Source organism: Pagrus pagrus (genome assembly GCF_965226575.1).
Source record: "Pagrus pagrus genome assembly, chromosome: 20".
Lineage (NCBI taxonomy): Eukaryota > Metazoa > Chordata > Actinopteri > Spariformes > Sparidae > Pagrus > Pagrus pagrus.
Window position 1 is genome coordinate 22,439,991 of NC_140207.1, and position 60,948 is coordinate 22,500,938.

Consider the following 60,948-nt stretch of genomic DNA (forward strand, 5'->3'; position numbering starts at 1 on the left):
AATCTAAAATCCTGACTCTTCCAGCAGGGCTGTTGGCTTAATGCACATCTTCCCACTTTTGAAGACTTGAATGACCCCATACACCACAGCTGGCTACTATTACAGCAGTGATACTTTAATATCTGTCAGGTTTACTTTGACAAGTCAAAATGAAGAACAAACTTGCATCCTGAGGCCTGAACCCCAGAGAGAGGCTCTAACCCACAAAGCTTTTGGAAGGGGTCCAAGTCTTATTTTTCTGATGACATGCTTGTCTTATCGGTCCTAACCATACTTGGAATTTGAGTCACTCTTCTTGGGAACCTGGGACAGGAGCCATTTCCCATAAAAGAACCAATACTTTCTGTAAATGGCTATGGAAATATAGGCTTCCGAATTTGTGTTAATGTCTTGTCTTGCTTTTTAATCCTTATTCCTGTGGCTGAATGCTTATTGCCTTTTGTCTGTCTCAGCTAATATGATCCCTGTAGCAGCTTAAATATTGCTAATCCCTGGACCTGGATCTACATAGCTGCTCTATATCCATAGACCTGTTCCCACTGATGTTCACATAGCTGATGTGAGTGAATACACAGCTCTTCTATTTCGTAAAGGCTGTTTAGGCGTAAAGGCAGCCATCTTGAAGCTGTAGAATAAACTGCTTATTATTTATGTCCCATAAAATCAATCTTACTCTTGGTACTGTTCAATCTCTGTCTATGGACATGTTGCTTTGGTGTTTGTATGAGCAAAATACCGTGTAATGCTACAACTGGTTTTGCTAACAATGGCTAACCTGACTAGAACTGGTTTTCTGACTTCTGCTCAACTCAAGTATGAAGTCATTCCCAGCTCAGAATTCAAGATGTTATCATTGGTCAATACTTTTCATAAAAAGAATTAGTATTATTCGTAAAAATAAATGTAAAGAAGATATATTTGCATAACTTTAACAGAGCCAAGGGAGAGGCTGCACCTATACTCATAGAGTCTGGTGTAACGGTACATAACTAACACTCACAATCCCTTAGGCTGAGCACATTTTAAATCCACCACAGAATGAGAGAGAGCCTCGTTTTTATTATCCAACCAGTAGAAAAGATTAGCAGAGAAATGCTAATGTGCTCTGCGGGATTTGAGTAATTTCCATACCAAATCTTAAAAGAAAGGACAGAAAACTTGATGTTTTTTGTATTAATGATGTCAAATAACGTCTCTTTTATGGGCTCTGTCTCCTCAAATGTCTGCACTGTCAAAGTGGTTTACTATTGATGAATGCAGCAACTGATTTTGGGGATGGTGGGGATTAGTGGGATGGCCAACAATTGTATCAGGGGGCCATGGCCCCCCTTGGGGACACCACTGACAGAGATTTGATAGAGAATTCCCTCTGAGGTTCTCAATGATAAACATCAGTACAGGTGTGGTGTTTGTATACTATATTTTTTGGTAACTTCAGTGACCAAAACTGAAAATAGCGATTAGTGCTGTGAAAATTAAATGACACTGTATTTACCAAGACAGGCAGACATTTTGAGTTTGCAACAGCAAACAGCAAATTAAAGTGGGAGCACAGTGAGAAAAAGGGAAGCTTCTTACTTAAAAAAAGTAAGATACACTTGCAAAAAACAGAAATTAGAACTAAAGGTCTGTCAGTGATATAGGCCTGCATTAATCTGCAGCTGAGGTAAATAAAGGTCATTATTTGATAATCCATATAATACTGGCAAACAAGAAAACAAGTGTGATAGGTAAAAAAAAACAGTGACAGGATTCTTACAACCACGTCTGTCACAGTGATGGATTAGCACAAACCCTGCCACTGCGTTCACAAAAGGTAATAGAAATATGTTCTTCCACCAGAGGGGATTACATGTAGGAAGCACCTGACGCAGGCAGACAGTGAAATATGCACTGCAAACTAATGTTGTTGTTGGAGTTTCTCGTATTCATTTATGAACTTTGGAATTTCTTTAGGTTCTTATCTTTGACCAGACAGCCTAACAGTTAGCTGACCTTTAACAAGATAATCATGTTAAAACGGTGTGACCTGTTCTTTCATTGTGACATATTGCCTGATTCATTGTTAAGGAATGTACTGTACTTTTCACATCATTTCTATATACAATCATTTCTGTGAGTCAGAGCTGCACTGAAGGCAGAAGTAATCTCTGGCTGATACCTCATTTGGTAGAGTCAAGAGAAGTACAGCATGAGAGCTGATTTGTGTCCGCTTCTGTTAAAGATATGCAGTTTTAAACAGTTTTTACCATAGTCTGCATAATAACTACAATATAATTAAAGAAGACTTTAATTACTTGAATTGCCTGGTCGTCAAGCTAGTATCTTTTTTGCCACATTAGCCCACATAGAAAAACCCAGTCTTCTTTAGCATTATAAAAAATGCATTTGGACTTTTTTTTTTTTTTTTTTTACTAATATTTTATACCTTTTGGTGAAGAGTTTTGTTTGTGTTCTTTGTATGCGTTTTGAAATTTTGATCCGGCTGCTGGTTTGGTTAGCCTATAAGCAACATGTCTTGTTAGCAAAGCCTTCAGTAACACTGACTTAAACATAAAGAGCAACTCAGGTGAAAGAGGAGGTAGCTGTTTTTAATGTTATTCCAGATCCTAGTTCTACTATTTTGGTGGATTAGATCTCACTTTTTAATCCTGATAAACAAATTTTGCAAGTTTAAAGGTGCAATGTGTAAGAACTGGCCACCTAGCGTATTAATATTTCAAACAAATAGGGGCAGCATATCACCAGAGAAACCGCTAACTACTACTAACTGTAGATGCTATTAGCCAGTGAGCTCAGTTAACCGTGCAGCTAGGGGGATGTGTTCGCTGACTCTGTCCAGACTGGGAGCTTGGAGCACCAGGGGAGTGTTGGTGTTGTATACTATGAGACTATCACCTCTTGAGGAAAAAAGTGCTAGCTGGTTAGCATGCTAATCTCAATAGATATCTTGGCAACACAACACAAAGACATCTTTGACATAATGTCAAGTATGTTATTTCTTCACATTCTCTTGACAATATTGGTTCATTTTTTAATGTTTGAAACCTAAATTCTTCCACATTGCACCTTTAAAGCCACACTAGTCTGGTATATCAGCTAGCTCACTAGGCGACTGACTGTTTTTCATGATATGTCTTCATGAATTCCATAATCATGAATCAATGCCCAGCCCATTTCAGTTTAACACAACTAATGAGGTTGTTTCTGCCTCCTGTGCAGCTGTTCTCCAAACACACTTTGTCATAAATGAGTCAACAGTCACACACTTCTCTGTGATACAGTAAATCGCTTTTTAAAAACACTTGTGTGTTTTAGTCACCAGCAGCCTCTCCCACGCTGCTCTGTCAGACGTTGGGTCCTTTGCTGTAATGTTCCCTGAGGTTGTACGTCTGATAGCACATGGAAATGTCACAAACCCCCGGAAGGCCTGGGTTGCCCCGTTTCCCAGGATCTCCTGGTGGCCCTGGTTTCCCAGGAATTCCCTGGTTGCCTGGATGGCCGATTCCATCGAAACCACGAGGACCCTGAATCCCTGCATTGACAAAGAAAGACAGAATAGAAGATAAAAGGAAACTGCAGCTGCAACTGGTATGTTTGCTCATTTATGGAAAGGAAGCTAAAAGTTTGACTCAATTTGTCATGGGTTTGGAGCCATGAACCAAAAATAGCACATGCTATATTACAAATGACATCTACTAGTTAGTAAACTATTATAACTTCCACAGAGACTGAGCTGTCACTAAGAGCACTCCTTGAAAGTTACATACAAACAGGGTCCACCCACATATTAATTAAAAATGCATGACTACAAACAGCCTTGAATCAGTTTTGTTAAAAGTGCACTCACTCACTCACAGATCTAAAAAAGCTCGATGTTGGAACACTGTGGTTAGGTTGCTGAAATAGCTGCAACTCCACAAAAAGACTTAATAGCTGAAGGCATTTCAAAAACCAGGCTGACAGGATGGACTCTTTACATACCTGGCTGTCCAGGTTGTCCTGGAGGTCCACGATCACCCTCTCCTTTGCTGCCTTTGAGCCCTCTTGGTCCCATGTCACCTGGAGACATAACATGTCTGCTTTGAAAAATAGCAATAGGGCTTCTCCAAATGAGCTGACAGAGTTAGAGCTGCAGGAAGCCAAATGTGATCTAGAGTCGTGTCCAGTCCTGCACTGTGAAAGAATCTGCATGCTTCCATTACAGTTTATTTAACTAATTCTGATTAATCGGATTAAATCAATGTAGCACAAACTATTATGACTTTTGTCCTTGCAGAAGCTCTGAAATGTTGGACACACTTCCCACAATCCAACTTGATGTCTTTAACTCGACCAGGGGTTGAGGGAACTGGATGACCAGGGAAAAAGGGGTGAAATAAAGTTGACTAAGTTTGATGGTTAGGCACTGAACTCGGTACATAAGGGTACCGACCAAATTATGTGGGTACTACCGATAGCAATTCACATTAAATCAATCGTTTCGGTACCATGACTGCAGCCAGCTGTGCTTGCTCATGGAGAGTTTAACCCTCCTACCTGAACGATGAGGCATCAAACATCTTCATCAACATCTTTATGTAATTAAAGAGCTAGTTGTTATTGGGAATTACTGGGCTTTTTTCATCGCTTGGTTGACTTTATCTGAGCATTTTTACTAGCGTTAGCTAAAACTCAGCCACTGGCTACATCCTGAAGTCCTTACCAACGTGTTGTTTAGTACACTTGGACAGTATGTGGGGGGGTTTATAGTATGTCAGACCCTTAGTTTGAAACCAAAAGTATGTGAATTGAACAACAGCAACAACAACAGACAATGCAAATGTTTCTTCTTCGGCTTTGGATCAAGCATACTAGATGCTCTAATGCCGTATTGCTGCCCTCTACTGTTTTTATTGATGGTCCTTTTGACAGTTATTTACATTTTCTCTATAGTCCCAAACTGTGCTGATGCTCCATCAGTTTCAAAATTTTAGCCCAGGTTTCTGTGCCGAATAAAGTGTAAAGTGAGTACAAACAGTTTCTCCAGCCGCTTCCTGCTCTTTGAACAGCTTCCTCCTTTGAAGCAGTGCTGGCAGCTTTTGGTGAGTTATTTTTTTTACCACTGAAATGACATGCATGTTATTACAGAGAGAGTAAAATACTGAAAAAAGGTACCATCGGGCACCAGTGTGAAATTCCAGATTCAAATGTGAACGGTACCAAACCCTAATGAGTATGATTTGTATATGGAAAGTAAACAAGTTGTATGATGTTATCGTGCCGTTGTTCCCCTCTCTTTGTTAATGGTGGATAAATTAGTAGGGCAGGTGTTTTGCACTTTCTTTCGGCTTCTATAGCATTAGGCCCTCTCTGCCTGGTAAATTTCCACTGTAAACTCCATGCTCCCAGTTTGAGATGCATGTCTGATAAAAATCTAATCCAGTTAAGTTACTGCTCTCCTGACCTACCGAGTGGAAATCACACACAGCAGTGAAGTGGTACAGTTTGGCATCTTTCACAGCTGATTAGCCACTCCCTGTCTTGAAGTAGTGATAAATCAAAAACAGCTCATTGAGATGGCTTTGCATTCAGTATTTGTTGTCTTTTGCTCTGCTGACTTTCACTGATGTTCACTTGTTTAATGATCTTGTTTTATGGGGTACTGTGAACATCAACAAATCCAATTTGTTTGTCGTTGACACTGTTTTGATTTTAATCGTTGATGAAAGCAGCAATAAATTTTGCCCTAGCTCTCGTTCATGAAGTTTTGTTGTTATTTATTGTCTTGTTTTCATCAGGGTAAATGGACTGATTGAAAGATATTGTCACAGTTTCAGACAGTGGATCTGCACCACTGGCTTAGAAGAGAGCATTAAACACGGATATCATAAACCTGTCCCAGGGTGTTGATTATTCCCTTAAAAAAAAAAAAAATGTGTCATATCACCTTTGAGGCCTGCAAGACCCTGCATCCCAGGGGGTCCTGGGTAACCAGGACTGCCACTCCTGCCAGGGTAGCCTTGAGTCCCCATGGAGCCTTTGGGTCCTGGTGCTCCTGGCTGTCCTGGGGGCCCCTTTATGCTCTGGCAGGGCTCACATTGAGCTTGGGGGGCCAGGCTCTGGAGCAATGCTGGAAGTTGATCTGTGGGGCACAGCCAGAGGGTGCTGAGTTATTCATTAGTGTATTGAATATCATGTCAAAACTCCTTTCATAACAGAGTGGGGCCACACCATACTGTATGCCTAACCACACAAAAGCCGTACGTATTCAGTGTGCTGAACCAAACACAATGTGTATTTACAGTAACTTCCAGGTAGAAACCCCTGTGTTCAAATAGCAGCTTATACTACTGTGAAGCTCTTCTAATCCCTATCGTGTTAAGGTCTCCACGGTAAGTTAGCACATATGCAACATCCTCTGACCCACATTTCACATACTGTGTTATGACATGTTATGCTACTTGGTTAAACCTATGCTACTTATATATGTTCCGTAACATGACTTACATAACTTATGTGAAGTTATAAACATATATATATATATTGTATATACATATATACAGATATACATTGTATACAATGTCACATGATGGACAATGTACCATTCCTGTGAAACATTTGGATATTTGACATTTGACAGTGGTTTGCTGCAGTGACATGGGGTGCATTTCCATTCAGCTAATTGCGCTCCCTCCCATCCTTCCCCATTTCTGCTCATGACCCTGAAATCGATCTGGGTTGACCATCATGGAGGATTTTTATGGAGTTAAAATCATCCCAAAACCTCACAAACACACAAAACATGTTTTACTCACGCCCAATGATTTACAGACAAACTCAGTGTGGTTTGCAAATACAAAACATCATTCACAAACTAATGCATTTTGTTTTGCAAATAAGTAACTTACCTATCAAACAAATACATCATGCTTCAGAAACAAATACAGCGTGTTTTACACATACAAAGAAACATATTTATTCAATTTCAAAAATATATCCTTCAAGTACAAACTAAAATCTTTCAAGTACGAAAAAAATCCTTCAAGTACAAAAACAGAACAACCTTCAAGTATAAAAAAATCCTTAATATATAAATTGGCCAATATTTTAGCTGATATTCATAGCATCACTGCAAATCCAGTGAACTACCTGTAGGAAATGAATTAACAGCATTCTTGTGTTACTGAAAATTGTTTTTTCAAATTCTAAAGACTTCCATTTGAGATTGCAATTGTCTTTGCTCTTTTAGGAAAACAATTTATCATCCACAGAAACATTGTCCCAGTACACTGCCAGCCCAGCACCAACACCAGACACCAGCAACTAGCTGGTGAACATGGTGGAACATTTAACAGCAAAAGAACCTGATATTGCCTTCAGGAGTCGGTGGAGACCAAACCACAGCTAGATGACCAAATAAAAGTCGATGATGCTTAATGTCTGTTGATTAGGTAAATATTATGCAACATGTTAGCTATATCAACTTTATACAAGGTTATGTCAGTGTTAGCCTAATGGAAAGCAGCCATACTTGGACTTAATTTGCTTTGGGATAGAGACTGTGGCATATACCAGTTAATGACTGAAACTATCCATTGGGTTACTTAACATTGTGCCTCTGTTCTATAGGAAGAGTAATCCCCAGATGTCCTAGTTTAACCCTAGCTTGTTATAATCGATGTAAATCGATACAAGGACAATTATGTGAACTGTTAGCAGGAGTTGGTGTGTGTTGGGTGGGGGTGTCACACTCTCTTGCTTGCTTGCTTTCTTTCTCTGGTTCTCAACAATGTGACATAAAAACAAACAGATACTTACTACGCAGAACATCAGCGCAGAGCTTTAGAAGATGTTCATCTGAGGGAGGCTTACCCTGCAACACACAATTACACTTTGATTCAGCTGAATCAACTGTGGGTCTGAGAGAACAGACTCGACCTGTGATTGAGTACGCCTGCAGATTTACAGGATCTTCTCAAGGCTTCATTCTCTGTCTTCACAAAGCCCCCACACACTGACAGCTGCGCCCCCATTATTCCCCAACATAACTCCCCCAAACCAGGCAGGATATCACTGACTGTCTCTTTCAGACAATTTTTTTTTTTTCTTTCACCCGCTCAGAGGAGATGGTCATGATGAGGTTCACTCACAGGTTTCCCAGGATATCCTGGTTGGCCTGGTTGTCCCGGCAACCCGTCCTGGCCAGGGAATCCCCTGGGACCAACAGAACCCATGTGGCCCATGTCCCCTTTCTTTCCTTCAGTCCCCCTGGGGCCCACGTCGCCTGTCACCCCTTTCTGAAGAAACGGGAGGGAGGACAGAAAATCTCAGGTTACTAAAGGAAAAAGTTGAAACTGAGAGTTATTTTACAGTCACTGATGAAATTACATTATCTCATACATAAGGATCAATTGACTGCTTGCTAAAACCCAGCTGTAAACACTGCCCAAACTGTCCATAGTAGAAGTAGTAGTAAGCTATACTCAGTATTTAAAGAGTTTTGAGGGTTGTGTAACCTTTTTTGACTTTATCAAACCAAAAAGTGCAAAAGTGTAAGACATTGATCGAACAGTGCGTTTGTGTTCTCTAATATCAGTTGAAATTCTAAAGGACTTTTAGTGTCTGTGTTCTTATCAAAGCAAAGGAGCATATCATAAAAAAATCAGTTTAATTGGTAAATCTGCCACCATAACCACTGCAAGCCGCATGTGTCGTGCGAGAACAGAAAGCTTGGAAGGTCTAGCAACAGTAACTACTGTAGGTGGGACGCGATCAGCAGATTATACACAGCAGTCAAAGGTTTGTACTTTGTCACTGTTTTTTGGTTAGTGATCACAAAGCATGCCAACACAGTGTGGGTTTGATAAATGATAAATGAGATCCTAAAAATGGTACAGCACTCGCACCACTGAGGGATGCTATATCTCCGTGAATTGTGATTCTGTAGACAGTACAATAAGTGTTTGATATTTCAGATGTGTGCGTCTTTAGAAAAGAGGGCTTTTGTGATGTATATTTTTGCCCAGGGGGCCAGATTTCCCCAGGCCTGGAGGTATCGGCTCTGTAAGTCTTCTATAGCAGCCGTGCAGGCTTGACAGGGCTTCTCACTGCGGTGCAGAATAAGACAGAATGGATTATATCTAATACCGCAAAGTCTAATTCGACAAACCTCTCCTCTCCATCCCTTGGGTCCCACTTCGCCCTGGCGGAAGAAAGAAAAGAGAGCAGGACGGGTGGGGAGGGAAAGAGAAGAGGGAGAAATGGAGAGAGACAGTTAGAAACTTCTGCTTACATATCAAAGGCTGAGTTAGTGTGTCAGAGAAGCTATGCTCGCTGCTCTGCATTGCTGATGCAGAACCGCTGTCTTCTCTGTCAAAGCCGGTGGCTTACAAAACATTTTAGATTGGTTATTGTAATGCATTCTCGAAAGCTTTTTTTCTGCTCCTTGTGGTAATGTGATGAAAAATGCATCTGTGGATCTGCAGGTCCTTTAAAAACACCAGCCAGCGGAAACACCAATTTTGTAGGGCTTTTTGTAAAATGAAGTACAAGGATCTGTCTGAGGCTCTGGGTGTGTTCTGTTTCCTTTACACTGATTCACCTTTTCCGCCCAGTTTTTCTTCTTCCATGGTAAGTGATTTCAGCCATCCTAGTTCTATAGGAAATAAATAAACCAGCGCTTCCTCAGTCTGCTTCGAGGAAGCTTCCTGGGAGGAAACACATGAGTAGTGTGTAGTACTTTTTAATGTTTATCAGTGCCCAAAGCACAAGTACGCTGCTCCTTTTTTTATTATGAGGTCTGCTGTCATAATGGTTTACATTTAAGCAGAGATACAGAACTCAGCAACTGTTTTCTGTTTGTCTCCGACTCTCTTCTACACAGGTTGCATTTAGCTTCCTTATCAAATCGTCCCATAATAAAAAGAATCGTCCCTGAATCGTACCGTAGCCCATGTGTCTAAGATACACAGTGAATCATCTTATAAGGGAGAGAGGCACACCCCTAGTCTCTTGTGACTTGTGATGATAGACACGTACATCACCGGGACAAACGGGCACAATGTTCTTACACAAAGAAAGAAAGAACTTAATGTTCCCAATAGTGAAGAATTTGTAGATAGCTTTTTACAAAGTTCACAAAGTTTCTCCCACAAAATTGAGCATTTCTTAAGTGAGTCTGGGGACTCATTTACAAAGAAGTAGTCTGTATTAGTTACTATTATGTGTAAAATGTTGTCTGAGAGCTGTCCACCTGTGATCAGCTCACTGTGGGTGGAGGATAATTCCAGGTCTGAACAGCCTCCTAGAGGTCCTCACAATCATGACACGTCTGAATATCTTCAGTTTCACTGAAACTATGCAAGCTCAGACTGCTGATGAGGACTGTGTGATGCAATCAAACACTCCAACACAGATGGACCTTCAGTGGAGGTTGTTTTGTCAACCAACAAAACATTTGCTTAGCTAATTATGAGCCCTCAGGTGCAGCTAGCAGATTTGTTCTAAAGATGTTGTTGTAATCTGTCTGATCTAAACACTGCTAATAACGCCCACATTGTAGTTTACAGGTTCTTGCAAAGTGCGCCGTGTGCTCAAGAGTCTGGCTTCCGCACTGTCATCTGAATGTCACATAGTTGATGAGGAAGGAAACCATGAAAACAGAGCACACACTCTCCTGAACTGCACTGCAGAGTCACATTTATTTTACCCAGTTGGAATTAGGAAGTCTGTCCGAAGACAAAAATATGCCATATTCATTTCAGCAGTGACACACTTGTGATTCACTGCTGATGCATTTAGCCTTGAGAGCGTGTCACAGAGAGGCTGTGCTGCTCTCAACGCTGTGGAATAACAGAGTGTGAACATTAAGCTGCATACTGAGAAATACAATCGTTTTATCTGTCTCAAGTGTCAGAGACAAGACTACAAAACTCTGTCTCCTCATGATGCAATGGAGCTACTGCTGTACACCCACACACACACACACACACACACACACACCTCAAACTGGATCATTGCCTGAACCCCTTCTAGGAATGTGAAGATCGATGCCTCAGTAATCAAAACTCACCAATCGATTCTTAAATGCTACTCATTTGGTTTTGTACCTATTAAAAAGTATCAATTACAAAGCCTGGCCTGAAAGCTGGAAATTGCAGATCACACAGCAATTCACAGGATTATGTTTGTTAATTAGCAAATATTGAAAAAGATGATAATCTCAACGTGGATAAACATGTACAATCAATTATGCAAATCTACCCTTGTAAAACGTTATTTCACCTTGGCGCTCAGATCACATCATTCCTGCTTCCTGCCAGCAGTTTGAAATTATTTGGAGTTCCATTTTTTAGCATTAACAAACAGTCTTTCTTTACCTGGCAGCTGACACAAGCAGGCAGAGCTTCAAGAACAGAGAGTATATGACACTGGCCCTTTCCTCTCTTCTGTTGGCTACTGGAGTGTATAAGTGTTGTATGTCACTGACTGAATCTGTTAATCTTCCCACGACTTGTTAAAAGACACTTACATACATAGTTACAGTGGTTAAACACTAAATGGATCATACAGTTTGGGTCAGGATCATTCCCATACAGTAATCTAGAAGTCAACTTACAACGTTCATTTTAGGTCTTTTCCTACATGAAAATATGTAAAACTATGTTTTTCTGTACTCCAGTGATAACCTTCCTGCTTCCAGCTGGCTACCTGAGGCTGGTACTATGTGCACATTGAAATCATGAAGGGGAACGGAAATTAGTTTCTCTCAATGAAAAGCATAGTTATCTTGAAAGGTATGAGAAAGTGTTTAAAAGCCAACTAAACTTATAGCAGTGAAACCTTGTTTCAAGGCTGCTAGTGATGAAGACAGAAAGGAATGGTCAGGGGGAGAGAACTATAAAAAACATTGAGTTATGCAATAAAAAAGGGTTAAACAGCTTTCTGTTGTATTACTGTACTGTATTTTCACATAAATATATCTATAGGGTGGAAATCTGCATGAAAAATAAGGGGGAAAAAATCATTCTAATAATCATTTGCTTGTTGTGATTCATTTGACCCTGACAGACTCAGTCACCATAAGATGTTTCCACTGTATTAAAAATAATCATTTAGGAGGAACTTTCTTTTCTCCTCTTCCCATGTCACATCTCTTCAGTTTTTTTCTCACCTGATCTCGCTCATGCTGTCACACCTGCCTGCTCTTATCTCGTGAAACCAATAGTTCGACAGATGGTCAAAAGCAGCAGGCTGGCTATTAATTGTATCTCATTTTTATTATAGAGTTACTCTAAATGTAAAATAAATAGCACCTAATGTAAAACATCAGAAGCATGATATCAAACAATTCTCATTATATCAATGAGAAGCATATTTTGTGTATGCAACACACAGGGGGAGGCGGGAACTCACAATGCAAACCAGCAATTCCTTAACAAGTTGCCCTGGTTTTTCTGAGCAAAGTGTAAAATGACAGGTGGAAGTCACTGCATCCAGCACGTAGTCACATAACCCTCCCCCTCTAAAACCATAGCATGCGAGTCACTTCATTTTTGCACGGTACGTTTTTGGCAAATGTTGCACAACAAAAGCTTTGAAATGATTCTATCCACTGAAATGCTAAAGAACTAAAGTCCCAGCATCTTACCAATGTCATAAAAATGTTCTTTTTCCTTTTCTTCACATGACACTTAGCTTAAACCAGCATCGCATTCATTTAACATTCATTTAACTTTTCTGTTCAGTTTAAGGAAGGTTTACGGCCAGACGTCACAGCACAACTGTACAATGTTGTGAAATAACTTATGAAATATGATTTCCTCTCGCTTGGCTTTGGCTTTCTTCAGAAATTAAAAAAAAAACACAAAAAAAACACACACGCAGCAAAAAAGTCTGGTTCTTTCTTTTGTTTGAAAGAGCCGGAAAACAGCCACCAGATGGTTGTGATAGAGATGCACGTCACCGGCTGGATATCTATGATCGATCAGTCAACAAGTCGCTGTTGTTGCTGTGAAGTCGGCACATTAAGTTCGCACAGTCATTTGTACCTGTGTGTCTAATCAACGTCTAACATCGTATTTCAAGAAGTTGTTTTGTGATGCCCGCTGACTGTAGTGATTCCTCATGAAAGAGTTGTTTTTGCTGGAGAATGTTTCTGTTTTAAATGATGGACCTCAGACCTGCTGCCTGTCTCTGATCTGCGCCTTGAAGTCTGTTAACTGACCACTGATTGTTAGTTGAGTGCCTGTAATTCACCCACGGTTGTCCACATTGGGTCCTCTTCACTGTTCTGATCCATGACACTACGATCCATCATGGTTGTTCTGAGGTTGAGCAGACTGTGGCTTTGCCATAAAGGCCAACTCCTCCAAACAGATCAGCTTGGCTGAATAGTTACCTCACTCTGTGTCCCTGCCTCACTGTTCAGACTACATTTATTCGATTTTTATGATTTTATATTACTGTCTGAAGCCTCCATGCTGTTTTATTCTCCCTTTTTTTATTTTGGCTCTTCTCATTTAGTCTGTTTTTCCTTTTTTTTCTACACTGCTGTTTGTTTGTGCTGTTTTCTGTTTGGTCTTTTATTACATTTTTATGTGTTTTTATATGCTGTCTGATTTTAATCTTGTAAAGCACCTTGTAAAGTCACTTTCAGAAAGGTGTTATATTAGTAGAGTTTATTATTATCATATTTATTTTGTGATAAAGTTTTTTTATGTGACTTGTGTCAGGCGATTTATGACATTAACTCCAGAGAGACTGCACAAACAGTTCAAACTCAAGCTCTAACCCCAAATTAGCTCTTTGTAAATGACGACTGGCTAATACGTTCTCCCTCGTTCTTATGACCTTGCAGGGACATTTATCCTGGTGTCAGCACACATACACACAAACACACACATTTAAAACCCAGCCTCCGCCTGCAGAAAGATGAGCTTCGCTGCCATCCAGTGGAAACAGAATGACCTTACACTTACATTGACACCGGGAGTCCCTGGATCTCCATCTCTGCCGTTCTCCCCCTGCAAGCAGATACATCATGATTAACTGAAGGTTTGTGACAGTTTGTTTACACACGAGCTGCTGTGGCTCCATGTTGTGTGTGTGTCTGTGTGTGTTAGGGTGAGATTGAATGTGTACAACAACTGTGCGCGTCGATTTAGGTGTGTGTATTACTGTGTGCTGGTCCATGTCTTCATTCTGTGTGTGTGTGTGTGTGTGTGTGTGTGTGTGTGTGTGAGTGAGTGAGTGAAGAAAAGGTCATGATTACCACTAGCAGCCAATAAGAGAAACCCAGGGAGTGAGGGATAGGAATTGGCTAGTGGTGACCTTTAACAAACCTGACTTTTTGTCTCGTGTGGTTTTCCTGCTGCATCCAGCAGCACTGTAACACACTGTTCTCCTTTCTCTGGGCTCTCACACCGATGCCCATTAGTGCATGTTAGGGGCTAGCTACTGAATCAGAGCATTCATCACATGCTTTGATTGATCAATTTGTGGCTGATCACAACGGTAGACAGACATCGGGTTGGGACAGACATCAGTGACATAAAGCATAAATGAACCACAGCACATACTGCACACGTCGCATGTGTAGGTGCGACTGTCAGAGTGAATTAAATGATTGCACCAGTGTGAACTGGCTTTCCTTTACTTATACCAAGTACAAGTACAAGCCGACTTAAACATCCCACATATCCCAATTATCACTCAGAGGCTGATGTAAATGACTGCAACATAACCCCATCAAACATGCAAGCTGAAGACCAAGTAATATGGCTGATTCGGTAGTCACTGTGAATCAGGTTCAAAGCAGAGGTATGATGCACGGGTTTGCACTGCTAAACCTTGAGGAATGTACAGTGGCCCCGAGGGTCAAAACACAACAACCTTTCAGAAAACACGACAACATTTCCCAAACACAATGACATTTCAGAAAATGTTGTGTTTTGACCGCAGGAATGTTCCAGGTAACGGAGCTCTCCTGCTCAGCCGAGGCCATCAGCTGCACAGGATGCCTTTAAAGCCCTGAAAGATTTTACAATATTCCATTAACTATCGTAGTGTGATACTATACTGCTGGATTGGTGTTCTTATTATATACCATTGGACAAGCACTGAAAAGGTTTTAAAGCTGGGGTCGGTAAGATTGGAGAAACTAGCATGAGCAAGCTACATCCCGCCAGGCCTCCCTCCAGAACCAGTCAGTCAAATGAATACCTAGATAAACAACTCTGTCTATGCCACAATCGTGTAAACACAAGCAGAATAACCGACACGAACATACATGCTATACCTCAGTTTGAAAAGGTCACCTGGTTACTCCTCACCGCTGTACGTGTGTGCTTTGTGCTAACGTGAGCCGCTAAACAAGTCTGTTGCTGCGCAGCGGCTCTGTTCTTTGGCTGTTGTTAGTACTCTCCGCTGTCAAGCTAGCATGTTAGCATAGCAGTTTATTTATTTTCAACCAAGTTTGATATTTTATACAGAGACTGGGTGGCTGAACTGTAAACTCAAGCGTACATTCTCATGACCATGTGCACACGACTATCCAGTAGAAGTGTGAATATAAAGTCCAGTACCTGATATCCTTTTGCGCCCGCCTCTCCTCGCTCCCCCTAAAAATACAACACAGTCCATTAGAACATGTCCGACTTAACACTGACGGTGTGACATCTAAATAACAGAATATGGTTTGATGAATTATAACGGTTGACAGCGTACTGCGGAGAAGACAAAAAACATTATGTTAAGCAGACTGATCCGGGTTGGGACTGCTCGTGTTATGTACCTGGGCGTACTGTGTTTGAAGTGTGAAGGACAACCTTCAGCACCATTCAAATTAATCATGTCATCTAAGCAAGGTATGAATAATACATTAACAAGCATGTATTATGTTAAGCTTAGAACATCTCCATAGTACAACATGAAAATGTACAAACTCCTGACAGCCAGAGCTATGAATCATTCATGAAGTGTCGCCTCTGTTGTAGACTTCATTAAGTCCAGACAAAAGCACCCACGTCATTTGTTTTTTTTGTTCATGCATGTTAGTATATGAATTGACTCTCACCTTGTGACCTTTGAACCCCGGCAGCCCCATGGTGCCCGGCAGCCCTGGAAAACCTGGCTCCCCTGTCGAGCCCTGCACGAGTTTGGATGAAATGAAAGAAAAGGTTGATATGATGCGGTTCTCTTCAAACCGGCCATTTATTTCACACTAGATGGAAACCAGAGCAACAAGGGACCGCCTTCATCCAGCAGATGAAAGGAGAGAACTGGAATAAAATATTAAAAAGTTGTCAAAAATATCAAACTTGAGCAGTTTCCAGGTGTGTGTGTTTGTGTGTGCGACTGTCTGTTCTATCCCGTGTGACAACCTCCCTGGCTGCTGCAGTGAGAAAGAAAATGTTCTTAGCCAGTAATCAAGGCTGGTTAAATATGGGTTATAAGGACGTGAGTGAAAACTTTTCGAGCTCTCGTTTACTCATGAAATCAGCATTTCCTAAAAAGCTGAAGTAATTGCAGCTTTAAAGGATGGCACCTTCAAAATAACTAAGGTTACCTGTAATTAAGTAGCACAACAGAGGCATCTTTTTTAAAACTACAACGGCTGACATTTATGGGCGTAATTGCTCAGAAACATGTCACTTAACAAACAAGTGGCACTGAAAGTGGAGCTGTCACTCATCAGCAGGATCCAAACTGCAGGCTGCTGGAATAAGAAGGATGAGAGGGAGCACGCACAGAGAATGAGGTTGGTTTTAGAAAAGAGAAAAGGCAGAAGCTGTCACCCAGATCTCACCCTGATCCCTCAGGGGGAATTAATAGTGCCCTCACTAATCCGACGACCATGTTGAATTCTTATGTGGCCCTGATAGACTACCTCGGACGGGGGAATAAAGGTGCAAATGGTGTACATGCCTCTGGCAAGGGAGGGCTAAGGGACAGGACGATCGAGCGTCCTCTAAGAGTCACATGAAGTCACAAGCTGTACAGAAACACAGGACACAGAGTCTGTGCCCTGAACTGACTCCGCTGCCGTGTTTTGGAGTGACCGTGGATTCTGACTGAGAAACAGAAGGTTGATGTTTTAGCATTTTGGAAAGTGAATCATGAATCTTTGAAAAATGTCCGTGAATTTCAAAAATATCTTAGTATTTGGTATGTCCCCCTTTGACTTTAATGTGACAGTGTTCCACAAAGCTTCTTGTGATGTCACAGACTGCTTGGCTTTCTCAGTCTCTTAGTGCCCCCATAAATGTTGAATGGGGTTGAGGTCAGGACAGTCAGGACTCCTTGGCCTTCTTTGGTCTTCAAGCAGTTCTGTCAAAGTTCTGAGGTGTTTGGGCTCATTATTACGGGACCTATTTTCCATGAGGAGGTGAGGAAGTAAAATGATCACAGTTTGCATAATTCGGCTGAAAATCAAATACATTCATATACACACTTGGAAATCCAATTATCACTAACGCGTCTGTGATTCATGATGTGAACTCGTGCTTTGAGTATCATCCAGGAAAAAGTTCCACCTTTAAAAGATGCCAGTTGTCTTTATGAAGGAATGAATTATTAACTTTGGGTCTGCTCAATCGTGCTTTGGATGCGACTGGTCCGGTCTCCTCCAGTCAAGTCCTTGTCTCCCATGATTTGGCACTGAGGAACTCTTGCTTAGAATAACAACTAGAGTTCAGAAACTTTCACTTTCTAACCCTAACCCTTTCTTGAATCGTCAAACTTTCTCATTATTTGCAGGTTTACGTGACAATATTAGAGATTTTCAATACGTCTCAGACTTTTGGACCCCACTGCCAATCATGTCATCACAGTGAGGTTGCAACACACAACAAAAGCAAAACCTGTGCACGCCACTGAATCTGCCAACCCACACTGAAGCAGGAGAGGCTGGCTGGGTGGTTACGCTTTTGTTTCTCAAGAAATGAACACACATACAGGTTAATTAATGAGCTGTACAGGTGTGGGTGGATGTATTGTTTTCACTTTGGGCAGAATCAAGTTACTTTTGTTGTTTTGAGACTTACAAAATATTCATCTAGCAACACTAGGAATGATGTAAACGCTGGTAAGATGAGATGTATTAAAAAATAAAAATATGCATTACAGAAAGCACACGGAGGCAAAGGAAAAACAAAGACAGAGAAAGGGAGATGCTGAAACCCAGTGAGGACAGAGGTTAAAGAAAACAATGTAATCCTGCTCCACTCACCTTCAGGCCCGGTGGACCAAACGGACCAGCAGCCCCTGGATCTCCACGACTCCCCTGAATAAACACACACACCATATTTGTCTGACAATGTTTTGTTGAGTACATTCACTCCTGAATCTAATCCTCAGCACAAGTCTGAGGGCTCCATTTCCACCAGCACAGAGAGCAGCACACAGGTCAGTGAGGGCATCTCACAGTGTAGCAGCTATTTGCATTCATATAGGTGCAGCGCAGCATGCACAGAGAGGTTGGCTGAAGTGGAATATAAATCACAGTATGTGGTGATTAATCATTATCCTCTCAGCCAGTCCCATTATTGCTATCTTTCCCGTTAAACAGCTGTGCCAGCTGCACAAGGCATGACAGCGGAGCCTCACAAAAAAGCTTTAAAAAAAAAAACTTTAGAGAGAGAGCTCATGGAAGTGATACCGCTGAGTGTTCAGACAGACACGCTCAGAGGGGCAACACGCACATCACAGCAGAACAAATATTGTGTCGCCAAAAGTCATGTTTTGTGAAAGTAAGACTGATGCACATTTCTGTTTTACAGCTAAATGATGTTCACAATAACTGTGGCGTCCAGTTAGTGAGTGAGGCTACAGTGAAATTAGTACAATAAAAAGGAATGTGGTTTGATAGTAGTGGAAGAAGAATTGAGATCATTTACTGAAGCTAAGTTAAGAATAATTATCATAATAATAACTTATATAGCACATATCTAAAGTAAAGCAGTGTCACAGTGTAACAATACTGTGGTTAAAGTAACAGTCCTGTGTGGAGGTAAAGGTAACAGAGCATTTTCAGCTACATGTTTTGTTGGGAGTGAGACTCAAAGATCAACTTCTCTTGCAAATAGGACCTTTAGACAATCAAAAGTGAAAAAAAAAATGGAAAAAGAAAGAAAGAAATACTGGTCAGGCAAGAATGGTGGGCCTTTTCAGAGCCTTATATTATTTTATTTATTTTGTTGGACCTTTTTACTGACACAATTACTTGTTGGCGGATGAAAAAGGAGCCGTTTAAATAGTACGCTTATCTCTAACAATGCATTATCTAGATTGCTGCAGGAATGAGTCCTAAAACCCAGAGATAGCTCGAATTACTACTGCACTTCCTGTTCCCTTGTCTCATAAGTCTATAAGTGAGATGCCTTAAATAAGGTCTGTGGTTAACACGAGCTTAAGAGATATTCATGTTTTGTTCTACAACATAAAATATCAGTAGATACCCCAAAGTTTAATTATAAAGCTCTTCCGTGTGTTAAAAATGAGACTACAGAGGTTGTCAGGGACATTAAACGTCATCAACGTCAAGTGGTGTTCAGGGCTAGCCTACAACAATACATGTTGTTAGTTAGTTGTTTAGTTAATATTTATTTGACTAACAGTGAAATGCTTTATAAAGCATTTATCAAGCAATGGTTCAGAATGTTATAAACATTAGTTCAACTTTACAATAAACAGCTTTGCTTAATAAATGGTTAATGACCATTTCATTGTTAACAGTGAAGTAACTGTTTAATCAACTATAAATTCACCATTTATTAATGATGGTCATTATAAAGTGTCACCAAAGACTCAAACTGATGACGGCTCGTCTGTGTGCAGAAGTACAGTCGTCGTGATGTTGGTTATGCATGATTTAATCAAGGTAACCTTGGTGGATCATTGTGTGTAATAGTGCTGCTCTGTGTGCTCCAACTTCAATTATCTGCTGCAGATGGAGCACGCAACCACCAGACGTCAGTGGGGATTTAATCAGCTGATAGGGACGTTCCCATGCAGGTGTAAAAGCAGGTGCAGATAAAAACAAACTGGTGAGAATCACCCAAGAACCCTCAGCTCGATACAGCCTGCTTTACCGACTGCTTGTTTAAAAAGAAATCGTCTGAATTCATTTACTAGTGAGTGTGTGTATAATCAGAAGTGTTTACTTTCACCTGTGTATGTTTACTGATCGAATCACCACATTATCAGGAGCCATTCTGCTGAAAACAGGCCAGCGCCTCGTTCTCACAGAGCCAATTTTCACCTTCATATGCATGAAGCTGCATCTCCACTCCCAGCTCTCCTTCCATCTTTGCGCTGTGCTCGGTATACAAATTCCAAAGGGACAGGAAATGTGCATTTCAAGGTCAGGGGAATCTTAACATGCCTTCCTGCCCCTTGTGATAGTCTTGGCAAAGAGAAAACGGAGCCCACATTTCGTCACCTGTCATTTTTGCAACTTTCTTGGCACTAAAGTCAGGATGACGTAATATTTGTTGCTTTGATTCTGTCTCTTTAACGACAAGTTCACCCGAAAATAAAAACACACTCGTGACGTCTTTTCAAATAAATATGTGAGCTGTATGGAGCCATGTGCTGTTTTTTCCTTTTTAAAACTAGTCCCCAGCTTCTTCAGTTGTTTAGGAGAATGCTGCAACGCTGTTTTGCTTTGAAGCTCCGGAAATGATGACTGGATTTCCATTTTTGGGTGAACTTATCCTTTTATTTGTCTCTTGCAGGTGCCTCAACGTTGCAATAACAAATCCCCAAAGTACCCCTTCAATCTGCAGCCCCCTTTTAAGTAAAGTATTTCAAAACCTCACTTTACATTTCGTCTCTTTGCAAGACTTTGAAGGAGAAAAAAACAAGTATACACGCACTAACAGTACTAAGCAGGATGACATTTATCACATATTCAGAAACACCTACAATTTGACTCCAAACAAGCTGACTCCCGTTCAGCAAAATGCACTTTTCTCTATGGGAACATCAAGAGAACAGGGAGGGAGGGTACAACATTTAAACAGGCTGAGAATAGCCGAGCGGCTGGGGAGCGGCAGGCCATTAGCATAATAACTAATTATAACGTTCAACGCACAGACCTTGGGACCATCTCGGCCGATCTCTCCGGGCGGCCCCCGGGGCCCCTGGATTCCCTGGACAGAGAGAGATATTGGAGGGCAGAGGGAAAGGGAGAGGGGAAGGGGGAGGGAAGGGACCAGAGAGGCAGGGAGGCAGAGGGAGAGAGAGAATGAGATGAAAGAGACAGACACAGTGCTGTGGGCTGAATGAGACAGAGTGCGTGACGGCTTAGTCAGGAGGCACTGGGGGAGAAATGAGATGGCTCAGGTCCACACACACACATGCACACACACACGCACACACAATCACAATTGCAGACTCGTGCATGTCCACATTTGCCCACTTGCACACTTTACACATTGAGCAGTCCAAATTCTTAGTCATTTTCCAAATAATGGTCCTTAGCTAGATGTAGAAGAAGTTATCTAGCTAATTAAGCTAGCATTAGCTTCATGAGTTGCTGTCCAGGGTTCTTACCTTCAAACGAGTCAACTGCAAACATCAAAACACTGACTTGATGGCTACGTACATGATGTCTAACTTAAAGACAGACGCTAATCAGCATCCCAAACCACTTGAACCACGAGGAGCAGAGGTGTCATACTTATTCACATCTGGATTTTTCAAACATATTTTGTTTCGTTTTATTACTGTTATTCATTTTAAATGTGTAGTTATGATCAAACCAATTCTTATAATTATGTCATAGGTCATTTCTCAAAAAGTCAAAAAATCGGTTAGTGATGCTGGAGGAGCTGGAGGCTACAGCCTAATGTGAGCTGCTGAAGTGATTAACAGAACATCAGTCCCTTTTTCAAACGTGTGAAACTGAAATACAATTATTCACACACACACTTTCTTTTTAAGAAGTATAAGCATAGTTGGCTGGTACCAGTTAACGTCAGCTGTCCCTCAATCCAGCCGTTAGCCATCTGGTTCACTAGCTATAGATGGTCTTTGCAGTCGGGGCAGAGAGGACCCAAGATGTGACTCAGAGATTCCTTTTGGAGTACTGCAGACAGATGTTAAGGCATGAAGATCCTATACTTGGCTATTATTGCTCCCCCGCCTCTCTCCATCAGTGTGTGATAATATAAACTTAGGCAAGTGGTGATGATGGATCTGTGAAGGAGGCTTCCTTTCATCTGTGGCTTTATGATCTGCGTTCTCTAAATTAATTTGCATTGTGGATAAAGTCTTTTCATGCGTATCTAATTATCCTCTTCATTTTGGGGAGTGAAGCAGAAGATCTAGCTCCTTTTCAAAAAAGTGGAAACAGTGCAGACCTTGTGTAGAAGTGAGTTTAATTTTCAAAAACCATAACAGCAGAAATAATTGCCATTAAGATCTCTAAATATAATAATAAATATACAGTATTTAGCTTAAAATAAAGTGGAAGATTACGTAGCTATAAAACCTGGTTTGATGATTTTCTTCAATAATCCCCCTGAAGTCTTCATTATTGTATTTGTTTTTCTGCAAAAGAACCCCAACAAGGCTGGAGCTGCTGATGTTTCTAATCGTCTTAGATGGATTTATTATATTCAGAGGATCCTCCTGTTAATTGATTTGTAATATTGTATTTGCCTACAATTCTGTGTGTGTACAAACTGACGTAATTGAGGTTCAGCCCTGGGTCAAATCAGGTGTATATGCACCTTTTTGTTCACATGTTGAGTATTACATTGTTATTCAGTGTGTAGGAGGCTATGTCCTTGATATTGTTATGATCATGACACAGTCTCACAGGCTTCAAAGCCTACCGTTTGAATGACTGGTGCTGACATTTGCACACAAACATCTGAAGCCCTTTCAGCCAGTGAAAAAGTCAGATGTTAGCAGAATCCAATACTACATTTGAGAGCTTGTAGCAGAAACAGTGATGGTGACAATAAAAGGAAATGAAATACACCATTCAATGCAAATAGAAACATACCACTGTGTGTCCATTGATTTATAAGGAGCCAAAGCAGGAGTATGCACATCTGAAATGCCAAATTTGATTGGTGTTGGCCGGGTCAACTGACAATTACTTTGACTTCCATGTATATTTCTTATTGCGCGATTGTATGTGGTTGCCTAGATACAAGAGGTGGCTCATCCTGCCTCCTCCTCCTAACTCTGTGTGTATATATGTGTGTGTGTGTGTGTCAGATAAGTCAGAGACCCACTGCAGGCTTAATGTCATGGCGATGTTCACTTCTTCTGACAGGAATAGAAAGAGGGGGATGAAGACTAAAAGATGAAGCTTGTGGTTGTGGAAAGGTGAACTCTGTGCACTTTGCAGCAGGCTGCAGCAGTGCCTGGATGCTTTTAAAAAGGCTTTATGTGCTGCAGAGAAAGTATGAGTCAGGTGGAATAGACCAAATTTATATTGAAACAATTCCACTTAATTATCAATCCAATTAAAGTTTCATATTTATGTCGGCTCAGAGTGCAGGTAATGTACTGAATCATTTTTTGTTTTTTATTTTGCTCCATGACCGTTCACCAGTTCTTCTTAACAGGTTCCTACAGTGCAAATGTGTCCTTTCATGTGTTAAGTGTCTTTCTTTTCATTTGTCACTTCTTCCTCACTCCATCTCTCTGTACAGTCCCACTTTGACCACAAGAGGGCGGCACAGCTACAAACAAACTGCCCATTGACCACCACAGAAGGCTGCTTCCTCACAAGCTCCGCTGTAATTACATGTGGCCACGTGTAATCTTGTTTACCAGAGGGGGGTGCCCTTCCTGTGTGTACAGCCGTTGCCCCACACAAACTCTGACTTTGCTTCCAAATTAACAACCACTCGCCGCCTTAATGGCACTGCTAAATAAACCAAATGGACTCATATGGCGCTTGAGCTAAATTAATGATCTCATTATGAGCCGACTGCAGAGAAGGTAATGTGAGTGGTTTTATGTTTGGAATTCTAGTGTGGGAGATAAGAGTGCATTACTAATGCCTGGACTACACGAATACGATATATTCCTAAACGCACATTTTTCTGTCCAGTTGGGCATCTCAACCACACGAACACGGCGATTTCACCCACATAAACGGAGATATTTTTAAACGGATAAAAAAGTGGAGAAATAAAAAAATATCTGATTGAGTGGATCCGTGTAGCGATGTTAAACGGAGCTGGTGTTGACGCGATGACGTGAAGCGCCTAGCAACAAGCCGTTCGCACATGCGCATTGAAGCAAAACGGTTGTCAACAACAATGGCCGACATGTACCGGGCTATCTCTCTGTGTATATATGTGTGCTTTGCACTTTTAGGTCTCATCTCAGCTCTACACATGAACGTAACATTGTTGCAACAACTCCACTTCATCGTCGGTCCACACAAAAGATTCTATTTTCGTTTTCTTCGCCATAACTTCTTACCCTAACTGCCGCCGTTTGACTGCTTCTTCTAGACAGTTTGACTGCGCATGCTCATAACGTTCTTCTTCTGTGGTATTTTACATTTTGCTAATCGCCACCTATCGGCCGGGCATGGCATTGCAGGCTTCAGAGGCGATCGTTTTCGTTTTGCCTCTTCGTATGGACAGAGATATTTCTGTGGTGTGGACAGAGTTTTTTTTAAAAACGAGGACGAAAATATCCGCTTAAAAAAATATCCGTATTCGTGTAGTCCAGGCCTAAGAGACAAATGTGAAAACGGGTGAACCTTGTTACCTTCTTGTCACTTTATGTTTTAAATGTGTGGGTCCTACTGTGGTTAGTGGACAGGAACTTGAATCAGTCACATCCCTCAAGGCCCATGTGAGCTGACTGTGTGTTTGTAGGTGTCTTGTGGACGTAGTAAAACTTGACCAAAACTTCCTCCACTGTCGATTGGTACAATAGTCAACAGACTTTGATTACTCAACATTTTTTTGAAAACAGGACGAGGGAAAAGGCTGTTGAGGCTGTTCTGCAGGGTCACAGTCAAAATGAGTCAAGTCAAGCAGGGAGGGGGGAGTTACTCTAATAATGTAATCTGATACAGTTACTAATTGCCTCTTTAAAATGTAGCCAGTAACCTATTCCAAGTATCATAATATTAAAGTATTGTAACTTGATTACTTTCTAATACTTCTGAATTGGAGGGCTGGCTCTGTGGTGGGCACAGAGCTGGACAGTGGCAGAGAGAAGGACCCTGGACAAACACCCACCACCCTCTGCACAGCACCTTCACCAGGCAGAGGAGCGTGTTCAGCGGAAGACCGCTGTCCCGGTCCTGCTCCACGGACTAAGAAACTCTTTTGTCCCCTTGGCCATTACTTTACTTACATTACTTTAATAACAAATATTAAAATAAAGATAAGCAAAAAGACATATCCTGCACTGTATTGTATGAATATTTGGATGTTTTTCTGTTTTAAAGACAAAAAAGGTTGTTTTGTCATTACAGGCCATGATAATGAATTGGCAGCTGTAAGATTAGCTGTGGTTTCAGAATATGGATGTGTGGCATGAAAGGTGTTCATTGGATGAGTCTCGCGGTCAACGTGTGAAAGTTTGCAGCCATGTTTAAGGTTGTAATCCTGATAACAATTCAACAGTTTCTTTTTACAAATGTATCAGTAATCTGACTACATTTTTTTCTGTGACTTTAACAGAATATGGATTTTCCTGTTTTTTTATCCTAATAACATAACGCTCAGTTACAAGTCAGTACATGGTCGACACCATACACCAGACACCTTAATCTCTCTCTATGAATTCTGGGTCTTGTGAGTGCCTTAGTCTTAACACAATGAATTGTTCTAATGGAGGTAATGACACTCACTTTGTCACAAGTGTGTCTGGTCCAGTCACAGTAGACTAAAACTTGTGTCACAAATAAATCAAAAAATAATGGTTAGCTTTCATACTGCAGGCAGACACAAAAAGAACCACATAAATCATCAACGCTTTGATGAATTCTCACATGCAAACCTCTCAGTGACAACTTGTGTTCATTTGAGCATGCTGAAGAAGATTAAAGGATTCCTGTTACACCAACCGTTAGGTTAACTCCAGTCGGTCCTTGAGGCCCAGGCAACCCCACCTCTCCCTACAACAACATTCAAGAACACAGATAATAAACAACTGGTCAGAATGACTTAAAGTAACAAACAACTCGGACAAGTTACTTCAGGTCACATCTTACCTTTGGTCCCACTGGTCCGGCTTCACCAGGAGGTCCCTGGACACCCTGTGGAGGACACAGTGATTGATAACCAAGATTACCAATGTCTTCATCAAGTTTCCAACAGTTTCGGTGGGAGGTCTTTGCATGTGTGTCCACTCACTGACACTCTGCTGGACGCACACGGTGTCTATACTGAAAGCATTTGGCCGTGACTGCCAGCTGTGTATCGGAACTAATATGGTTCCACCCGACGTCCACTTACTCGCTCTCAACCACATCACACAGTCTTTGTTATTATGTTTGCTTTTCCATTATTCTGAGCGCATTTTCCACTTGTCATCAATGTTGGCCTTAATGTTGAGTTTGACAGCGTATTCTTAACAATCTCCCCTCCAGAACAAGCCAGTAAGTGGGCCTTGAATGGTCCACTTAATTGGTCAAGAACAAGCTGTCTGCTACTTCCAAGGTCAAGTGAGTTGAGCTGCAAAGCACTGTTTTACGCATGTTAATGTGACCTGTTTCCACTTTTGTGCCTAAATGCTTCATCTAAAATCTCTGGACAAATAATGTCATTATGTAACTTAACCAGATACAAAAACAAGTCACCCTGTTTGTCCATGAATATCATTACAAATATAGCAGATGGCAGAACGCAAGTGTCCATTAGGAGAGGCTGGAATCTCCCCCTATGAAATGGGACAACTCTTCATACCTAATATGTGGGTTGCAACATTTAAATATATATCAACATGCTTCACTGTCAACTCAATAATCATGTTAGCTAGCTAGCAAGTTAGCTGCCAAGACAGCAGCAAACTATCAGCAATTGTTCTATGCTTGTTGCAAAGCAAAAGACCAGACAACATTGAAATGACAGAGTTCTCATGACCCTCAGTCTGAAGTGTGCCTCTGATAACCTCCGTTTGGAGAGCCATGTAGCCCGAACACTTCACCCAGCACCTCTATCCCAACAAGAACCAGGACACCCTACCCAAACAAGTGAATGCATACAATTGAGGGGTAGGGCCAAGTGGTGAGCACAAAGGGTGTGTTGAGGTCAGACCATTGTTTCATTAGAGCATATGTTGTTGTATTGGTGAGGGTCAGGTTTGAATGTTTCTCTTGCAAACCTCTTAACACTCAACCAACATTAGATTATACATTCTGACAATCGTAGCGGTGAACACACTGAGAATTGTCTCCAAACTCTGCAGTTCCTCTCATGTCTATGGAACATATTAGTATTTTTCAGCTTATTGTTTTGGTTTCACAGGCAGCAGTTTTCAGTGATAAATCCACAGTACACTTCCTGTCAGTGCTTAGTTTGTAAATCCAAAGGTCCCAGAACACAGACGGTGCTGTTCTGGCAGGTCAGGGGGAGTGAAAAAGTCAGGGAACACATCTGAAATCCACAGTACCTGGAGCACATTGGACAACGCCTGGAGGTAGTAAACAAAACTGAACTGTTCAGAATGAATCATCATATTTAGACACTAAGAAGCATGCCAGCTTAGCTTGTATTCCATGCACAAAGCTCACAGCTTTAATCACGCTTTTGGCATCAGACCAGAGTCATCAGTTATAAATGTGTTTTTTGCTGTGAGAAAATGGATGTGTGGCGTGAAAGGTGTTCATTTGGTGAGTCTCATCTATGTGCTAGCACTAATATTTCCTAAGTGATTATTGTCAAAACGCAGAGAAATGCTTAGATTTATACGATAGTCTTCAGAATCCGGGCTACAGCCCTGCATGGAACTATACAGTGTGGCATTGTGTGACAGTACTGCTGAAGGAAATAATGGATGTAAAGCAGATTCCACAATATGTTTCTGTCACTCTGTACTTTGCACATTTTATTGATGAAACTTTTCTTTTCTTTCATTTCTCTCTTTTCAAATTTAAAATCCACCTCCAGACAGACGGATGGAAATGTCAGTCCAATTGTGTGCACCGGTGTAAGAGTCTGTATGTAGGAGTCTGGAGATGGGACTGATTGTGACCGTGATAAAGTAAATGTGAATAGGGGTCACATTATGCTCTGTCCTGTCATGTCATGCATCGTTTTTCAGATGTCAGCCTGTGATCAAGTGATAGTTGAAGGCTTTGGAGAAGCGGCTCAGTTGAAGACTCCGTACCTGTCATGCAAATACTAATGGATCATACTGGAGGATCAAAGTGCTTAGAATTCAGACTACATGAACCTGCACTGATGTTTCACCACAGATAAGTTTGCTGTGTGATAAAGTAAACTAAGTGTAATCCTTGGGGTTTAAGTAAGTCTGACAGATCCGGATATCAGCGGGTGTCTGACATGGTGGCTTTACTTCAGTAACAACATCGGGGCTTTTTCTCTGCTAACATGACTTCCTGTGTACTCTCTGTCATCCTCTCCGAATCCGCCCGTTTGCAAACGATTTTAGTCAATGTCATATTTTTATGTCGGAAGAGCAAGAAAGACAAATCTAATTGAATCAAAGCGATTCGATTTGTAGAGGAAGGTGGTGTGGAATAACTGTGATGTCAACTGAACTATTAACAAAAGTTCTGTGGCTTTTCAGAGATCAGTTTTTCTGGTAAAAACCAGAGCTGAGCGTTGATAGGAGGCGTAACAAACATTTTACCCTGAAAAGATTCACAGACAGAATTCACAGTGAAGCGGGCCCTGCATCATAACATTCAACTGACTCATCCATCTCTCATCAGCATACCAGCAAGTCTGTGGATAGATGATGATTTATGATCGGTCTTTAGATGATCCCGGTTATTGAAAAACCATCATACCTTTACCTTGAGGTGAGCAGAGGGCAGGGCAGGAAAGGGTAAGATGACAGATGGACTGAGAGGCCAGAGGAGGCAGGGAGAGGAGAAATAACAAAGAATTTTAATTTTAGTTTTGGACTGAAGAGCAGTGAATCTGCTCAGGACTAACGCCATTAGAAAACAGTATAAGACTCATACCAAATTCCATGAAGTCTAAAATGATTCACTGAAAAAAGTCCAAAGCATTTGGTCCAATATGTCATGAAGTCAGTCTAATGGATTTTGGATGCTTATTATCCTTTGCTGCTTAAAGTGTTATTAATAATGGTCAAGTTGTCAAAACATTGTTAAATATGGCAAAATTGCTACGATGTTATTTACTGTAAATCTCATGTCAGAACTGGAAACAAGCTTTTACAGATATACTGTATTTACTGAAGGATTAAGCCCTGGTCATACTACAAAGTGGAACAGCAAAAGGCCTTCTGATGTTCTTGTTAAAAGGATGGTGCTCGAAACTTGGTGCAGAAAATAAGACCATTAATTTATATTTTCTTTTGTTTTGCAATGAAATTTTTAATATTATAATAATTTGGAGGGTTTGACTAATAGCTGGAACAATCAATAAAATCCTATAAGGGCCTTTTGCAATGGAGATGTTGTAAATAGGACGTACTTTACCTTACGTCCAGACCACATGCAAAGAAAATATCTTGAGTTTGATTGCGTTGTCATTGATTTTTATTTGTGTGTACAGGTGAGATGCAAATAAAAATAACCGCGAACACGTGGCACCCAGCTAGGTGGATTTCAGCGTCTGGAGCTGTGTCCGGATGACTGCAGCTTCCAGTGCTACCTGAGGCTGACTGACCATTTGTCTCCACTGAGTGGCAGCTTCTTAATACTGTAGGTGTGTTAAAATCAATAAATAGTAACTGTGACCAGCAAGTAGACTGAATTAATCTGTTCGGAACGATCAGAGCTATGCTGTGCTGAGACGTATTTCCAAAACTTACCAGGTAGTCTGACTTCCTTGCTAACTTCCCTACACGGCAGCTTCTTATTTGTCCTGTATTGATACAAGTAGATAGTGTTAGTGATTATTATCCTCTCCTCCATTGTTTTTCATGATCAATGTCCAGACATCAGCGTCGCAAATTTTCACGTCTTAGCTTCATTCACGTCACGTCATTCGCACTGCCCGCAGTGTCTATTCGCGTCTTATCATTGACTTTGAATGTAATCTAGTCACACAAATAATTTGCCTCACGTTTGGTCTGAACACATTAGAAACAACTTAGCAACGGGAGATAAACTAGTCCACTCAGCTCATAGAACCCTGTGGTTCAGCGATTAGGCATAAAGTTAAAGTTATGCTTGCAAGATTCAAATAACATTGCATACAGTTGATAAACAGTGAATATAATTGCTCAGTATGTTTAACAACAAGACTAGCTAGCTAGCCGGACAAAATCAATCTCAAGATTTTCACAAACAAACAAACAGTCCACAGCTGGCCACAGCCTAAAGTAACACGTTTATTAGCGAATAGGATGAGATGGTGGCTTGTGTTCAGAGGGACAGTGCAGACTGCTTCTTGCAGTTTGTGTGTTACAGGCACCATCCTGTGGTGTTCAGAGGATGATGCACTGAACGAAGGCACTGTGTGTGTGTACAAGATATTCAGATCAGACACAGACTATAGCACATTACTTTAGAACGGCGAACAGACGGTTTCACTGGAGCTGCTTTTGTAGTTCCTTAAGCATCTGTATATAGAGTTTATTGACAGACTATGGTATAGTTAATTTACAAGTTGTATTTGTATCAACTTGTGAATTCTATACAATTGTATGTATATTTCACCAACCTGTCCCAAGCCCGTGTGTATTAGTGTATTAGTGTATACTGTATACAAACACATTTAATGCATTCTGCAGGTATATAGGTACACTTTTGTTGATTTGTTGTGTTTTTTTCAAGCATTAAAATCTTTCAGGCTACCCTCTGACACTAAAGAACATCTACTCTAATCCAGCTGGTAAAGAGGCAACAAATCCGAATTAGTTATATTATAATGATATTTTTAGCTTTGCTCATTATCCGTCATTCAGGGATGCATTGTTGTATATGTCAGCACTGTCTGTGTCTAAGTTTGTGTGACAATCAAACACCCTAAAATGAACGTGGAGACATTCAGTCTCTGTTACAAGGCAATAACAACTGGGATGATGCAGTATAGTAAAACTATTTACAATAATAAAATCTGCATTCACAGTTTTTCTACCCCAGCGTTTCATGTAAACATCAGCTTGATTAGGAAGGGAGGAGGGTTTGGCTTTGCGATGCAGTGGTGAGCTGCTCTGCACGCAATACTGTCTGCTACTGTGGACTGACGATGCTCTGTGTGTGTGTGTGTGTGTGTGTGTGTGTGTGTGGTGTTTGTGTTCACAGGCATATGTTAACATCATGTCCACTGTAATTTAAATAGTCTTACTGGGTGTCTGGATATCAGCACCGAGGGTTGTGTAATTAGCACAGACAGGAAAACAAGCTCCCAGTTTGTGTGTGTGTGTTTTTGTGTGGATATATGTTTGTGCACACAAGTAATGCATGTATGTGTGCTTTGCTTTACACCCTGCCTCCAATAAAGAGTGACTGTGTGGTTGTGGGAAGTGACAGTGATGAGTTTACCAGTCTGACACTTACAGACGTGTACAGGATGTAAAAGTGTGAACATTTAGAGGACGTCAATATGGAACACAACATTCAACAGTTCTCTTGTTGGAGGACTTGAAGAAATAAATGGTGACTTTCATATGAATAAACCTGTTTCTTTTTCACTGTCTGATATAAAAGTATATTTAACCTACAGTACAGCCAGAAATAAAAATCAAAGCCTAGTCCTCAAACAGCATGTGCAGAGTGTAGAATAATGTGGAGTACATCAAACCGCAGTATCTTTTACTATCCAAGCACTGGCCTCCATGGCCTGTCAGAGAACAGGTACAAGAAAACTGATCTGCATCCATCCATAAAACACTGCCTGTAGATTTTTTGAATTAATATATATGTGGTACACATTCTGCTGAACACACTAGACTTATCTCCTGATTGCATTTACTATATGTTGGCCATAACATATCAGACGTAGCAAACATATGCAACCAATGTCGATGAAGGTTCACAGTCATCCAGGTCATGGTAAGTCTAGGTGCTGTATCGTAGGCAACTGGACTTGTTTCAGTTTCTTGAAGGAGTTTCACCTCTCATCCAAGTGGCTTCTTCAGTTCTAACTACCTGGAGAAGAGTTGGCTGGCTTTTAACCTCTGTGTGGGAGTGTCCTTACAGAGTCGTTAAGGACACGTGCGTATGTTGTTTAAGACTACAGGATTACCTGATAGGTGCTCCTCTAAGTCTTTGTCATGGGGATTTTTTTCTTTTCATTACCACAAGGACAGTTTTGCCTAAGCCCTGACACCCACTTTGGTATGTGGTGGATGCAGCATCATTTGCAGCGCTTCAAACTGGATTATGTGTGCGAGAGCGTGTGTGGTCGGGCTTGACTGACTAGAAGTGAAATATACTTTGATGAAGAAAAACATGGTGCAAAACGATGAGCTTTACTGCTTTAATGAGAAGTGAAAAATGCCTCCGGTTCATTATGAAACTGTGGCGGGACAAATTAGACGAAGGTGGGCCGCCACGGCTATAGTTAATTAATGGTAAACACTGTATGATATTATTATTGTCCAGTATATATATCTTGCATCTCCACATGAAAGATGCAATCACAAAACTTTACTCTTAATCAACCCAACAGATTTATCAATGGCAAAAAAAAAGGTTTAGGACAGCTTTGCCTATTCTAGTGTGTGCACTCTGTGTGTGTGTGTGTGTGTTAGATAACTTCTAGCTAAGGACCATTATTTGGAAAATGACTAAGAATTTGGAATACTCAATGTGTAAAGTGGGCAAGTGGGCAAATGTGGACATGCACGAGTCTGCAATTGTGTGTGTGTGTGTGTGTGTGTGTGTGTGTGTGTGTGTGTGTGTGTGTGTGTGTGTGTGTGTGTGTGTGTGTGTGTGTGTGTGTGGGCAGTAAGTTTATAGCACACAGCAGTGTGTAAAAGCAGCAGTGAATTGTGAACTCTCATGTTTATGTCCTGATGACTCTTTCCTACAAACCTTTATGGGACCATTTAAACACTAGTTGCTTGTTATATCCACAGAATGCTGAGTTAACAGGAATGATGTTCTGTGAGCAGTCTGCATTCATTAACACTGAGCACTTTGTGAATCATGCTGTACTGATACATTGATCTTTGACTGTTGTAATTGCTGCATATTCATTACAGAGTTTCATTATCAAGTAGCTGAACCCTCAACAGCTGACAGATGTCACATGTTCACAATATAAAATCACTTCATGCAGCCTTCTGTAAAACAAATGGAAACTACATATAATCAGTGTCAACTCACCTGGGGTCCTTGAGCTCCAGCAGCACCTGTTGGTCCAGGGTCCCCCCTCTCTCCCTGAGGACACAACAGACATGTCAGTTCCTTTCACTGTACAGGTGGTGCTGAGCTCTACAGAATAGCATTAGTTTTACAATGTCTGATCATTTCCATGTATTCATACATTCCTGTGAAATGTGGCTCACCTAAATGGATACAATTAGAGGAACACACAAGAGATACGGTGCATCTACGTGCACTTATACAGTACGCTGCATAGTTCAGCAGTATTGTAAAGCAAATGCAGATGAATGATTATGGCTTGTGAGCAAGTGAGTGAATAAATAAATTAAAGAAAAGTCAGTCAGTAAACATAGTTGTTGTTATTCAGATTATTTTGCAGCTGCAAATTTGAAATATTTGCGACCACTTTCTACAGACTCCAGATCAGGTGAAGATCCAGATCAGGAGAGGAACATGTCATACCAGAATATCTCAGCACAAGGTCCACCTACTAATGAAGACTGCTGGATGAAGCCAATGCTTTAAAAAAAGTTAGTAAGTGGACATGGAATCCGATGGGTACCTGTATGACACCTGAGCCATTTCCATTCACTGATAAACACCAACATAACTACAGTACATAAATTAGGTAGGTTTATAACTGAACTGACAGAAGTGACGTAGTGATTTTAATCCAAACCATAATGTTTTCCTCAGCCTAATCTAGTAGTTCTGTTGCCTAAAGCTAACCAACTGTGAGTGCATGATGAAGGTCCAGTATACATGTCATTGGTATGCTGCAGCGGTCATGTTCTTATGTAACAGTGATATATGTGACTGGAGTTACTGTCCATCGACATATTCAGTAGTTTAGTTGCTCAACAAAGATAAGACTTTGAATTTAAAAATAAAAATATAATGCACTTAGTATATGCACTGTTGTTGAAGACAAAAAAAGTGGTTAAGCATTCAAACACTGCATTAGTTGATGTTATAAAGTTTGTTTCTGCATTTGTAATTCACACACACAAAAGTCATTTTTTAGTGCTGCTTGTGTCTGAGGGAATTGTCTGGATGTGGCTTGCTGTGAGTTTATCTGTGGCAGTGACTGACGTATGAACACCAGCTTGTGTGGCGAGTCCTGTGGTCAGAGATCTGGCAGTGAGCCGGTGGCTTGTTAAAACAAAAATGAACAGCGACAAACAAACACATTTAAAGCCACAACACGACATGCAAATAAAGTTTTAACCGTCCCACAAGACACCAAAGAATCCGCTGCTCAGACCTCTCCATACTGTTTAACTGTGTTTGGTGGATGTATTACATCAAAAGTGGTATGTGAGCAGGTTCCAGTGTGGACCGCTGTAATATCTGACACTGGCAATGAACATGTGAAAGAAGCTGTAAAATATATTGTGGTACTTCAAGCCATTCATTTGTAAGCTTACATGATATTGCCCGCGGAGCTCTGACGCATGACTGCTTATCATACAAATGCAGGCAAAAGGAAACTGTTGATTTCCACATAATATATATATCAAGCACACCACTTCAAGACTCTTTGTGTTCTGCACAATACGGGCAAATGCTCTGAACATTTTCATGAAACAGAAAATCTTAAAGACGAAAAAATTAAAAGACCAGAGTGAGTGAGTAGTTTTGTGCAATACACTCTACCTCAGGTGTTACTGTCCCATTCCTTATTATAATCACAGTATTATATTCATTTAAAGAGCACTATTATTATTTAAAGTACCAACAGACACAACCTTAACCGTGCAACCCTGAGATCCTCAGACAGAGAACTCGACAGCTTAAGTGCCTGGCAGGCTTCACAGATAAGCTCTGAAGAATGAATCGATAAAATCTTCAAATCGATTCTATTACTCGGAGGCAAAAAGTGGAGGGCAGCGAGGATTAGTGTAATTTGATTGTACCTCTTTGGGTTTTGCTCATGCCTGGCAGCAGCATCTCACACAAACTGCAGACAGGAGATATCTCTCCGTCAGAGCCCAGAATGAAAGGGATTACACCAATCAAGCCTGCAGCAATCTCAGCCATGAATAACCTTTTAAACAACTTCAACTTATAAAAAGGATGTCATTTCAGCAATTGGTCTCAGCGGCGGAAAACATGATGGCATTCATCTGCTGCAGCTGAAGAGCGAAAGACTTACAGGAACTGAAAATCACAGTTGAATAACAAGCCTGAGACTTAATATTAAATGACAGACTGGACTGTGGGAGGCTGCCGAGGCTGTTGCCACCCACACAGCAGCCTCAGGTGGCTGGTTTCATTCAGGTTGTGAAGGCTCAGCATGTATTCAGATATGACCCGACCTCTAGCTAAATGTAAATGTCTTTTTTATGTCATATAGTATCTACTGGATATAAAGTACTACACCACTGGGCCATTTGTGAAACATGTCCCTTTATGTGTCATACACATCTGAAGGTCTTAAAGGTTCCATATTGTAGCTTCTTTTTATGATAAAGCAGGTCTAGGTGCTGCACAAACACTGTGAAAGTATTATAACGCTCAATCCACAGAGAAGTGCTCAAACTGTGCCTTCCGCAAGGTTGTGATGTCACAAGTCCTCAGCCACCAGCAGAGCTGATGTGGAAACACCTGGGCGGTGGGTTGTACTTGCACTGTAATGTGATATTTGGATGTTTTCTGCTTTAAAGTTAAAATAAAGGTGAAGCAGTTTTACAGCAGTTGGACTGAATACCATGATCCTGGTACAGATGTTCAGGCCCCTGAAGGTCTTTTGGTGACCCCCTGATCTTTCATCTCAGGCCACCGGCAGATTTAGTGTGAAGTGTCTCAGCAGCTGAGCAGTCAGCTTTACTTTGTTTTATTGTAACAAGCACACTGAAGCATGCTTAGATGCTAAACAAGATGATGACTGTGGTAAATATCACCTGCTTATCATCAACTGTCACTGCATCTCCCACTTCCCCTCCCTCTCTATTGCATTTTTCACTTTTGCACATTTGCAAGCCTGCCTCAGTGCTACTTGCACCTCATGTAAATACTGTAAATATCTTTTTAGTTTATTTAGTCTATTTTATTCTATCTGACTTGTTTGTGTCTGTGTAACTAATGTGCTGACTGTGTACTAAACATACAAGTAATTGAAAGAAATCTACCAGGAGGTTGGTCCATTTCATCATCACACTGAAGCTCCGCGCTTTAACTATTGTCCAATGATTTCATTGGGTTCTTAAGAATATCTAAGCCACCTTAACCTGTTTTGTCTCTCTCTGCTGTCACTGCAGCCACTTCACAGCCTCACCCCACCACCAGCCTCCTGCCACCAGTGTCAATCTTCTGTCTCTCGCTCACCATTTGGTTGTTAGAGGCTCTGTCCTTGTCCACATCTATCTAATAAATAGGGTCATCTCCAAAATCTTCAACAATTAAAGCTTCTGCAGCCATGTTAACTTGTGTTTTTCCTGACGGAACAACAGCCTCACAGGGCAGCGAGCATGGCTGTAGACTCAGAGCGGTGTAGGGATTGAAATGATTTTGAGGACAGTATAAAGAAAAAACTCATTTTTATATAAATCATTTTACAAGATCAAATAAAACAGAATGTTCATACATTTTTAGACATGTTTCTGCATTTATGGTGAAAATTAACACATCTAAAATAATTTGACTGGCTCTTGACTCGGTGTTCAGGCCTTTGGAGCTGCTCTCGACTTGAACCTGCTCTTCCTGGATCGATCTGTGTTGTAATTATAGTCCTGATTCAGTGCTCTGCAGGACTTTGAGTATGACACCATGAGGTCTGAAGCACTTTCTTTCGGTTCGAGCTCCCTGCAGACACAGAGGTTACCAGGTCCCACCAACATATATTTTAAGTGCAGAGCTCTGCAGCGAGGAAACAACTGAATTAGCTCTCCACTGCGTCTGTTTTCTTTTGAAGTGTCTCACCGCACTACGCACATAAACCCGTAAGAGCAGCAGACCTCATAATTACACAGTCAAGACGCCCACCACGGCCCAATAAATGACAAAATGACATAAATCTCTGGATGGCTAGAACAAGAGAAAATAGACAAGTGCACAGAGACCAGTCTCACACTGTCCTGTAAGCTGACTAATCTGCTATTCAGCCTGCCACATATTGTTTAAGACTAAAGAGACTGTGACATGAAGGAATTCTAGTGGGGCATCTGGAACAAAAGTCAATAAAAGATAAAGACAGCTAGCAGAATAAAACAATGACAAACTAGACTATGTCTGACCAGATCCTTTTATAACAGAGGATCAAACTAACTGCTCACTCTGTGCTGGGAGTGAATTACAAGACAGACAAATCTACAAGGTCATCTTTTATTTGATTTGGCAGACACGTTTGGTCGCCCTCCCATTCACACAGATCTCTGGCCCGGGTTAGGCCGATCACAACTGTTTACCTAATATCAGGTGGGTTTGACATTATGAGTGCTGCTGAGGCATTTTTAAAAACAACCAAGATGGCTGCCACAGATGTGGACTGTTCTGCTGATTCTGCGATCATGTCATTTTTGCTTCGGAAAATAAATAAATTCATCTCAAAACGATGTAACTGTAACTGCCCACATACTTCCACGTGTCCCTTATGGTGGAACGGATGATAAGCAATATATCCACTAGAGAGCAGCTCAGAGTCAACAAACATGGCGACAGTGGAGGAGGTTGTGATTGTGAACTATTGGCTACACTGCTGCCCAGGATTTCCAGTCGTACTGCTCAGTTTTCGTCCGCATCTATAAGACTCCAGAAAAGGTTCACAAATACAGACATAGAGGATAGATAGAGCCAACTGGTGCAGCGTCAGTGGGAATAGAGATAGAAGAGATAGAAGAGACAGAAAAGAAATATGGAGGGAGAGAGATTTTATTATCCAGGGAGACTTGGACATGACAAGAAAAGACTAATAAAACTTGTTTAAAACGTTGTTTCAAACGTAGGTTTAAAACAACACCATCAGATCAAATGAAGATTGGCAAGTAGGGGCAGTCAGGTCACCCAGTGATAGATTGACTGTGCAAGAGGAGCTGCAGTGTATAGTTACACACTCTATGATGGATTAAGGGGGTTCAGATAAGGCTGGTTTTCAGTGACCAGGTAAAACCCACTTGTATCGCATGAAGCTGAAACCAGGTTGTACTGCAGGGTGGCTGAGCTGTCACTCTGAGAGACGAGTAAAGGAAGGAGCTCAGACATTTGAGGGGTCATAGCAAAAAATTGCATATTGGCCAATAAACGGATATCACAAAACTAACATTGGTATCTGCGGCAAAGATCCAGTAGCTGTCAAGCTCTACAACACACACACTATATATTTTCAACCCCTATACTTGTTGTACAAAGTTCCAACAGAGCCGCCTGTCAGCAGACTGTCAACAAGCTCAGACTTGACTGATTGATTCCAACCTCAAATTATGTCACTACCCCAGGAAACTGTCATGTATAAAGAGCAGGGCCTGCGTGTGTGTGTGTGTGTGTGTGTGTGTGTGTGTGTGTGTGTGTGTGTGTGGGTTTAGGGGTGGGGGTCAGTGTGTGTTGAGGGATGTGCCTCATTTGCCTCACTCTGAGCATTTACATGAGTAAAACAGCACCTATTGTGCCTCCATAATCACCATGATTGATCACCTCATTAAATTGTTTAATGTATGATGGTGCAGCTATTACATGTCTTTAGTAGAAGTCATTGTTCTGGAGACATTTCAGTGAGCGTCAAAGTGGGAGTGAATGTTTGAGGCCTCCAGGGTTCTGTAAGTAAAAGGCTTACTGCACTTTCTGCACAGAAAAGAGACAAAAACATGCAGTTTAATTTCAGTTGGACTTCCAGGAGTGAATCAACGGTATAAAAGATAAAATGATTGTGTTATGAAATATCTGGGTCTTATCTAAAAATGAAAAGTCTGTGTTCTTAAAAAGGTTAGAAAAGAAGATACGATGTTTAGCTCCAGGTGCAATATTTGTAAATTGTGGTGTGTGCATCACTAATATGATATCCAGCAGTTTAAATCAACTTTTGGATTCTTCATTTTGGATGTGTTCGGTAACATGAGTGAGTGTCATTGACTGCTTGCCAATCACACACTCGCTACACACACACAAACATTAAGCTCCGCTACTCTTGGATATCGAAGGCAAGGTGGTCTTGATATGTCCACACCTTGTCAATTGGCCGCAGCATGGTGTTATGGGCTGCCATTTTTAGGTTGAGTAAATATAAAACTCAGCAGCTTTTGATGGTAGCTTGGATATTTAAAAATGCAGGTTTAGGATGCCCTGTGTTGCAGGCTTGATGATTTTGGTAACGCGCCACTGGCCAATCACCACTGTTGTTCAGTTCAGTTCAGTTAACACTGACACTGACTGCAAGCTGCTGTTTTCTGCTGTCAGACAACTGAACAATTATGAAGCTGAACTATGTTGAACAGCATTCAACTGCTGCTATATTGACTTTTAAAAGATGACAGAGAAGGTAAACCAACCCAAGCTTGCTAAGTTCAGCCAGCTGTCAGGTGAGTGCACAGGGACCGTCTGTAAGGTGCAATTCCAAAACTCAAAAGTGACAAATTCACTCCACACATGGACAATTCAACAAAGTTTTAACCTGCAGTCTAACAACGGGAGACCATGGATGTGTGAAGTGATGTAGGCGACACTCCACTGCATAAGAGTGCAGAGTGTGGCACTTTGTTGACGGTTTCAGCGCACTGGCCTGACAGTCAGCTGCACATACAGAACAGTGTCATTTGTCCAGCTTGTTTGGACACAATAAGGCTGTAGTTTGTTGTCTATTTTGAATGAATGAGGCATTGTTTGTGTTTTGACAAGCATTGTTGAGTTATTGATCTTGTGAGTTCAAATCTGTGACTCATTCCAGCTACTGAAGTTGACTACATATCGAGGAGATAATGTCAGAAAATATGAGTAAAATACAGACTTTGGTTATCCTGGTGTGAATGTGCTGCGAGAAACACAAACATCAGGTGGTGATTAAATCACACGAGGTCCTCTGATAATACTAGTCCTGTGCAAATGGGCCTTAAATAAATGCCCCTTTTAATATGTTTTACCCTCATGGTTTTCTTATCTGTTGTTAGTGAGTGGTGAGTTTATTAAAGTGTTTTCCACATCAGTAGGTTCACCACAACCACGTGACCCCCGGGGGGTTCTGTGCATCTGCACTTGTGGTGAACAACTGACGATTTGGAGGTCTAACAGTCGGCAGGATGGAGGAGCTGTTACTTAGGAGCTCTCTGAACTTACTGCAAAATTACAAGCATGGGTTAAAAATAAACCTGACTTAAACCCAGTGACTTAAACCCAGTGATTTGTAGCAGGATTCTATTGTCATGTGTTTGCTTATTTAAGCAGCCTAAAGCATCCGTTTGTTTCTTTGGACTTTCTAACACACTTCTGCTGATGGTGTTTAATCTTTATTTTTTGTTTGTTTTTTTCAGAAAAATTCCCATTTTAAACACAAAACCATGTTTCCAAATGTCTACTCACAGGTAACAGTTATACTATGAGTAATTATAGGGAGGGAATGTGTGATATACAGTATCTTTATCTCTCTGTGACATGAAAACCTCACACAGCTGCATCTCAAAATCCATAATTTTGGGTGTAGAACACTTTCTGCCTGATAATAAGAGACCTTCGACCACAAAGCTGATAATTTTTAACTTGCTTCACTTTAGTGTGAAACATCAAATCCAAAATTGTTTAAAGTTGCAGTACATGCTGCTGAAAGAAAGTTTAATGTGTATGTGTGTGGGAATGTGTGATTAAAGAGCGTGCTGACAGCCTTAAGCCTTGTACAGTATATCTAAGTTTAGGCCTCATTAACATTCAATGGAGCTGTCACGGATGGGTGGCAGAAATTCTTTACAGTCATAAGAAGATGTTTCCTCCGGCGGCGACCACACTGGGAGCTAATTTGGTTCCGCACGGATCACATCTGGATCTCCCTTTCACAACTTTGCCATCACTGGGTGTTCACTCTCACTCTGGCACTTGTGCGAGCGTACAGTACAGCAGTATTTACAGGCCACATTCTGATGATTTCACAACACTGTTACGAGAGATCTGTGACATTAAAAATAACACACTAATAGTAAGGCCGTGGCCAGCATTTTGGACGATGGTCTAATTGCTGTTTAAAAGGATCAGCCTTGTAGAAAATCCTCCATGTGGCAACAATTGGATGTAAACTCCTTCTCAGGTCATTAAACCCCCTAAATTCCCAGGAACAATACTGAGGACATGACCTCAGTGGTACTGGAGCTGTTACAGGTTAAATAGTAAGAGGCTTGTTGGTGAAGAAAATCTAGGCTGTAAAGAAACAAAATTCAGCCACTAACCCGAACCCTAAATCAGCCTCACTGTGGTTTGAGAAAGACAGAACTGCTTTACTCAATCGATTTCTTGTCCTACAGCTGAAGTGAAACCTTGTTAGGCCTGTGACACTCTGCTCACCTGTGGTGTATTTATATTCAGGCTGCTCCAAAATAAATGTCCTTGTCAGACTTCAACAAATATTAGAGGAAAACCAACATGTGCACACAAAATACTTCAAATAAGGACAGCCGTAATGCTTCCTGTTAAATTCAGAGATCCATGACGGGCCAGCCAGGGAAAATTGGATTCATGACAAACACTGGATCTCATGCCATTTGATTTGCATTGTGCCAAGCATAAGAGAGATCAGCGTGAGAGTAAATATCTCAGTGGTTCAAATGTCTCAACATGGTAGGAAGTGTCTGCTGTCAATCTAAAACTACATTTGTAGCATTGTCCTTGACTCTGCTTCTAAACTCTGCCCTTTTAACCCCAACATCGCACTCAACACTCCATTAGTCCTTCTCATAGCTGACGTTGCTTTGTTCTGTTAAAGGCAGGCTGTTTCCTGATAATCATTAAGACGTTCAATGTTCCCTGACATTGTTTGCAGGAGGAAATTCTGTCCGTTTGTTGGTTTTGTGGAATCTGTCATGCAACTCAGTTCCGGCCAACACTGGATTGTTCCAGGAATTGGTGAGAAGTCTGGCAGTCTAATGCGCCCTATAGGCACTTTTGTTTTGCTGTGTATTAACGTAACATAACATAACATATATAAACACTGAAGCAGTCAGTCAGTCAAGTGGTGGTCTACAGTTCATCTGTATTGACTCGGTTCCCACTTCATGCTCTCATCAGCACCATTCCCAGCAGCAGCAGGCAGCTGTTTTCAGTGATATAAACTCTGATGAAGTTGATGATAGACTCACTGTACACTACTAGATACAGTTAGAGACTACTTGGTTAACATAATTTAACAGCCAGAGAGCCAGATATGTTTCTCATGACTTGGTGAAGACCAAGCTGCAACTTCCGGGCTGCAAAATGAAGGAAGTACCAAAATTTGCAGTTCCTCGAATGACCACTCGAGGTTCCAAAAGTGAGTCAATCCCTATAAGAGCCCATGTTAAAATGTCCAAATTTACAGCAGAAATAAACATGTTAACAGCCTGGTACATAGGCTTTGCATAATTATGCATAATTAATGGCCACTTGCTGGCTCCTGGGCTCCACCTCAGCTAATTCACGATCTTCACCTCTCGGCCATGTTTGTGTTGTTTTGGAGAATTTTTAATGCAAACATAGAATAAATATTATCACTTTGTGTGCAGTTAATTGTACTAACAGACCAGGGACAGACGCTGGTTTTTCGCATAGAGACCCTGAAGACTAGCTTACAGCAGCTATAGCAGGTAAGCTGTGAAGGGGACATCCGTGGGCAGAGCCGTTAGCTTCTGGAGGAATAAACACCTGGAGTCCAGGAAAGCAGTGAGCTCAGAGCTGCTGAAATCCACTGTAATATACTGTAATTCTCTCTTAGTTGAGTGCTGAATGGAGGGGAAACACCAGTGAAACTCAGCACTGGTGAGTGCTGACTTTGGTCAGAAGCTATAAGGTTACCAGAACACAAACACAGACACACACACCCTCTGTTACTACCCGTAACTCGAACAAACACAAATGATCCCTGCGATCAAACTCAAGTGAATACATCAGGTTATTCACAACTAGCTTGTTAGCCTCTGCTCACTCAGTAGCTTCCAGATTGGTGGCCGTGTTTCACTAACAAGGTTTCATTCACTGTGCATCAGCTCCATCCATGCTCCACCTTTAAGCCTATTTTTGATTTAGAGTTGAGTGGAGTCAGGTACTGCCAATACGTTGACGGCTGGTACCGCCCACTTTGAGCTTGACATTGGACCTTCAGAAAACATTTCTTGATGTCACGGTGGCTCTGTACACTATTTTTACAGTCAATGGTGGAGATCAAACTGTAGCTAAAATCGTGAATAATTTTTTTTTTTTATTAAGTATTTAAAAGATTAAAGCAGCTTTAAGGAATTTCTTTGGTCTCTGGACTCGCTCAAAGGGACACAAACTTGATTCTAGTCACTGTCAAGGCTCCAGCAGACTCCCTGTCTGAGGGTGAGAGAGTCTGACAGGCTCATGGTTAGTTAGCTCTCATAATAAAGTCTACGTGCTCCGGGTACCTTGACCCCTCAGCATCACACACTATGTAGCCATGGGACCACTGCAGCTGCTTGCACACCCACTGCTCTGTTGAATCGGGAAGGAAAGAATTGAAATCAGCTGAGTTTGATTCATGACAAAGATCTTTACCTTTATGTCAACAATGTATTTTATGAAAATATGTTAAACAAAGTAACTTTTATTTGGATTGCTTGGATGGCTAAACCTCAGCAGGGAAGACACTGCTTACTGTCTTTCCTAAACACACTTACCGCAGCACCCACCCCTACCCCCCAGACATCCACACATGGAAGCCAACTGTGCACTGTTTCAGCTCCCTGTGTACCACCACCCTCCACTTGGTGCAGAGCACTTCCAGATTTTGGGGGAAAGTAGTTTATTGTGATAACAGGAAGAGCCCCAAATTGCTGAGCAGGCTGCCAGTCAAACTGGGAGAACACTCCAAGGAGTTCAGAGAAGACTCAAAATAGCATCACACACTTCTAGCTGGTGGGCGTGCTCACATGCTGGCAGATGTGTGCATGTGCTGTTTCATTTAGCCACTTGTTCTTTTCAAGTTACCACAAGAGAACATCCCATACAGTGTGGCCTGTGACCCTGCAGCAGTGTTAATTTCATTAGCTGACAAAAGAGGAGAGTGTTTTCAGATTTACTGTTTGACTTCATGTCAATGCATGCAAGTGTGTTTGATTATATCCCATAATAGTTTTACCCCAACACAGGGGAAGATGTTGACTGAGAAATACTTTGTTTCACTTTCACACAGGAAGCTACTCACTTTCCCTTTGTGGAGCCACTGTAAAAAAATGCTACAGTGCACTGCAGTTCATCCTGAGCACTATCCTCGCTTTAAATTCTTCAGTGTGGCCACAGAAAAGGTTTCATTACTACATTATACAGTACAGTCAGGCACCAAGGCTTGAGCTTGTTCTGTCATTTACATTCATTTGTGGCGTTTAATTGCTTCATGGTGAAGCAACTGAGTGCACAAATTTAGATTCCTGCAGACATGTCATATGACAAAAAGCTTACATTTTAAAGACACAGACCAGGGTTTTTGCATGTTGTAGTCCATTTAGTGTAAAGGATGTAAGCTTTGCATTTACTGCTGCCCACTTTTCAAAGCAGAGAGCTGTTTGAATTGTGATGTACTCACATTACAAAAGGCCATTGGTATCTATTTTTTACAGACTTAATTTGTAGCAGCTACAACTTTCTTTAATTAAATAGTAGGCTAGTAAGTGAGGATTGCCTGTGCTTTGATCTAAATTATATATGTGGATATATACAGTATTTTTTCATACTTTCAACTGTAATTTCATCTAAGATAAGTGCTAACGCTACGGCATGCAATGATATTTAAAGATGTGTTCAGACAGAATGTGAAGCACAATTTATATGCAACGTGCTGGCATGACTGTCACGTAAGCGGCACGAACAGATGCAAATTCACTCAAAGCAATCCTGCAGTGAGAGTAAAGACGTGTCCACACAAGTTGAAAATGTTTCACCTGTGGCAAAAAATGCTCACTTATCACGGGTCTTTATAAAGACTCTTCACAGATGTGCAGAGATGACAGGAGAGGAGCAAAAAACTGAAAAAACTAGCTACTGCAGAGCTCAGAGATCAGTCAGCGTCAGAGCTGTCACACACAGTCAGTGCAGTGCAAAATTTGCATCAAGATTACTTATAAAGCCAATGAACATGAATTCACATCTATTCAAGCCGGACAGCACAGATGACACAGCTTGAATGCATATTTGCTCAAGTTGAAAATATTTGACTTTCAGGGGAAAAAGAAATTTATGTCGGGTGCAGAGCCAGACCTTCTGGAGGAATAAACATCTGGAGTCACATCAAGTTCTGTTCTGATCCAGAGCCATTTACTGACGGTAGGAGAGCTCAGAGAATACTTTTACATTTTTGGGATTAAAAAGTGGATTTATCCTCACTCCTGTTTATCAACCTGACTGCAGCAGTAATCAGCGGAGGTGACCTCCATTGTCGGGTGTTTATGTTCTGTAATGTTGACTGCTGACTGGAGCTGGAGGGGAAATGTCCTTTACTTCATGAACGTAATGTTACAGAGAGGAGTCAGAGTCTCTGCTGAGTGCTGAGTTTAGTGAGAGGTTGACCTGAATTTAAACACACAGACACAAACACAGACTGCAGTTGCTCAATAGCTTACTGCAAACGTACAGTAAAGTGTTCTGGCTGTTTAGGGCAAATAAACACTCGCATGAGAAAAGTGAATAAACACAAATGTCCCTGCGGTCAAACTCACAGGTTCAAACATCTGGTGGGAAGGTTTCCCAGAAGAGTGGAGGCTGTCCTAGCACCATACCACATTAATCCCTATGGTTTTGCATTGAAATTTTCAACAATGAAGCAGTGTGATGTCTGGATGTCCACAAACTGTACTTTGGGCCAAGCAGCGTACATGTGTCCCAGTAGCAAAATCCTGCACTGACCTCTGGTCCCCGTGGTCCAACCAATCCACCGGTGCCTGGTAGTCCTGGCTCCCCCTGGTTGGACATTAAACACACTCTGAGAGGCAAGTGGAGCAGCAGCAGCCAAATTCAATACTATCGCAGCAATTATCTATTCCACTTGAAATACTGCAATGCTAATACTGCTGTGACAGGAGGAAGTCCTAAACACACACACACACACACATGCACAGAGGAAGCCAAACCTCCAGAATAAGAGACCAGTTCTATTTACTTGATTTTAGAGTAGAATTATTTACTGTACCTCTAGTTTGGTGTGGTTAGGTTGTTACATCTGGCATAATATTTTATTTTCATGAACTGTCACCTCAGATTTCACATCCTGTAACTGTCTTTTAAGCTGGTTTACACATGACTATTGAACAGAACTGGATCTTACCATTAGTCCAGCTTCTCCTGGAGTTCCCGGCTCACCTCTCTCACCAGGAAGACCCTGCATACAAGACATCTACTTACACTCCGTAGTGACATTTAAAATATTTAAATCTAAACAGTAGTCATTGTTTTCCTACCTTCAACAGGATACTAAAACTCACCACCGCAAACCCAGAATAATATCTAATGTTGGAATCAATGTGCTTCCCTATAGTATCCACAGTGGCATTGCTTAAAGTTAATCAAATCAGACTAAATCATATGAGAAGGAAAATATTGACTGCATTACACCTTTAACGAAAGAGATATTTTGGCTCCATATGTTAGTCTATCCCTCATTATGGTGCTCTGTTGGAGGGACACATAAAAGTCTCTTTAAAGGACCACTCCAGAATTTCACTTTATGTCCAGTTGGGTGCTGCGGTGTGATGCCAAAAAAGCGTCTTCCACCAGGAGGATTTCTAACCAACAGGAACATGAATCGCCTCATCACTGGAACAAGATGATCACAGTGAACGTGGTGAAATAAGCCTACAAATAAGGCCACTAAGTATAGCCACTTGAAGTGGTTCTAAAAATAAATTGAGGGTTCCTATGTACAGTATATATGAGTGGTGCTCCTGACATCAGGGTGTGGTATGGTACTTCTGGTTCATTTCTACTTTCACATACTGCATACATGAAGATATACATAAACATTTATGACATTTGACAGGCTTTCTTATTGAGTAAAATGCTTACCAAACTCATCAGTAAGACAAGGCTATCCTCAGATCCAACAAAGATAGACAAGTGGCTACTGGGTCATATATGTTGGGTTGAAGGCCAACAATTTCTGCAAGTTTTTAGAGCTGGGTATCACCACTGATTATTTGAAAAATTGATTTATCGATTTCGAAACTGCCTATAGAGAAATGAATGGGATTTTGTCAGGATTAGTTAGGACTCTAGTAAATGAACAAAGTAATGACAGATGTGGGACTATGTACTTCAACAAAGGAAAATAGGAAAAAACAATAGAAACTTATTAAACAACCTTTTGTGGCCATTAGAGTCTAGATTTCTGAGTTTACGAGGTGCATTCAAGTGCATCTGTATGCACCATGCAGTCTCTGTCCCTCTGCTGTGTGTGGAACTCCCACAGAGACAGAGCCTGTAAATGACACCAAAACTTGGTAGGGACTCTGCATAGTTTTTAATTACATGGCTGTTTTGGTACAAACATTTATACATCAGCGCAGAGGATAGCGTGAGTTAAGTACGTAGCGTATTTTGTTTGTAACAGATGTATTGTAGTGAATGGAACCCAAACCATGACGTCTAACCATATCGTCTAACCATATCTCTAAACCTAACCAAGTATTTGTCTTGCCTAACCTCAACTACGTAGTTTTTTTGGCAAAATGTAACCAAACTGCCAGCGGACAACGAAGGTCCACTACATGTGTCGCTGTGTACGCTGTAGCGGCCATGTTGCAATGAATGAACGGTGATATATGTTGTTTTGGGAAATGCAGAGAATCAACCTATTGAGTCGTTTGGGTATGAGGATGCGTTGACTTAACAATTTCAGCCAACCTGAACATCAATAGCCAATCACAGCGACTATGAAAGAATGACAAAAGCCCCAAAAACATTTTCCCAATAGACCACCATCATAAAAAAGCTTCTATGCATCATAGCCTCACCTTCAGTCCTGGGGGTCCTTGGTCTCCCGGTAAGCCTGGTTCTCCTCTGTCTCCCTGGGCAGTATCAGAACAATCAGGTACTATCAGTACTGGCAAGCAGATTAGAAACACCACAACACTGATACATGTGCTTCTTTAAAGACTCACCATGATACCTTTTAGACCGGGCTCCCCTTTTAGTCCTGCTGGGCCACTTTCACCCTGCCCAGTCAGGATAAAGACAGTAGGTAAGAGCTTGCAATCAAAGTCAGACATTTTTTCACTTAATAAATTAATAAACGGTATCAAACATTTGCAAACAAGGTTTATTATGTGGCTTATAATATGTCCGTGTAATTTTGAAGCCAGTCTCAGAAATCTCCAGCGAGCCTTGAAGTTCAGAGCATTTACGTTTGTTGATCAAACTCCAAGAGGGAGACGTTGGTCACCAAAAGCTCGATGACTACAGGTCATTAACCTACAGATGTTGTTCTGTTTACCTATTAGATATAGGAGAACAAGCTGATAACCTGCTGATATACTGAATAGTAAGGCCACATTTGGAATGTATTGGATGGATTTGGAATACAATCCCAAACTTAACAGGAAGCAAATGTGGTCATTTCTTCATTGAAAATAAAAGGACTGAAAATGACAGGAAACCATTTAGGTCCTATCTACCGGTACTCATCTACTTCCTTAGTTGGTCCATGGAACTGATAATTGGGTATAAATCAAGAACTACTCAAATGTGATTATGTCATGATGGGACCACAACATGACACTTTGTGTTTTCTCTTTAAAACAGACATTTATCCAATTTTTCCTCAAAAAAATCTAAAAGTCTGTATTATTTATTATGCAGAGTCCTGTAAGACTGGAACTGACATGAGCTGAACTTAAGGGATATTGTAATGTATTCCTCTGTTTGTTGTAGCAGCAGTGCAGTAAAATCTAAGTAGTAATAACAGACTCTTTACCTTCACCCCTTGTAATCCAAGAGGCCCAGGGTCCCCAGCGGTCCCGTCTTTACCCTGAGAAAGGAGACATCATTAGCAGATTCTATATTGTGCAGACGACGACATTTGAAGTGAAAAGAAAGACAGCGACGAAGAAACTGATGAGCACTTACAGGCTTACCATCAGGTCCTGGTGGTCCTTCCCTCCCTTTCTCCCCTCGGAAACCCTGCAGTATTGAAACACTCCGTCACGACACGCAGTAACGTAGTCTGCTGAAATAGTGCATTGTAATTATTTGCCTGAGTTTTCCTCCTACATGAACAAATTCTTTGGTTTATGACCAAATATCCCATCAGCCTCAGCCGTGCTCTCTGGTTAACTGCTAATTAACAGATGTTAGCATGCAACATGCTAAACTAAGATAGTGAACATGATGTAAACATATTGAATATCAGCATCATCAATGTCATCATGTTATCACATGAATGTTAGCATTTAATTGAAATCACCGCTGTGCCTAGACTGTCTATACAGTAAACCAGCCCTCAGTATAGCTAATGCTAAAAGATAGATTATAGATAAGCTAGATGTTGACATGTTAGAAGCACCAGAGCATGGACAGATGAGTGAAGGATAGTGAGAAGACAGCTAATTCATTTCAAGTGATAAGAAAAGGCGGTAAGACTAGTGACCGCACGTTTAGACTGTGTTTCAACATTTCTTAGCATGAAACAGTTTGATATTTTTAAGGAGACCTTGGGATAATTTCCTGCCGTGATGTTTGTGGGGACAATAACATGTATTTTATGTATTTTTTAAACACTAACAAAGAGGTTGTTGTGCTTAAACCTAATCAGACTGTGAGCACAGTCACACACATTTTGGGCCTTCGCATGGCTTTATGAGATAGGACAAGTGAAGATTGACAGGAAATGGGGAGAAAGAGCAGGGACACAGCCTCTGTACATGGGGCGCATGCTCTACCAACTCAGCTACAGGGGCACTTCAGCACACTCACAGTTTGCAGAAACGTACATTGCCAAGATTTATTCTGGCAACTGAGCTGGATCAACAATAACTATGTAATGTGAAGGCCAACAATAGCAGTCAAACAGAGGCTTGAAATTAATGCATTGTTAAAGTTTTGTTTGTAGTGTTAACAAATCTTTATAGTACATATATAAATAGAATGTTTAAAAAACCCACTCGCCCCTGAGGGCGGTCTTGTGTGTTCTCCCTCCCTCATCCAAGCTCAGGTCCTGGGGGCTTAAAGGTTGTGCACAGTATCTTAGCTGTATATATATATATATATATATATATATATATATATATATATATTAGGGCCGGGACTTTAACTTTAATTAAGATTAATTAATTACACAAAAATTAATGCGTTAAAAAAATTAACGCATTTTAATCGCACTTATTTTTGCACCGCAGAACGTTTCTCACTGGATGAGTTTCAGGCGTACCGATTATACTGGAGCACAATTATTTAACGAGTTAAAAAGCCGCCGACACTGATCACTGCCCATGGATCTATAAAGTTTTAATGTAGCCTGAACGCAGTTCAAACCGACCCGGTGCCTCAGCACTGCGACCAAGCTTTGATAAACACACCGGATCTGCGCCGGTTTACAGTATCCTCCTGTAGTTTAGCCGGTCGCTACTGTTTTAAAAAGCGCTCGTCGCAGTGGAGCTGAGAACAGCGGAGTTTCCTCTGCTGCAGCTGAACAGCTGACATGTGGTCAAGACGTAGGTAGCCTACAGACCTGTCACTGTCTCACGGTGCATAAGACTTCAACCTCAGAGCTCTCTGTCTTCAGACTGTCCTGACCTGTCCCTGAACATCACACAGGGAAAACATAGAGCTGCCTGTGTTTTATTAATGTTTACATCAGGCTGAGTTCAACAAATCAGTTTATGTTACTGTGATTTAAGTAGTTAAATACAGTAATCATCATAGTGTAGTGGCAGGAAAGACCATTTACCAAATAACGTGTTACTTAAACATGTTTCATTGTGCTGTGCTCTAAAAATAAAACAACAAACTAGTGTAGAGTCCTGTATAAGGAATGTTCAGCTTAAATTTTCCCCTTAAATTTAGGTTTTCAGGAAAATCGCATCTTATCAGGTAACCGTTAATCGATCGATAAGGTCCATCAACTAACGATTAATGAATTAATCGATCATTTGCATCCCTAGTCTGTTGGCCTTGGTTAAGTACCACCTTGAAAAAAAATAATAAACAATGTTTTGTTGCTTAAGCTTCTGTATTCAGTCATTATTCAATGGTATACTAAAACCCATATGAAAAAAATTGCTTCTCACTGTTCTCAGGTCAAATATGTATATGCGATTAAAAATGCGATTAATTTCGATTAATTAATTACAAAGCCTCTAATTAATTAGATTTTTTTCTTTTAATCGAGTCCCGGCCCTAATATATATATATATATATATGTATATATATATATGTGTGTGTGTGTGTGTGTGTGTGTGTGTATACTTAATACTTAAATACTTATTTTAGCAAAATATATATACTGTATTTATGTATATATATATGTATATATGTATATCTATATCTATACATAGATATATATATATCTATGTATATATATGTGGAATTGGTTCATTATACCAAAAATATACAGGCCTCAACTTCTGTGCTTTACTAACGAACTCTGATGACACAACTCCCTCAGAAGTACTGCATGGTTTGGCAGCACTCCTAAAAGGACAATTAGAGATTCCAAAAGCCTCCTTGAGGAAACAAATACTACCATGACTCATGAGAGTCGAATCACCACAACCAGAAATCATTAGAGTTCATTACTAAAGCACAAGTTGAGGCCTGTATATTTTTGGAATAATGCACCAATTCCACATCAAAGACACACAAATTTGTTTTTAAAAAAGAAGTGCATGCTACATTTATCCATCTTTGTAGGTCCAAATTTGTTTTGAACTCCTTAAATAACAACAAAATAATAATAATAGCTTGGTCTAAATGGTGACTGATCACACACACACACGCACAAACAGTCGCGATGAGGTGCTGTACACTGAGTGTAGATTGGTGCCTAAAGGCTGTAGAGTCAAAACCAATATAGGGGCAAGAGATGAGTCATTCTGTACATCAAATGCCCTTGGAGTCTTATAGGAAGCAGTGTGTGTGTGTGTGTGTGTGTGTGTGTGTGTGTGTGTGTGTGTGTGTGTGTGTGTGTGTGTGTGTGTGTGTGTGCGTTGGTATGTGTGTGTGTGCTTGCATGTGTGTGCGCATATGTGATCAGTCATACTTTAAATACAGCTATGATAACTTCATTATATTTATGTGTATATATGTGTGTGCTTGTGTGTGTGTGTGTGTGTGTGTGTGTGTGTGTGTGTGTGTGTGTGTGTGTGTGTGTGTGTGTGTGTGTGTGTGTGTGTTACCATGCGTCCTGGCAGGCCACGCTGCCCTGGTGGTCCAACCACACAGTTGCAGTCTTCTTCTTCTTCCACTGTGGCTGTTCGATTCAGAGGACACTGAGGAAACACAAACACACTAACGTCTGCAACACAAGACACACTCAGAGCTTCCTCGTTAGCGTAGAAAAGATCAACCAGAGCGACGCCTAGGCATTTCAAAACTTCCTCTTCCACTATATTCAAGCAAATTGGGTGTGACAGTAGCTAAATACCTTTAAACAAAGTCATAAAATAAAAGTGTGTGAACAACAGGATAGAAACTTCACTTACCCTTTCATCATCCTGTGTAGCGTGAGAGAGAGGACAAGAGACGGAAATTATGGTTATAATCAGTGTAGCCTCGTACATGCAGCCATATGCAGAATACTAAATGTGACCTTTGTAGTGGAGATGACAGCAGAAACAAGCGAGCAGAGGTCTTACCACAGAGTAGATCTCACAGGCTGTTTCTCTCTCACTCTGATGAGGATCACAGTACAGACGCAGCTTCTGAATCTCCACCTGAACAAAACGGACATTAAAAATGGAAACGTGAGGGAATGATTAAAGATCAAATGTGTGGCAAGACATATATATAAATATATATATATACATATGTATCTATCTACCAGTGACTGCAGGTTCAAGGAATGATAAATGAGAATATTTAAAAGAGAATTATCACTGTTTGTTCTACATAAAGTACATCAGAATGAGGAACTGCTGTATGAGATTTTTGAGTAGATGCTTGAATATTTTATTTTAAATACACTGACAATGTTATATACTGTTTTAACTTTCTCGGTTTGTGAAGCAGTTTGAAATTCATTTGGTGTGTGAAACATGTGTTTGAAGGAACTGTCTTTGTTTTGCCTGGCCCTCTCAGTTGCGGCGTTATTACTCACAGGCACAGTGATGTCTGTTCCTCGCCTCTTAGCCAGCTGTGTCTCCCCATTGATGTAAATGGGCACCACCGGTTCCAGCATTACTTCCTGGATTGGTTGATCATCAAGGAAACTGGTGACCTGGCTTGGCCTGACCAGGAGTTTGAGCTGGTGCCACTTTCCATCATACAGAGTCTGACAGGAAGCATATATATTAATTTCATAATTACCAGAAGGTTATCTCAAATATAAAGAAACATTCACAGAGTTTCTTCATTCATGAGACTGAAACATATCTTTGTTCAGGCTTTGAATCATGAACAAAGTTAGATGTGAAAACAATTGTTAACGTGTCAAATCTTCAACTCAAGCTTCCATTTCTGCTGGCAGTCTCATGTGTGTATGTGTTTGATCTAATAAAGAAAATGTGTGTTTCCTTAATGCTCCACAAATGGTTCTGACCAGGAAGGTATTAAGACCAGAACTCCTTCCTTTATCCATCACAATCTATTTCTGAAAAGCTCAAACCTTACAGAGGGAGAGAGAGAAACAGAGCAGCTATTGTTTCACTGGGACGGAGCCACGCCGTCCTTTCCGAAGGACAAATCACAGGCTGCTACCTCGTGCCACATCAAACCAGATCAAACATGTGAAAACACAAACTGAACATAATTACAACGCTGTACTCCAGAGTCTAGGTGTGTATTAAGATGGAGGTTGGTGGGTGCCTTTTGGAAAAACAACCTGGCGTGTCCAATTGGATGTATTATTACCTTGTGCTGCCATGGAAACAGAGGCATGCACTCCAAGACCTACACATCCACCAACTAGTTTCCACAGGGGAAATACAGTGGTTTAGAGCAGGAAACATTTTCTTCGAGCCTCCGTCCATCACATTACATCTTCATCGCTTTAGCTGTGTATTGAACTGAGCAGTGGATGTTGTTTAAAAAACTGCTAGTTTGGCTCTCGGCAAGTCATCTAAGTCAGCTTCATTCACAGCAACCAACATGAAGGGAAACCCGAGATTGGATGAGACAGAGAACTCTCCAGTAACACAATATGTTCTTTCAGGGGCAGGAAAATAACGGTAGCACAGCACAGTACACTCTTTATATTAACAAGTGGAAACTGTTCTGACCTTAATTTATTATTCATATACTTTACAAAAGCAACTTTTAGGTGTTCCCCGTTGTGAAAATGTCATTTATGATGCAGGTTTAAGTAAATGCATTACATTTTTTTTTTTTTAAAGCTGCGTCAAGTGATTATTGACCACTAGAGGGCAGGGCAGAGAGATTTTCCATGCAATGAGCCTTGTTATACTGTCTCAACTTATCAAGTTATTCACTGTTGGTTTTTTGTTTTGTTTTTTGGCTTTTGTGTCAACAACAAAATTCATAAATTGCTAAGTAAAAAACTATGTGCTGCATATTATTGGAGAAAACAACTTTGACTTCAATTGTTCTACCCGCCTTTTATCTGCTGGCTTTTTAAGACATGTCCCCCCTGACCTAATACATAGCAATACACAATTTATACTGTTTTACTGTGTTTATATGTGGCGGACCCTGCCACCTTTCTAGCTTCAAACATTGTTCTGGGACCTTATTTTCCTCTGAGAAAAGCTTGTTTATTCACTTATGGAAAAAATAAATATTTCTGAGTTTGTATTGTTACCTCATTGATTTAGTAAATATTAAAATTCTGGGTTTGAATTTCTTCTCCAAAACTACAAAGTGCCCCTTAAACTATCTCTTTGTTATTTATTAAGGTTTCAACATTTCTCCATGGGAAACATCCAGCTATGTGAGACTCTCCTTTCTTTATTCCAAATAATTCAGTTGACTTCTATCTTTAGAAAATGTCCTGGTTTAGTTTTACCCTTTTCATTTGTCTCACAATTTATAGTAAGGAAAATATAATAATATTATAATAATATTTAGAATTTATAGTGAACTGTGAGTCACTCAAGCACCTGTGCGGCAGTCCGGAGGCAAAGGTAGAATAAAATTTCTTGAATTATATTGGACAGAGCAGGCATATTGAAAAAAAAAAGCACTTTACAGTCCTTAGAAATCGACCTATATATGTGACCAAATCTTCCCAAAGGCCATATTCATATGGAGCCCTGCTCAGGGCTGTCCCTCTGGATTTTCACTTTTCCTTGCTGGTTAATTGGGATCTGTGAAATGCTAACAATGTGTCAGATTCCCTTCATAGGACATTATCCTTTTAATAACAGCATTTGAGCTTCCCACTCTGAGCATGGCCGCTGTGTGAATATGGTCTATCTGTATATGGCATGGACGTGAAAGTTAATGTTAATACCAACCTGAAAGTTGGCTTTAAAGATGATTCTCTGCTCCTTTTCTGTTACGCTGGTGGTGGTGAAGATGACAGTTTTGTCCTTCCCACTTAGTGTCACAGCAGCCTGGATCTTGTTATTCTTAGATAGTACCCTCCAAAGGTCAAAGGTCAGCTTGCTAGAAGACCCCTTTAGACGCAGGGTGGCTACGAACACATAGGATGGAGGCAGGCCCTCTGGGAAAATCTCCCTGGTATAAGGATGAAGTAAATAAAACTAAACATAAACAGTTGAGAAATAAAATGGAGGAAATGTGAAAAGTAGCAGATTTTGAAATACTTCATGATGCTCTTTACACAATATTCTACCTGGTATTCTCAGTGATGTCTGTGGAGGCAGTCAAAGCGAAGGCAGACTCAGAAATCAGTGAGCCAGGGATCTTCTTGGCTTTCGTATGAATTTTCATGCCCAACATCAGCTCAAAGCCTTTCTCATCACGAGACGCCACTGGGATTCGTGTTGGACACACAGACTCTGAAAAAGGAATGAAGTCATTTATTCAGAATCCGTGTATCATTCGTTCTTTCAATATTGAGTTGGAAAACCAAAATCAGAAAATGAAAAAATGTTTTGTTATATTCATTAAACTATTCTCTTAATAGATATGTAAAAGAAAACACACACACAAAAACCCTATTCATCTGTCTCATTTGGTGGTGTATTTACTTGTATTTTTGTAGACAACATAAGATAACATAAGATTAATGATGTTTCAAGTCAACAGTGACCCATAATGCGCAAAACAGGGCACAGGAACATGGAGGCAAACTAAATAGATGCAGCCATTTTCATTGTTATTGTTGTTTATTACACCTCTCCTTGTCAAAATGTCTTCCCTTACATGGTAAATTGGTTAATGAAAGAAAATGACAATACTGTACTGTTGAAAGTCCAATATTTACTCATGTTTTAGCTCTGTTTTGGCCTCCATCAACCCCTGAGAAAGCTGTCTTGCAATCTTGCTTTAGCTAACTGGAACTTTCTACTTTTTCAACAGCTATGCAACAATTGTTGCTAACTCCTTGGTGCAGCTCAGTTAACCACAAGTCTTTATCAGAGTCACAACATGAGAAAAGTAATAGAGTTGTGAAGTGGGAGGAACTATTTCAGGTGCCACTGGTTCCAGAAGTAAAAGTCCCATTCATTTTCCCCATAGAAAGTGTTCTGAGACTTGCAGTTGAAAGAGCTTCTATGAATCAGATTAGCATTAAGCTCTACTAAGTTAGGTTTAAAGATTAACAATGTTGTAAGAAAACTGTTTTGTTCTTTGATAAAAGATCGATGTACATAAAAAAAATAAACAGAAAAAAACTTTCAAATTGGAAATACAGTATGGGGAAAAGACTTCCCCACTTTGCACCTCTATATTACAGCCAGAAAACAGAGAGAATGTCTGATAAACAAGCCAAAAAGACGGATGAACTAGATATTCTGACCTTCACAGAGCTTTTGCTCCATGGAGTCTCGGATACGGTCAATGGTGGTGTAGTCTTCAGCATACAGGACATAGGTAGATGATGGTTTATTGGCGATGGACACCAGCTCCGAGGTGGTGATCTCGCTGCCAACTCCAACGGCGAATACTGTAACGTCCTCAGCTCGTGCCTGCATACTTGCATCCACCTAAAGAAAAAGACAGTCTGTGGTGAAAATGAGTCTCCCATGGCGAAGAGGATTTCCATTTAGGCAAACACGCATACAAAGAAAGAAAAAGACAAAAATACAATAAACACAGCCAACAACTGTCATAAACACATGGATAATAGTGTGGATATCTCATGGCAGTTAGTGTTTCCTTGTAGAGGTTCTATAGGTGGGGGAGCGCCTGTCATTCTTTTCTTTTTGTCATTCTTGAACACAGCAGAGTGACATTTACCACGTCGTCCTGAGATTTGCCATCAGTAACCACCACAGCAATGCGGTTCTTGACCTGACTCGCTCTTTGGGAGGAGGCGAACACGTGGTCCACAGCAAACTTAATGGCCCTGCCAGTCTGCAAAAGAGTAAGAAGATAGTGATGAGCTGGTGAAGTGAATGAAAAACACCAAGATGCTGCGAGGGATCATATGTGTGAACTGGTATGTTCACCAGCTTCCAGCCATTAACAGCTACATCACATCAGAGTGCCTCAGGCTGCAAATTAAATTATTAAACATAAAAAGGAAATTACATTAAACTGTCAGGTCACAAACGGGAAATTTTGTTCCATCTATTCTGTCATCTGAAATATTGTGTTTTCTGAAATGTTGTGGTTTGACCGTCAGGGCCGCTGTAAGCATGCATGTATGTTTTTTTTATTTTTACCATTTCTGTCCTTGTGGTGTTGCTGTGTGGTCATGTTGCTGCAGACGCAAACGTGGTGAGTGAATGTTGGTAGTCTCAACTACCAGCCTTGGCCTGCTCCGCCTCACCAGTGTCTTTTTTTAGCATTTTGAGGACTGGATGGGTAAAGATTTTTATAGTAGATATTTAGAGTAGAGTATAGTCCGTTTCATTCTTTCACCGCTCTACTGCAGGTGTCAGGCAGGAGGCTTATTCTAATGAGGTAGTGCAAAACGAATCATATTTTTTTAAAGAGATGTTTTTTTGCCACTTCTTTTTCTGGTGCACAGTCATTCAAATATCAATTTGATGATTGTGTTAACAAGTAAAACAACTAAATACTGCACTTGACAGAGTAGGCAAATGTTTAAAATGTAAAATAGCTTGTATTGAACACGCTCTAATCATTGGATGCATGTGAATCTGCATGAAAAAGTCATTCATATTGTGATGTACTGTATATGTTCATATATGAAGAACACACAGAGGCATTATATATTCTAATAACACCTGTATGCAACTCAGATTGATACAGCTGTAGAGAGACAATGCTGTCCTACTTGTGTGTTTCCTCCCAGGTAGGTGATGCCCTGTATGGCCTGGATGAGCTGCGCTCCACCCTGGTGTTCACCCAGAGTGATCTCCAGACGTGGAGTGTCGCTGTACTGGATTACAGCCACCTACAGCAGACACAAAGACAACTAATGCAGCTGTAGTGCAGATTTCCTGATGGTCTGTGGCCATAACAGTGTAATAATACAGTTTTTATCAAACATTTTTGTAATAAGACTGGCCATAAACTACCAATTGCAAATGCAAATTACAGTCTCAGTCACTCAATTCATTATGGTACATACTGTAGAATACAACGTGGTTCATATTACCTGTGTGTAGTGGGAACTGATGTCGAATTGGCTGGTGATGTTGATAAGCCACTGCTTGGCTGTTTCAAAGTCAGAGAAGCCAACACTCCATGAACCATCGACAATATAGACCAGGTCATTTACAGCTGTGCTGCAGCCTACACACATACAAACGCACACAGTAATCACAGACATCTTGAAAAGATAAATCAGACTCGGCAGGTCAGTAACTAATGCTGCTATCATCTAAATGTTTTATGTAGATATATCATCCCAAACCATCTCAGACTGTAACCAAAAAACCCACCTGAGGCCTGCTCTATAAACCTCAGCAAATAATCCAGCTTTATTTAGGTCCCCAGTCCATTCTGAGAGTGACAATAACTGCAAATGTGTGATGAACCCATTTGGAGGAAGAAGCCATGACATTCATCATCAGCTAATATTATCTTTATAATATATATTGAATAGAAAGTAGTAGCATGTACGAGCTATCATGGACCAAAAAAGGCAGCTGCTGGTGATGGCCCCTCACGTTGTAGAAACCCCACAAAACTCAGATTACAACTAAAATGCTGCTTGGAATGACCTGAATGGAACGACTCTAGCCGTCTGATTTGTAAGGTTCATTTAAGTCAGTTGTTTGACTTAAATTTCCACTTTTCTTAGCGCGTTTCATGGAACAGGCCCCTGGGTCAAATGAGGACTGATGGTATTTAAGCGCTGCTACTTGCTTGTGTTTTCACATGACAGACTTTGTTGAGTGCTGTATCATTGGCACCCCTACCTGCTCGGACATCTTCCTCGTCTGCAGCCTCCAGTGGGGTCAGTAGCACTATTGCACTCCATAATGACCACAGCAACATGGCTTCGTCGGAGAGTGGTCTACCTCAGTCCTGTCCAACCTGGCTGAATCAGTGTCGAAAACAACAAGGACATCAACAATGATAACAATGGTTTTCTGTGACTTCCTGACCTTTTCTCTGACCTAGATCAAGCCAAAATTTAGTCCATGACGATATATATTTACATAATGGCCAGAAATGTATTACATTTGCTTTGGATATTCATGACATCCAGATGATGATTCCCAAAATGATAGCGGTAACACCCCTGACCTTTTGCCTAGCACTACCTTCATGAAAATACTTTCAATTCACTTGTACAGAAAAAAATATTGCCACGAAATAGAAAATACAATACAATGCAATACACTCATGTTCCCAATAGGCTGAACCAGGGCTCCAGACTAACCTTTTTCACCAAAAACAGTTTTAACCTGCACGAATTGAATGTGATCTATCCCAAAATCAAAATGTTGCTTACTTTGTTATTATAAGTTGTTCCTCAAAAGCATTAGCTTTCAAAGTATTTTTTTTCTTCTTAGATGAAGTTCTTAAACCATAAACTGTCACATATGTACTGATAGATTGCAACAGGTATGATGAAGAAACAAGGGAATTACTGTCAGTATTAAATAATGGAAAACATAATATAACATCTGGGAATCAAGACATCACAATTAGTATGCAAACTAATTCATTAATTAAGAGTAATAGGAATGATAGAGAACATTTAGTTTAAGTTG

General features: G+C 40.7%; 1 protein-coding gene across 1 annotated transcript; it reads right to left on the reverse strand.

The window, feature by feature from the left end:
- Positions 1 to 3,347: 3,347 nt before the first annotated feature.
- LOC311249324 (uncharacterized protein) lies at positions 3,348 to 60,226 on the reverse strand (the record flags this gene model as incomplete). The annotated part of the gene is made up of 31 exons (XM_084340268.1): positions 3,348 to 3,535; positions 3,985 to 4,062; positions 5,930 to 6,124; positions 7,801 to 7,855; positions 8,133 to 8,279; positions 9,152 to 9,184; positions 13,962 to 14,006; positions 15,567 to 15,602; positions 16,058 to 16,129; positions 18,212 to 18,265; positions 21,081 to 21,134; positions 26,039 to 26,092; positions 26,189 to 26,233; positions 33,413 to 33,466; positions 46,430 to 46,483; positions 46,848 to 46,901; positions 48,532 to 48,585; positions 48,679 to 48,732; positions 49,491 to 49,544; positions 49,643 to 49,696; positions 52,909 to 53,001; positions 53,215 to 53,226; positions 53,368 to 53,445; positions 53,829 to 54,002; positions 56,143 to 56,365; positions 56,484 to 56,649; positions 57,612 to 57,798; positions 58,052 to 58,168; positions 59,058 to 59,177; positions 59,382 to 59,518; positions 60,148 to 60,226. The coding sequence occupies 31 exons, from the start codon at positions 60,224 to 60,226 to the stop codon at positions 3,348 to 3,350; spliced, it is 2,820 nt and encodes a 939-aa protein (XP_084196394.1).
- Between the last annotated feature and the right edge of the window lie 722 nt (positions 60,227 to 60,948).